At 35.9% G+C, this 57,690-nt stretch overlaps 2 protein-coding genes across 3 annotated transcripts; one reads left to right on the top strand and one right to left on the bottom strand.

The window, feature by feature from the left end:
• Nucleotides 1–3,138: 3,138 nt before the first annotated feature.
• LOC149770052 (nucleolar protein 9-like) lies at nucleotides 3,139–38,739 on the top strand. Of its 2 annotated transcripts, XM_089949479.1 has the most exons (11): nucleotides 3,139–3,323; nucleotides 9,249–9,752; nucleotides 14,001–14,105; nucleotides 17,882–18,044; nucleotides 23,232–23,421; nucleotides 26,438–26,566; nucleotides 29,607–29,744; nucleotides 31,626–31,862; nucleotides 33,403–33,667; nucleotides 35,260–35,333; nucleotides 36,751–38,739. In XM_089949479.1, exons 1-11 carry the CDS (start codon nucleotides 3,191–3,193, stop codon nucleotides 36,880–36,882), a joined length of 2,070 nt encoding a protein of 689 aa, XP_089805605.1. In that variant the 5' UTR covers nucleotides 3,139–3,190; the 3' UTR covers nucleotides 36,883–38,739. The 2 variants fall into 2 exon arrangements, with proteins under 2 accessions (XP_089805605.1, XP_089805606.1); XM_089949480.1 differs by lacking the exon at nucleotides 29,607–29,744.
• Nucleotides 38,740–46,443: 7,704 nt separating this feature from the next.
• On the bottom strand, nucleotides 46,444–57,684 carry LOC149770053 (UPF0489 protein C5orf22 homolog). The gene is made up of 4 exons (XM_089949470.1): nucleotides 57,622–57,684; nucleotides 54,831–54,934; nucleotides 51,757–51,966; nucleotides 46,444–46,766 (listed from the first exon to the last, which is right to left on the bottom strand). Exons 2-4 carry the CDS (start codon nucleotides 54,863–54,865, stop codon nucleotides 46,637–46,639), a joined length of 375 nt encoding a protein of 124 aa, XP_089805596.1. The 5' UTR covers nucleotides 54,866–54,934; nucleotides 57,622–57,684; the 3' UTR covers nucleotides 46,444–46,636.
• Between the last annotated feature and the right edge of the window lie 6 nt (nucleotides 57,685–57,690).

The following is a 57,690-nucleotide window of genomic DNA, read 5'->3' on the forward strand; positions in this document are numbered from 1 at the left end:
GTTTAGATTTGCCACTGGTGTACGATCATCTCTGTGCAGAAAGTACACGTATTACCTCCGACAAAAAGAGGTATAAAAACGGATTACCATGCCATGACCTTTATCAGTGGTGATACAACAGATCCCGTGGAAGGAAATCGATGAGAGTGTTCAAACGGTAGACGATTACCGATACATGTACTTAATACGAGAACTGTGTCCCGTGAATTTGAGTCGACATGTGGTGTGCGTCTTAGTGACTTGCTTTCTGGGATTTCGTTTACCAGTTGACTTCTTGTGGACTCTTTACGAACAAGTACTTACCACCTAATACAGCATGAAAGTGTTCCCTTTATATGTGCATGAGAAACTCATTTTGTTAAAAGTCTTGCGTTTTCATCTGGATACTTCTCAGCCTCTACGGGAAAGAAAAGATTCGTCAACTTTTGGTACTGAAGATGTGTATGACGATGTGTGTGTAGCTTGTGACTTACACCCGCACTGGACAGATATACATGACTGGAAAAGTTGGGGTTTCGAGGCTTGAACCAAAGAAGTGGCCATTTATTCCCAAGAACTGTGATCCTCAATTCAAACGTCCAGTGACAAAAGTAACTTTTAAACCTGTGTTAATGACAGTGCCAGAAGAAGAACCCGTCACCGAGGACAACCACTCCCTTCAAGACAGGACTGTCATTGACATTCCCAAAATACTATTCCAAGAGGACACCTGTGTGACTGTAGAGACTGTAAGAACAGTACACACTGTCCATAGGACACACTTTTACCAAAAACATGTTGTACAGAGACTTGTTTATTTTCCACTTTGATCGTTTTGATGTGTATTGTATCGTTGTACTTAACCATTTGGCTTTTATGTATTTTTGTCTTTCGTTTTGTTCCATTTTAACTTCCAATAAACGTGTCCTGGAAAAAGTATAAAAACTCTTGTCTGTCTTCATGTCAAAAGTGACATTCCCTGCACTATGGCTACATCTACTATCTCTGCACCCTCTTCCTCCACTTTTAAAGTCATCGACGAACACTTAGGTCGTGCCAGTTTGGAGGCCTTGTATCTTCGCCATCCCTTTAACATGTCAATTGCCGGACCTAGCGGTTCAGGCAAAACCAAATTTGTAAAATGTTTGATTTTACATAAATATCATTTGATCGATCGCCCACCTCAACGGATTGTGTGATGTTACAAAGAGTGGCAATCAGCGTACAGCCTCTTGCGAGAAAGTCAAGGTGATTCCGTAGTGTTTGTGTAAGGCATTCCTGGCGAAGACAACGAGATCGTGTCTGATCCCAGCCATAACCATTTGGTCATTTTCAACGTGTTAGAAGACAAAGAAGAAATAAAACCGTGGTTTACACACAAATGGCATCATCGTAATTCCAGTGTCATTACATCACTCAAAATTTGTTTCAACAATGTAAAGCCCATCGCACAATCAGTCTCAATGCTCATTACGTGGTCTTGTTTAAAAGCCCTAGAGATAAATCGCAAGTGCAAGTCTTAACCAAACAGTTAGGAACGCCTTGGCTGACTCATGCGAACGACGATGCCACTCAAACCCCACACGCCTATTTACTCTGGATTTAAACCCAACACCCCCGATTATTTATGGTTTCATAACCATCTGTTTCACCACTGGTGCAAAGACAGAGGACGGCCTGTCGTGTACACGTCCACTTCGTCGACTTAACAAAAAAATCTATAAAAACCTTGGTCACTTTGGGTCTGTCTCACACAGCGTCAACATGACGTATCTTCAGTCTCATCTTCCCGTCAAATTGATTCGTGCATTGTACGGCATCAGTTGCGAAAATGATCCACAAACACGTGCTCCTGTCTTAGAAGCCAGTCTCAATGAAGTCTTATGATGTTTTGCGGTCACAGCACGTCAATTACTGCAAGGCATCATTCACATTCCTCGTCAAAACAAACGCTTTTTTGATATAAACAAAGTAGCCTTGAAGCAATTGGCCGATCCACGCATCGACACTCAAACCAAAAAGCAAATCATTTTGAAACCAGGAGGTAGCGGTTCTCTATATTCTAATAATGTTGTGGACATCGTAATAGTTAAAATACGAAAAATGGTAATGTAAAAAGATTGTGTTATCTCTGTTGAAAGACGGAATATATTTACAAATCTTTCTTTGAAGTACAGTATGTATGTATGTATGTGTGTGTGTGTGTGTGTGTGTGTGTGTGTGTTAATGCTTTTGCTACATTCGTTTTTCTACACATATTGCTATGGGTATGTTAATGCCTTTATTGCATTTATGTATAATTTATCGTTATACCCTGTATTGTACTACATAACAATAGTAATAATAAAACTTGTATTTTAAAAGAAATGAAAACGGCATGTGGTCCTGTAAAATGTATGATTTTGTTCCATTCAATGTCATAAGTATATAAGTATATATTCTCTTAATTTTGTGCATCTCATAACATGAACTATATTTTGTCTTTGTTTGCAACACCGTATGTTAATTTTCGTTCTCAGAAAAGCATAATGTCTCATTTAATGTTCTGCAAATTATTAATACTAAAAAAATGCAGTTTGTCTTCATACATACGCACGCACGCACGCACACACACACACACACATACATACATACATACATACATACATACTATTTATTTAATCATCAATAGCTCTTTACACATAGATTTTGGGGCAAATATAATGCGAAGAAAGCACACTTTGCATGAGAAATTAATATATATTGGGCAATTTATATGCATTACCGTTTGAAAGAGTAGATACGTTCCTGATTTATAGAAAATCAATTTTATATTTTCTTTCTTTATTTTCTTTATTGAAACAAAGTTATTTTGGTTTTAAAAAGTAATAAATATGATATCCCGTACATATTTTGTTCTCATTTCAGCTAGAAATTTGCTAATAACCATCTGACGTAAATTTACAAGCTGAAAATCAACCTTTGACATCCACTAACTACGATTGCGAAAACTGTAATAACTGCTAAAATAAATCAGGTATATGTGTTCCATTATTTCTCTTTAAATAGTTTACGCGGTCCGAATCAGACTGGCATTTGGGCCGTATCAGCCTTAATTTGAGGCGAATCATGCACGGCCGAATCGGCCAAAGGGCCATGCTATAAACTTCCGGTTCTTGTTGGTGATGCACCCTTGCATACTGTTGTTGAAATCTTGGTGTTGTATGCGACAATGAGTAGAAAAAGAGGAACGTTTAAAGACCAGAATGGAGGAAAACAATCCAGAGTGGATGATCATACAATTAATTATTATAAAAGAGTGTCGGAAACATTGAAAGAAGGGTTTCCGTCGGACGAAGAGAAAGGTTGCCAAAACCATGTGGTGTTACATGGGGATTTAGCACATAATGAATCGGGTGGGGCGGGATGTCTCTGGGTGCAAGGGCCAGTTTCCTTATGTGATAATTTGAAAAGCATTGTGTATAAAGAATTATGTTGCAAAAAAGACTCAATCCAGGTAGTTTTCACTTCGTGTCTACTGCTATAGGTTGCTAGCTCTGCTTCATAGCCAACCATTGGTATTTCAGTGTAACTGTTATACGTCTACGTGTTTCACATCAGTTTCAAGAACAATACAGGCCTGATACACCTCATTTAATATCCATATCATTAATTATTAGACAAGAATAGCTTAAAAAGTTATATTATTTGTAAGTTAAGAAATTTGACAGGCCAATTTGCAAAAAAGATAAAAATACTCTTACCCATATGTTGTATGAATTGACAACTGAGGAAACTTGCCAAGACAGTGCCCTGGTGTCTTCAGGCCACTGATCCAAAAGTGTATAAATGTTGACAAGGCATGACTTACCATGATCAATACACATCTATTTATCCCACTCGCAGACATCAGAATCATGTTTACAAAGTTGCATTTTCATGGTGAATGGACTAGTCCTACAATGTAAGACATCAACACTGATAAAAATATATCAATATTAAAATCTTTAGGGACTGCTCTGGTGGCCTAGTGGTTAGAGCATCCGCATCAGATGCGGGAGGTTGTGGGTTCGATCTCCAGCCGAGTCATACCAAAGACTTACAAAAATGGTACTAACAGCTGCCTCGCTTGGCGCTGAGCATTAACAGGTTAGTGTTAGGACTGGTTGGCCTGGTGTCAGGATAATGTGACTGGGTGGAACATCATGCTACATGTTTGCGGCATGAAGCTCCAGTACTAGAAATCACTGTTAACTGTCACACTGCAGATATCATAGCGTTACGACTGAAAAATTGTTAAAGCTATGTTAAAAATCCAAATCACACACGTACACAAAGTGTTTAGATAGCTTTGTTTCATTCAGGATTCTCATCACCCTTTTAACAGATTTCTATATTCCCAGCTTCCATCGCATTCCAGCCTCCTGCAGTGTAGGCCAATTGAACTTCAAAACATGTCCATTTGCTTGTGTGAGAATTTTTATTTATTAGAGAAAAAGACATCGAAGTAAGTAAAGTCTGATTATAACATGACTTTAATTTGTAGAAAAACATTGCTATGGGCTGCAAAGTATGTGAAATATTCTTGAAAATTTTATTACAGTGTTAATTGACATTGGAAAATGCTACACAGCACCATTATTTGGGAAGTAAGACCTTGATCCCAAAAACATAAATATCATGGTCTATGTCTTACATTGTATAACTAGGTGAATGGACATGACATATGTCAGTTAAACAATAGCCCACACCTAAACTCAGCTCACAAGTATTAAGTGGATGGCTATAGGATAAAAATCATTTTGCCATCTTTTATAATAAAATTCTTTGAGGAATAGCTTTAAATTGTTCATCAGAATTGCCACCTTTCCTTAGCTATTGTTGTTTTAAAAGTAATTTGGCAAAATGCTTGTTTTAACCAATCAGATTGGCTGTGGGTGGAATTTACATTATGCAGTGTGTTAAGTCATTGCTTCCACCAGAATTGAAAAAGGGCATGGTAATTATTATAAAAAAAACTGAACTTTAGATACATAAAATGGCACTTTAAATACCAAAGGGCAGTTTATATACATATATGTATATCATTCACAAAAGAGCATTGTCCTTGTTCTAGTCATAAATAATAATATTGGGGTTCTCGAGGATGCTGAAGTGTGCAAGTATATGCATACTTTTCATTTTTGGACAAATGAAGATTCCAACAGCTGAGTTCTTGGTAAACAAGCATTTTTTTTGTCATCAGAATTCTTTTATATTTGATCTGTTTGTACAAAGCCAGTATGAATGTCAAAGTTCAGGTGATTTTACTGGGATTGGGTGAACTGCATAGGTAATGTTTTAGCAGACAAGGAGAGTAAGATGTGTTAATTGAATGCCAGTGCCGAATAATCATTTTTATCAAAAGATTAATTACACATGCATGTGTCCTTTGATACATCTCTTATAAACATTACACAGCACAGTTTTAATCCATCATATTAAAAATCCTGCACAATGTTTGGAATACTTTCATGTTATCATAGACTGTATTTGGATAAATAGTGTCAAGATTTTGGGATTTATTTTGTGTTAGAGGAAAACAAACTCTTGTGTCAAAGCAGCTGTTTTTGTTATCATGTATACCTTCATTTTCTTGTGATTATCATTGTACTAAGTATTCTGATAGTAACTTTTTTCTTTGTTGCCAAGTGTAAGATTTTAGATAAGCATGATTCATTTCAGTCTAGCTGACAGCAATTAGTAGATGGCTCTCCTAATGATAAAGTAAACAGAATGCTAAAGAGACTGAGAGATCTATGAAACATATCATGGATTTGGACATTCCCATAGGCTGAAAAATGAGAACTGTGGAGTGAATAATGTAATGGCATCCCATACAATTACTTTAGGGAAAAGGACTGGGGAACTACATATGTATAGGTTGTTTTCACAGACGTCATGATTGAGTATGCAAATGCCCATCTTGAGTCCCCAACAAACCTTTGTCAGCATTAGTCATCATGTATATTCAAAATAATCTGATTTAACTGTTGACAAGGACATTTACTTCATCAAAAGGATACATAGATTATACTTGAAGTTAAGTGCGCTATAGCATGAAAATAAAAATAAAGCTGGAAGTTCCCTTGCTTATATAGAATGACAGAATAGTGACATTGAACCGTAATCGTGCATATTACTATCAAACAGAAATGCAGGTTTTTTTTTTTTTTTAACAAACAGACAATATTTACATTTTTTAAGTGTTTCGTATCATATCCCTAAGCTTGTCATCTTGAATGATTATTTCTGGACAATGATTTTAGGGATACAATATCGGTTATGAATTAAAATTTCATAGCATGTGTTTTATGCCAGAACTTGTATGTTCAAATACTTTTCGCGTCAACAAGTGTTTGTGCCAAAGACAGTTGACAAACCAATTTAATTAGTATGGTCAGATATTGTATTTGTGGTGGAAATGATGGACATATGATGCTATTGAATCAAAGTGATAACCATTCAAAGAAGTTTCATCTTCAGTGTGTTCAAACGTGCCTAACGGAACATGACTTTGTGTCAAATGTCAAAACCAAGTATTCCTGAAATGCTTTTAGAAATATGAAATTATAGATTAACAATTAGCTTTTTAAGTTGAACGATAACCAAATTATTGATTTCAGCCCATGAAAATTGAAAATCATTACATTTTTTTACTTGTTTGTGTATCCATTTGTGTATGCATTAGTTTATTGATTGATCTAATTTGTTGAAGGAATGACAAAGATGGTTGAAATTTAAATGTTTTACTTGAAGAAAACAAATAGAAAGGTCACGCATTCGGTCTCCTGCGGTTGACAGGAACAATAGAATGTGATGTATTATTATATTCTTACGCACAAAATGAGACGTATCTTTGTAATTATGCAGGAAGAACAATGTTATTAGGTGCGGGGCTAGGGACTCAACATGGCGGATGTGTAAGTACACACGTTTTGTGACGCGATGTGAAAACAACGGGTACAGAGACAAAATGAAGAAAATCTCTCTCTTGCTCTCTCTCTCTATACATGTGTGTGTGTGTGTATGTGTGTGTATATATATATATATATATATATATATATATATATATATATATATACACACACACACACACATACAAACACCAGTCTTGTTACTGTTAGAAAATAATTACTTGACCAAAACCCAAGAACCATCGCAAAACATAATTTTATACACCTATTATAACTTACTCTTTTGTTTTCTTTTTTTTACACAAATAAACAAAGTAGATAAAAAATGAAATGCAAATTGAAATATATAAAGTAGTAATTGCTAACCCAAACATGATATTAGAAGTTGTCCATTTATTACGTACACATGGAGGGGGAGGAAGGTAACCCAAATGCATATGCTTGCATATGGGGGGGGGGGGCTACTAATAAATCCTTTATGGTTTCTGTGTAGATTAAATATAGGCCATTCAATAGAAACCAGTTGTAAGTCCTAGTAGTCTGAGGAAGGCAGTATATGTCATAAAAAAATATACTGGGAAGGAAAACGAAGGGACCAACTCCTAGGGCAATGTGAGTATGACACATTGCAAAATAATAAAATGCAGATAGCAATGAGCAACCCCTGAACAAGAATAAAAAATAGTTGTTTATTCAAAATTCTTTTGATTTGTTACAGAAAAACAAACACCCACACTATGTGGGGTACAGAAACGCATTAAAGCCTTTAAAGTGCCAAAAGAAAACAGTATACAGCTCATTGTTCATAAAATAACTCTGATGTGACTAACACACAATGAAAATAAAATAAGCAATGGAAATTATTTTGTTTTAAATTTTTTCATTGAAAAACTCCAAAGAAGTTTTTTAATCATGATATGCATACATATCTGTTTGCATTGCACAACAGAAAATAGAATTAATTTTCAAAACTGACGATAATAATTGTATGAAACTGTCACATTAAATAATGTTCATTGCCGTATTTTTGGACTGTATTGAGCTTTAACACAATGAAAATAAAGTATGCAGTGGAAATTATTTATTTTAGTTTTAAATGACTTGTTTGATTAAGGAAGGTTAACAGAAGGATTTCATCATCAGGTGCAAATTCTAAGTGTTTTGCATAATATAGAATATCATTATGAATGAAGGTTCATAATTGACTTAAATAAAATGCTACTTTCAACATTCAGTTTAACTGATTGTTTTGTTTTTTGTTTTTATATGTTTGTGTTGTCATTGTTGTTGATTTGTCAGGGAATTGTGTGTTTACTATTTTATTATTCCTAAATTATCATCTACATTATTTTAAAACTTTCAATTGCAAGTATCTGCACAGGTTATTCACATACCCACTGACATATGATTTTATCCATTGTGCCTAACAATTATTCGTTAATTACATTATTGCGCATTTATTTAGGGCATTTAATTAGAAAGTTTGTTCATGGCACAAAATATACTTTCTTTCACTTCACTCTGTTTTGCAACACAACCTCCATGCACTAAAGAGCTAAAAATGAAAGGGCAGTTAATGAGGTTACCAAATCACATAAATCTAACAAACATAACTAACTTCTGCAACAGGAAGAGCCTGTGATCCATACACTTGAGAAAAATATGTTTGAATTATTCAAGCAATTTCTGGACAGATTATCTTCAGATACCAAAGTATTTGGATAGCTTTCACATGGGGTAAGGAAGAAACATATTTATTTCTAAACAATAAGGTCAAAAGTCATGTTCACTGTAACAGAAAGATGAACAATAGTTTCCATGCAAAATCTGAGTTCTTCACACTGCACAGATACTAAACTTGGTGGATAGCTTGCACATGCAATAAGGAAGAAGCATTATTAATTATGGGGTCAAAGGTTAACTCTGCTGTGACTGAAAGGCACAGTATCAGTCATTCTGCATCACATACATGTGACTGAAGAATAAAATGATGCCTGCAAAGAACTTTCAAGTGTATACATAGAGCTCTATTCAAGTTTGGTGGGGAGGGGGAAGTGTTAGTATGACATTCAGGGTATGGATGTTAAACTCTTCAATTTTTAAGTTTTTGCTGTATATCACCACATTATTGGATATAAAATTTCAAACGCTGGGATGATTAATTTTGATACTTATACATGTAGTCATAGATGTATGTCAGAATTATCATGTGGTTCCCAGGCTTTTGTTTTAAAGGAATGGAGTGATCAAAGGAGATGGAGGATGAGGAACTGAAATTACTGTTCTCAATGACATGTTACTGACAATTACTACTTTTTTTTCTTTCTTTTTCAGACCTCTTTGTAAATAACGTGGTCTCCCAGTTAGCAGAGGAAGCCACTCATGTGTGCCATCACCCTGGGACCAGCATGATCATTGAGGAGCTTATACATATTTGTCGGCGCCATCATGTTCTTTCACTGTTCTCAGCACTTAAAACAGACTGGTATTCAGTTGGCTCAGATAGATTTGCAAGTCATGTTCTTCAGGCTCTCGTCTGCACAGTTCCTAAATTCATTTCTAAATTTGTCTTTCGTTTCAAAGTGAGTCATTCTGATGGCAATAATGAAGAGGATGTTGTAAATGAAACTAAGGGGGACATAACTCTATCAGATGAGGAGAACAATCTGATTTGTCACTTTCTTGATCTCTGTGGGTTTGTTAAAGATCAGTTATCAACATGTTTAGACCATGTGTATTTGTCACATATAATGAGAGCTGTCTTACAGGTGCTAGGAGGGACCTGTGTGAGTGAGAAAGTTATCAGGAGCCGATTGTCAAGAACAAGAAAGAAAGAAGGTAAACAATATGTAAGGGTCATCTTTGTTCCATCTTTTACTTGTCCTGCTGTGAAAAAAGTTGTTGAAGATAGAATGCAGCAACCATAATGACAGCCCAATTATATTTGTGGGCCTTTTCATAATGTTATTAAAACCTAGATCTCAGACATAACAGATCGGACGGATGCCAATATGAAATCATGTTATGTTGACCTTTTGGTTCACCTATCTTATTACAGCTTTCGCATTTACAAAAGGTGAAAATGTTTGCTCGGAACATATCATTTCTAAATGATAACTCTTCCATACATGAAAGGCATTGATTATTAAGGTGGGTCACAAACATACTGAGAATTCCAGAGGTCAGCAGAATGTGAATTAATGCTATTCAGATATACTTTATAGAAGTCGATTTCATTGTTAATCATATTGAACATCTTCAGAAACTTATTCAGATATGATCATGCTTTGACTTCCTGTCTCTTTTCCTTGACAATACTTCATAAAATAAACAATTACTTAAACAACAAAGCAGCATTCACTTCCTTTACATCTGCCATTTTGCTGTAGCATATTATACTCTGTTCTCTGCTGGTCCATTTACTTCCTGTTCCTCATAACAGAAAGGAGAAAAATAGTTTCTGAATTATAACTTGAGTTCTATACTATCTACAGTTACCAAACATTGTGTGTGGATTGTATTTGTGGTAAGGATGAACCCAATCAGTTTCAGAACTAAAGAGTGAACGTTCATTTGCCTTGTGCCTCAATAAAAAATGGGTTGTACACAATTTTCATTCTTGATTACATTCCTTGACAAAACTTTTTTGATGGCTTAGGGTAAAACTATAAACCAGTATATTCTGAGGTCAGAGGCATCATAAGCCTAATAAGAAAATAATGGTTTCTGCACAGGAACTTTATTTCAAGACTGCATAATACCTTTATCTAAGATCCAGGTCATTGAGACCCATTTATCAACAGTGTCCTGAGGCAGCCATACCTACTAGTTCCTGTGTAGAGCACTATTAAAAATAGTTTAATAGTATAATATATGTTTGCAGCATTCTTGTTTTCCTCCGTAAAGAAATGCACATTGTGGTTTATAATCTTGTGTACCCCAGGAAAAAGCCTTTGACATTTTTTAAAATAATAAACAAAATAAATGCATGCTGCCTCATTTGTTTAAAGCATGATGGATGGATGATATATATGGATCACTTTTATGATGGCAGTGTTGTTTTAGGTGCTGCATTTTTACAAATAGCTTGCTTTTCTGATGCCATTGTTCAGATATGTTTTTTCTCCATTTTAAAGCAGAATTCCAATTTTCTCCTGACTTGAATCCAATTTTTCTTGATATAGTCCGTTTCTTTTTTATCATTTCCAGTCAGGTTTTTTTTTAATGGCCTGTTCGGTCCCATTCTACAACAACCCTTGAAACGTATTTGTTCTGTCTATTAGCTAGCCCACGACTCTCGTAAAGAGTATTCTGATTGGTCAAAAGTTTAAATTCATCCAATGAATCTTTGTGTAATGGAAACTGATGGCAATGGAAAGAAGAAGCATGCTTGCAAAAAAAATGGCATCCCGAGTTGTTGAGACCATGACACAAAAAGTTTAGAGAAAGGTTTCAAAAAAATGTATGGAAATAGGAATGGCTGAAGCATAAAGTTGATGGAAATTTAGTTGGTCAGTTTATAAGAAAACTGAACAATAGAGGACTGGCATTTTGTGACCTCTGCTATATGGTAATCGTGTTTGGAAGCGTTTGGAACAGCACCTACAGAAGAAGCTGCATACCGAAATATTGAAGCTCAGAAGGCATCTGGAAAAAGTGCAGTTAATTACTATAAGTTGCATGAGAGAACAGATGTAGCTCTCTGTCAGAATATGTGCAATGCATGTTGCCAATACAAGCACCAGAAAGGAAAAAGGCTCTCATTGAGAAGGAAAAGAAATGATTGCACATTGAGTCAAACAAGAAGGCTAAAGAAATCTTTGTCAAAGCCGCAAAAAGAGCTTGACTGGCATATCAACAGGTTGTGTCCATTGGAGAAAAAGACAAGCTTTTTTATGGAATACCAAAATCATGTCAGATTGTTGCGATAGTCATTCTGGAGGGTAGTACTTGCTATATGCAGAAGTAGGGTTTTTAGGGTTTGTTTGGTGCCTTACAGCACACCAATACAAGTAGATTATTTAGTGCTGAGGCAATTGGAATAAGGTGCCTTGCCCAATGACATACCACGGCAAATGACCCAGGCTGGTTCAGTGGTATGATTTAAACCTGCACTCATTTGGTCACGAGTTCAGAACTCTAATAACTTATCTACTGCAAAAATTGGTCATCTTGTCTTATGTTTGTGCTCTAAAAGTTATGTTAAGGTTTCAGCTCACCATGCAGTGTTTTTGATTTTTTATCAAACGTAAAATGTATGTTTGTATCATCACTTTTTCAGATAATTTAATGATGAAATGTTTGGCTTTGGAAAAAATATAAAATTCTATTTTAATTTTTTTTAACATGATCATTTTTTAAAAAGATGTTTGGGATGTTGCCCAGCCAGGTATTCACATTGGGAAGATGGTTGCCTGCCATTAATATTTGGTTATTCTGGACTCCAGTGCAGTGGATTTTTCTACCCCTGATTAAAAAATAATTGCAAGTTATCTCTCTTTACATATGTATCTGCAATGCACATGACATCCCATTACATACATCCCATTGCATATGTAGGTATATACTGCAAACTTGATATTATCAAAACTGTACTGTATATTGTCAGAATTCTGGGTAAACTCTTATTTAAGATATCATCTATTTCTAAAAGAATAAGGAATAATTTCTGTCATTTCTTTTGAGACTGGATGTTAAATCATTTAGAAGGGTGAAGGTCACTGAATGACGAAATGTTGTGGGCTGCATTTATGGTACTTTTCTTTTTAGGTTCTAAATAAATTGATGCATTTGCATCCATTATTAAAAGAAACATTAAATGTCTTAAACAGAAATAGAAACACCACTTTAACTCGTGTCTTGATTATTTTCATTCCAGTCAAAATATTGGGTCACTTGTATTTTACATATACATGGTGAAGTAATGTATGCCTATGCTGACAAGGTACCTGATGCATTCATCACATCCAGCAGGGTAAATAGTAGCTGAGGAAGGTAAATTGTAATCTTGTAAATAACTACTGGGAACACTTTTAACCCTACGCATGAAGATTTTTAGAAAATTTAACAAGATTTTGATAAGTAGGATACTTGGCATCAATTATAAGATCACCTCCAAACATATTGGGTAGGTTGTCCTCCCCCTGATTTTATCTGTGAAGGGATACGAGTCGCCAATTGTATGCACATTTCCCTACTTACTTTGTGTTACTGATGTTGATACAGGTATAGATATTCACATAAATTAAAGATAAAATGCCTATTAATGAAGCTGTTAATTTGGACTACCTTCAATGAAAATCTTACAGCATAAATTTGGATTATGGAGATCTTTCAAAATTCTAACTGTATAGCTTTTTAAAACGCTGCTTCAAGGAAATGAAGTAGCTGTGGCATATACTGTAAATGCCCAATGATCACTTCAACTGATATTTGAAACCTGGCTGTTAAATGCCCAATGATCACTTCGACTGATGTTTGAAACCTGGCTGTTAAATGCCCAGTGATCACTTCAACTGATGTTTGAAACCTGGCAGTTAAATGCCCAGTGATCACTTCAACTGATATTTGAAACCTGGCTGTTAAATGCCCAATGATCACTTCAACTGATGTTTGAAACCTGGCTGTTAAATGCCCAATGATCACTTCAACTGATGTTTGAAACCTGGCTGTTAAATGCCAAAGGATCACTTCAACTGATGTTTGAAACCTGGCTGTTAAATGCCAAAGGATCACTTCAACTGATGTTTGAAACCTGGCTGTTAAATGCCAAAGGATCACTTCAACTGATGTTTGAAACCTGGCTGTTAAATGCCCAATGATCACTTCAGCTGATGTTTGAAACCTGGCTGTTAAATGCCCAATGATCACTTCAACTGATATTTAAAACCTGACAGCTGAATGCTCAAGGTTCACTTCAGCTGATGTTGGAAACCTGACAGAAAGATGATATCTGTATAAATACCTCACCAACTTGAATTGCCAATCTTTCGAAACTTATTCACTAGTTGCCTTGCAGGTTGGAGCCAAGTTCAAGTTCTGCTGTGAATTTGTATACATGTATCTGCCTAATCTATCTATCCACAGATAATGACAGTGAAGCAAGATTTGATGATTTTGAAGTACCCCCAGCTTTCAAGAAAATGTTCAGGAGGATTTCAAAGAATATTTTTCGCTTAGAAAATTTCAGTGGTATGTATATTCTGCTTCTTCATCTTGTAGACAGTAATAATGAAAATAAAGTTATAGGATCAAAATTTATACCTTATGGTCCAAGTATTTTCCACCCTAAAAAAAATCCAATAGATGCAGTCATGGTTATAGTATTGTAGCACATCGGTGTTTTACCATGGAGATGTTAGGTTTGGTTTTAAAGCATAGAAACATAAGTAGGTTATTTAATGTCAAGGTAATTGGTTTTGTGTGCTTGTTACTGTTTTTCAGCACTTGATGGTTTATACATGGCAGACAATCTATTTGGTGGAGGAAGAAGCTGGGAAGGACCACCAATGCATAAGAAGCTACTAGCAAACTTTCTTACATATCCATGTTGCCCAGGCCAAGACTTGTCCTCTGCAGATGGAAGTAGTCATCTGTAAAGGCGAGTGTCTTGGACTACTTGTCCACCCAAGGCCCTGCAAAGGCAATTATAGTGAAATGCCTTGCTAAAAGACCCCTTTCACAAATATTGTTATTGGTACTCTTCCAGAATGAAAAATCATATTGACATGAGGGCTTTCACTGCATCACTAAATGAAGATGGGTCCGATATGGCTACCACAGTGGCATCTTGAATTTTTTTTGTCACTACTCATCCTAAATGGAAAGTCACATCAACATTGGGTTTTCACTAGAAGACTTCTTTTGAGGTCTGGTTGGTCCTAAATGAAGATAATGCCTCTCAGACATTCGGTGTGGCTTCCACTGCACCCATCTTGAAAATCTTGTCATTACTTCTCCAGTAAGGGAAGGAATAGTCTTGGATTCCAGGAAATTCTTTTTGGATAGTATAGCATCAGTCCTTTTGAGTGACTCTTGTTTGTGAATTATTATTATTATGCCCACGGAATATATTTGCACATGGTTTCCAGTCTGTTCAACTCACTCACATTATCTTCTATGTCATAGTTTCAACTGCATTGTCTGTTGTTTGCTTTAACATAGTAACAATAGTGTTGCATTTTTCTGCAATTTCAGCTTTTGAGGCATGTATATGTTCATTACGTCCCGTCTGATTTACAATGACTTTATAAAATTTAAAACATCTAGAATAACATAATTGTTCTTTTGTGCGCTTTTGACATAAGGCTTTGTGTTCAGTGCTTCGCCATATCCCAGCCAAGAGAAATGGTTTGATGATTTACTGTTACAACTTCTCAGCTCTATTGGATTAAATTTTCATCAGAATCAGTTGTCTTTTATTGCTACACTTATGTAATTTGAAGGAATCTTCTTCAACTGATGCTGAATTTTTAAGGAAGTTCATGTTCACCATCTGATTACATGAGAGTGAAATTTGCTCATGTCAGCATGAAATTTGCTCACTTAAATTTGTTGGGGATTTTCTGTTATTATTTGCTAAAGAGTTAACTCTTTGTGAAAAAGAATTTGCATGCAGATGATATTTGGTCAGTGGTCTGTTGGCAGGATCATTGTACAGAGGGTATGGTTTATGCATTAAGACTGTTTGCTTTCATAATATCAGTGCTTAATGGCAGAGTTTGAAATGACAGAATCATTTTATATAACATCATTTGTATGATGTCACTTGTTTCCCATGCATATCCTTACACTCTGAACTGTTGGAGAGATTAAATGTGAAATTATGTGAGTTTTAACTTTTGTCTTCTAAGAAGTAATGAAAAACAAAACTAATATGTTTATAAAAAAATTTTACCCTGAGAAATCATTAGCGATATACAATCAGCTATAAAACAAGTAAGCAAGCAAAAGATAGATGTATTATTAATACATAGAGACTGAATTTCACATTTTTTATTTAACAAAGTACTTAAAACTGTTAGTGCACGTTTATGCAAATTAACTTTCTTATTGTTCATATAGCTGACAAATATTGCGGAGCATCTCAGGTTATCCTGCTTAAAGCAGAATTATTATAGAAATGCTTCAGTGTATGCATTTGTGGTAACAAATTTAGTATGGCAATGCCCTGATACCAGCTATCAATGCTACCCTTAAAATTATTTCATTCATGGTGTCGTTAAATAAAAATAAACGGCTCTCTTTTGATACTGATGTAATTATTATTAGCTCAGCTGGTCATGGATCAACAGAATGTGTGACAGACTTTGTCCATCTGTTTTCCATTGTCTGTCTGTTAGCATGATTCTGTTATCGCTCTGTCTGTCAGCATGATTCTGTTATCACTACTCATTTTTAACCTCTGGGGGATTTCCATGAAACTTTACATACATTCATCCCAGGATATAGTTGTTCTAAGATGAAAATTGTGCCCTTTGTGACATCCAATATGGCTGACAATGGGGTCATATTGAAAATCCTTTTTATTGTTACCCCACCCCCAACAGATGGACATATCAGTATGGGGTATTCACTAAAGGACATTTCTGCATGTCTTAATGGTCCTCAAAAGCAAATGATAGTGATTTGATATGCAATATGGTCATATTGACACAGAGTTTCACTTAAAGGTTGCATCAGATGTCTAGATGGTCTCATTTGAAAAGGGTGCTGATCTAACATCCTATATGTCGGGCTGCATCTGATGTCTAGATGGTCTCGTTTGATAAGGGTGCTGATCTAACATCCTATATTTCAGGTTGCATCTGATGTCTAGATGGTCTCATTTGAAAAGGGTGCTGATCTAACATTCTATATGTCAGGCTGCATCTGATGTCTAGATGGTCTCATTTGAAAAGGGTGCTGATCTAACATCCTATATGTCAGGCTGCATCTGATGTCTAGATGGTCTCATTTGATAAGGGTGCTGATCTAACATCCTATATTTCAGGTTGCATCTGATGTCTAGATGGTCTCATTTGAAAAGGGTGCTGATCTAACATCTTATATGTCAGGTTGCATCTGATGTCTAGATGGTCTCATTTGAAAAGGGTGCTGATCTAACATCCTATATGTCAGGCTGCATCTGATCTCTAGACGGTCTCATTTGAAAAGGGTGCTGATCTAACATCCTGTATGTCAGGCAATCTGGAAACTCTTGCTACTTCTCATGAATGGATGAGCACATCAGAATTGGTTTTGAAGTAAAGGCTTCTTATGATGCCTAGTTCATAATAAATGAAGATGGTTCTGATCTGACATTCAGTATGACCACCATAAAAGCCCTCATGAAAAATTCTTTTATTGCTGAACAGAAAGTCATGTAAGAACTGGGTTTAGCCAGAGAACTTCTCATGGTGTCTAGTTGGCCTTAAACAAAGATTGTGCCAATCTGATATCCATTATGGCCAGAATAGGGCCATCTTGAAAATGTTAGTACATGAAAAGTCATATCAGCATTGGTTATTATTACTCATTCTAAGTGGAAAGTCATATTGACATAAGGTTTTCACTAAAAGACTAAATATGCTATTTAGTTGGTCCTGAATGAAAATAGTGCTGATCTGACCTCAATATGGTTGCCACTATGAACGTATTGAAATCTGTCTCTAATTCTCCAGAATGGATGGGTTTATTAAAATGTGGTTTTCACCAGAAGTATTGGAGTGATGTCAAGTTTGGTGAACTATTGAAATATTATTGTTGAAAAATATCAGAGATGGTTTCAATGCTTAGCAGTTAAAAGGAAAAAAATTGTTTTTTCTTGAATTCATGTAAATTCTTTCGGACAGGAGAGCATTATTCCCATGTAGGGACTCTTGTTTAGTCTATCTCTGTATGCTAAATAGATAGCCATGCTTTTGTCACAAGAATAGGATTTGCCATCACCTTTTAATTACCATATCACTTTTGTTGTCAACTTTCAGTGCATCTCTCAAATCCCAGCTCCAGCCCAGTGATCCAGACAGTTCTTCTTGTCTCCAACAAAATGGACAAGGATCTGTGTGAAAGATACCTGAGAAAAACCATCAAGAAGTCAGGACTTCTCACTCTACAGATAGACCCCATAGCTGCTACTGATTCACAAAAGTATGTCTCCTCTTGCCTTTTCTTTTTACCTGTAGTGCCTGTTCAGATCGGATGATCTGTCCAACTTCACCAATTTCTTGTCCACTGCGCAGAGTTATCTTAGATTTCATCTAGGGCTAAGTAATTCCCAGTCTAGGATTAAATGGAATTACCTGCATATCATATTTACCTTGTGTTGCTGATTGACAAATACATGTATCATAATGAACACTGTACATAGGATGTCCCATCTTCACAAAGCCCATGTTAGTTATTGATGCATACATGGCAGTCACTTTTCCAGTGGTGTTATTGTCAGCAGTTGAAGTTTTTCAGTTTCTTGTGTTTAATTAACTTTTTAATGGGTTTTGTTCATACATGTATTTCCTTAACTTCCAGGCAGTTTCTGTTCATGCATGGAAGTCTCAGTATAATGCAAATACTAATAATCCTTATACATCATGGGTCAGGTCACTCTTTTTGGTGTGGACTTTAAGGATTTAAGTTTATGTATTGGTTAAAGTTTTTATCACCTCCAAGCAAACAAAGTTTGGAGTTGGCTCATCAAGCCATTGTCTGCTTAACATATCCTGAACCCTTGAAGATGTCTTCAATAAACTTGTTATGCATTTGCATCATGATTAAACATTGTGTCCTGTAAAATGTCTATCTGATCAGCAATTTAAAGAGTTATCCCCATTTATTTACAAATTTTGTCCATCCATCACACTTATCTCCAGTTAATATTTCCTGAACCATTTGAAATATCTTCATCAAACTTTGTGTGCATTTTTATTGTGTCAGTCACTTGTATTCCACATAGGACTTGGTTTTGTTAAGTTAGTACTTTTATAGTTATCTCCCCCATTTGAAAATTGTCTTTGCACTTCAAGTCTGCTTTACAAATTGGTATTACCATGTATCATGGCTAGATTATGTGTCTTGTAAAAGAATGGATACTGATCAGTATTTTGAGAGTTACTAAATAGTTTTTTAGTTATTGGTTTCTGTCCATCTCCCCATCAGACTCTTGACAGTTAATATCCAGTGTATCTCCTAGGGGTGCAAGACTGAGAGTCAAAAATCTCCTTGGTGTCAAAACTGGGAGTCAGACTGAGTAAAAAAACAAACTTTGGCATCAAAACTGGGTTCCAGATTAAAAAATTTGGGGTCTCTGAAGCGCAGATGAGGGTAAAGGGAAACACTGATATCTTTAGATATCTTCATGTAAGCTTGTTATGCATTTGTATCATGGAAAGAATTGATGTGTCCTATAATAACGGCCTTTTTCATATTATTACATTTAGAGCAGGGGCACTTGCTTACTGATAGGTTAGTTTTATTTCCCATACTCAGGGTTTTCAATAGATTGCAAAACCGAAGAGTCATTTGACCCTTGACTCCAAAATCTCGAAAGTCAATTCATTTGAACAGTCATGAGCCCATGGCTGTGATTCCAAGTTATTTTTGGAAACAAATGATTATTTCAGATTTCTTGTCTTGTGCAGAATAATGAGAAATACTTGTATTTTGTAAGAAACATACAGTCTGATTTTTGTGAAAGTGTTTCTCTTTCTAACTATGTGTTACTGTGTGTGAATTTTGTATTTGAAACAGGATTATTTTATACTTTATTATATTTTCAACTTCTCAGCAAATTCTGTTATGATCGGCTCAAATCGTTTTATATGCAAACATATACCCATACAACTATGAAGGTTATATGTTATTCAGATATCAAGGATTTACATCACAGAATTGCCAGTTTCTACTCATTCTTAAATTTTCTAAAAAATTTTGGAGATTGACCCTTCTTCTCCGACCTGACACTATCTTTCTGTTTCCTTGGAGTCTGAGGGTTAGAAAATTAATCACCGACAGGTTGTTTCTGAGACTGAGACAAAAAAGAAAATATACTTTGTGCCATTGTGATTTTAAAGTTCAGATGTATGCACTAAGCGTTATGTCCATTAAATTTTTTCTGAATGATCCATTACTTAAAACACTCAAGGTTTTAAACAGTTTGCCAGTTGAAGCAAATAAAATACAATCCCATGCTGAAAACTGGCTTTGCTAAAGGCTGAATATTTCCATTTTGTCTTACTGATTATAATTTAAAGAGTAATTAAAAAAATGCAGATATTTTATCAGAAATGAATCAGTGAAGTCATAAATGATTCCGAAGTTTTAAACAGTTGTCAAGTGAAGCAAATTAATTGCCAATAAATTTATTCAAATTGGTCCACGCCTTGACAACTGGTCTTCATGAGCTGTCTATGCTCCAGTTCTGACCAGTTAATTATAATTTAATGTCCAAATATACCAATTCTGATATTTGATCAAACGCCAGTCCATTCATGTCATAATTGTTTCCTTTTCCTCTATCATATATGTCAAACGTGATCTCAAAACAATTCAACTGAATTCAGTTGCACCTGAGCGTTAGCTCCACAGTTCATATATATCTTCCATTGGTGCGATATTATTGGCCATCAAAGTATAAACTGTATTCAAGCAGATGTCAGTCAGTGCTTCCTACAGTAAATTTGTTATGGATAGTGCACTCTTAGTAAGAAACTAAGCCGGAGGCAAATCAAGGGAAATTAAGACTGATGCTCAAGTCCAAATCTATGTGCATCTAAAAGACACAAGTCAGAATTTCCGTGTGCCAAAAATGTGTCATGTTTAAATTCCATTTGTCAAAACCCGAATATACGCACCTATTGAAAATCCTGATACTTTGGAATTCTTGTTACAGAGCAAAAGAACAGTTTGTCCAGCGACAAGACAGTTCATCCAACGACACAGTTTGTCAGTTTTATGACCTTGGTGTTATTGTTTTTATTTTGTAACCCCTTTGATGGATTCTGTTCATACATGGTTTATTTCATAATTAGCCCTGACAATATAAATTCTGCAAGACTTTCTTTCACTCTTGAGATCTTGGGGTCATAGTCACATGACATTTTCAGCAGTGCTTGATTAGTGTAATTTGGTTTTGGTTTCGGTGTTTTATGGTGCAGTAGCATAAAAGGATTACTTAGTGTTGAGGCAATTGGTAATAATAATAATAATGATGACCTTGTTTAAAGAGGGTAACACAATTAGCTAAATACTAATCTACCTTGAGGCCCTCATACAAAGGAATTTATTTATTTTAGCTGCATCTCTGAAGCCACTGGATATATTGGGTTTGGAAGAAGGAAATAGGGCGGGTATTTCTAATCTCAATTGGAATACTATTCCAGAGCAGAGTTCCAGAGTATTGGAAACTTTTTTTTGAAATAACTCTTTATTTGGTTTGGGAATTTTATACTGTTTGGTAGACTAAGACATGGATTGGAGGTGGGGAGTATTACCAGGTAGCCTATACGGGAATAGTGATTGTAAATATTCAGGAGCCCTATTATGAGATATCCTGTACATTAATTTGGCTTTTCTCTAACAGATTCGGTCTTTAATAGGTAATATTTTTAACCTACCAGCTAAATCTTCCTTGCTTTCTTTTTGGATTGATATTAGCCCAAATGCTCTTTTTTGAAGATGTGCCACTCTTGCTATGTTTTTATCATTTGAATTACCCCATACTGTACTACAGTAGTCAAAATAGGGTTGTATGTAACTGTTATAAAATAGTTTTCTGTGCCTTTCAGGGAGAAAATGTCTTAACCTACTGAGAAGCCATAAATTTGAATTGACTTTTTTACTGATATTTCACAGCACTTTAGTAAATCTGGCATAATAGTCAGTAGGATGCCTATACAGCACTTTAGTAAATCTGGCATGATAGTCAGTAGGATGCCTATACAGCATTTTAGTAAATCTGGCATAATAGTCAGTAGGATGCTAATACAACATTGTAGTAAATCTGGCATAATAGTCAATAGGATGCTAATACAACATTGTAGTAAATCTGGCATAATAGTCAGTAGGATGCTAATACAGCACTTTAGTAAATCTGGCATAATAGTCAGTAGGATGCCTATACAGCATTTTAGTAAATCTGGCATAATAGTCAGTAGGATGCTAATACAGCATTTTAGTAAATCTGGCATAATAGTTAGTAGGATGCTAATTGAAGAAACTTCAACTTTGGCAGAGCTTATTTTAGTGAAAAATGTTTTGGAACAGAATTATCCAAAATACTATACCAGTGGGTTGTGATAGGGGTTTACAGTAGAAAACAATATTCATAAACAGGTACGAAACAGATTAAGCTCAGAAACAATGAACAGATTAATGCTTATGTCTCTAGAGACAACATCTTTTAAAGATTTTAGGGGAAACGCAGAGTGGATCAGGAAGAAAGAAAGATGAATATTGAAGTATTACATAAATATTGAACTGTGCCGATTCCTCCTCTCCTCATTTTGTTCTACTTCCCCCCTTATTTTTTTACAAGAGGGTGAAATCCACACACCCCCATATTAAAACCATGTGTGCATGCTGGGTCAGGTGCAAAACAGTTGTTCATGAAGTGAGTGAAAAGAATAGTCTTCCACTTATATGGAGACAAATTAGGGTAGTCAGTCAGAAGTTTTAGATCATGAACTGAAAATAATGTTACAAATGTCATCAATTAAATTTTCAGTTTCCTTAGAAACTTTGGGTTACAGTATTTTGATCACAGTATTATAATAAATTACATTACATTGTATAATGCAATTCTTTTATAATTACATTTGTGCATATTTTTGTATCAAATCACAAATATATTTTATATAACACTATTAGATTTGAAAACTGATAATTACACTTCAATAATAACATTTTGGAACAGAAATTAGAGAACAATTCAGATGTATCCAGACGTTTGTGTATCATTGAGTACTGAAATTTCAAAACCTGTTATTTTGTAATCAGCAAGTTATTCCATTTTTTAAAACAATAATTGGTTAATTCACAATTACATTTATTCCAGAGTAACTGATAATTAATTACTTGTGATTACTTGCAAATCAGTAATCAGTTACAGATCAGTACACTTACAACAGGCCTAATTGTAAATAGTGACAGTCATGAGTCAGTGGCTGTTAAATAAACAATGGTGGCAGACAAAACACTACATTCTTCAAAATTCTAATGACAGATTGTGACTATTGACATTCCCTTTGAATTAGTTAATTGCTTTTCCAAAATGATTAAATGCTGAATAGTTACTTCTAGTTAAGCTCCATAGATGCAAACAATTTGCTTTATTATTTGCAGACTTCCACCAATAGTGAAAGACAGTGTTGGATCATTCCTTGTAGAGCAGATTATCTCCCTTGCAAATGGCAACCTCTTTGGGGAAATATACAAAGAAATATTCAAGGGGAGACTAATCCACTTTGCCAGCCACCCATCTGCTAACTATGTGCTGCAGAGGTTATTAACCAGCTGTTCAGACAAACAGTGGGTAAGTAAGTACAAGGTTTGAAATTGTCAATGAATTTAAGTTTTAAATGCAGTGCAATTTATCGAGGTAAAAAGAATCAAAAGATTTTAGTCTCATTGTCAGAGCACTGTTGTTAAATGTGAACTTAGGAAACTCAGTTCAGTTACAATCTGCAACAGATAAAATTTAAAGCTGCATCAGTCTCCTTTGGACAATATATTCATGCTTGAAATCATTTTCTGGAAATTCAGAGGAACAATTGATAGCAGATGATTCATTTTTTTCATTGACACAGTATGACGATGACATAATGAGGTAATAACATTGTGTGTACATGTGTATATAAACATGCACATTAAATCAACCTGGGGCCCCGAGTGGTCTAAAGCACTCACTGTTATGGCTCACTGCCATATCAACTCTGTCTACATGGGTTCGAGCCTCGGGCTTGGCTAATGTGGGTATGTGACAAAGCTTGCCAGTAGCTTCTTGTGAGTCGTTTGTTCTTTCCCGGTTTTTCCGGGGTTCTTCCTCCACCATTAATACTGGCTGCCATATATAGCCTATCTTGTGCTGAAAAATGGCACTATACTCCATTACAACAACAACAATTAAATCAGCCATCCTGTAATAACTTATAATTACACATTTTTTACCAAGTTTTCTGACATGCAGTTAGATCAGTTAAAATTGCAAACATGATGCATGAAATAAAGTTATTTGTAAACTAGGCATAAATTAGAGTTCTGTTATTTCTTTCTTGAGATTCATTATTTTTTTAAGTATTTGTAATTATATTTATTGAACTTCGTTTTTCAAGTACTGATGAAGTCTAGAAGTTGCATGAACACTTTTGTGCAATCATTTTTAAAGCTTTATGGCTTTGTGAATTCTGTCGCATTCTTCAGTAATAGGTTTTTTATTAGCTCTGTTAGTCTTAGACCATAATTGCTTGTGGGACAGCCTGTTTTTCGTTGTCCATCATCTGATGTCTGTATTTTGGCATACATTTGTTATTGAGTTTACACCAGAAGACTTTTTATGAAGTCTAGTTGATCCTAAATGAAAATTGTGCTAATCTGTCAGCCAATATCATCATCACAGCAGCTATTGCTTCTTCTCCTGAATGGAAAGTCATATCGACATGGTGTTTTCACCAGAAGACTTTTTCTTATGATGTTTAATATGGTCACACAAGTCCCCACCCCAACACCATAAATCAAATATCCGACAGCATATTTGATCTTTTGCAGACCTCTGGTATACATATGAGACATACTTTTGATTTGCTTATTATTTTGACCAGTCTATATTATTTGGGGAAAATATTGTTTTGATTTGAGAGAGCAGGAGTGTAGCTGGCATAACCCAGTTATTGAGTGTCATACAACTTGATTGCTTGACAGGAACTTGTGCTGTGCAAGCTGTATCATTATACAGTCTTTTTGCTACTCCATTAATCTATGGTTCTGTATTCTTAGTGATGGCAGTTCTTCCATTTGATTATTAATTTGTTGTAATTTGTAATCTGCTTTCTAATTTACTTGTACAAGAGGTTTGTCATATATACTGCTCTGGTCAAGTATAAAATCAGAATTCAGTTTGATCAGTTTTCTCAAGGCTACCCTGTCTGCCAGAGCAGTTATATATCAAGGGTATAGGATATATTTCCGTCTTGCCCTAGTTTCAGGCCTTGACACAAATTGGAGAGTGGCTTTGATCTTCTTAGGATTCTAGTTGGGGAACAGCTTTATTTATTTATTTGGTTGGGTGGTTTTTAACCCTTTTTCCCCTTGTCTCATGTATGTGTCCACTTCAAGTTTGAAATAGTTTAAAGGATACGGTTTGCAATAGTTTTTATAATGGGGCATCACATAAGACATCTTATTTTCTTGAAGACAGCAAGGTTAAAAGACTAGGCTGTCTGTTGTACATCAGTACACATATATATAAAATGACACATGTTTCAGAATAAGTACAAATTATGATTTACTTTCCTGTTACATTTTTTTACAATTTGTTGTAGAGACATTTTGCTGTAATAGCTTTTTCTCATCTTGAAACAGTGGGTCCACCAAGGCTAAAGGAAAGCATATGCATACCTGTGCAATGTGAAATAAATGACCATCAAGGCTAAAGGGACATGTGTGCATACTTATACAGTGACCCAGTGGTTAAAGCATCCGCCATGGATGTGGGAGGTTGTGGGTTCAATCCCTGATTGAGTCATACCAAAGACTTTTAAAAATGTTACTTACAGCTGCCTCGCTTGGCGCTCAGCATTAAGAGGTTAGTGTTAGGTCTGGTCAGTCTGTTGTCAGGATAATGTGACTGGGTGGGACATCATGCTACATGTCTGCGGCATGATGCCCCAGTGCTAGACATCACTATAAACTGCCACACTGCAGACATTGTAGCCCACCTTAGTGACCAAATCAAGACAAATCAAGTATTCTTGTTAAGTGATACTGTATATATTTGTTCCTGTCCAAGAACCTTTAGTGAAATTTTTTAGTCACCTAGATCATATGTTCTAAGACATAGGAAGCAATAAATTGTGTGCAGTTTGCACACACACACACACTACATGCTTCAGTAAAATAGAAAAATAAAATGCTTATTTGATATTAAAATGAATGAAACTAACCTTGTACTGTTATCATTTATGAGCAATTTATTAAAGGTAAAAGTAGATCCACGAATATAGCTTATGCATCCATGGTGTTTATTGCTTTTGTCAGATAACATTGATGTGAGTATAGAGAAACAAATCCTGTTTGGTTGTCCTCAAAGGTTTGAATGTTATCAAATTGAAAACTGGATCCAGCAAAATTACAAAAGAGAGAGAGAGAGATACAAGAGCAATGTATTTTCAAATGTGTTTCATACGCATTTTGGGGGTACTGTTGCTGAGTACCACACAAGATTTTTAGATGTTCTGCCAGCTAAAAAAAGGAAAAAAAATTAACTTGTAGTTGCTTTTCCTTTCAAATAGAGTTGACTTGTTTCTCACTCAACAAAACTTTTTTTTTTTCAGTTTGAAGAGATATTTGAAGAAATAAGTTTATACATGGAGGACATTTTAGCAGTGAATCATTTTGGAGTGATTCTTGTTTTGGCCGAGGCCTGTCTTAGACTGGGATGCAAGCAAGAGAAGTTCAGAAATGTAAGTGAATTTAGCATGTGAACTTGACTATGCCCATGTGAATTTAGCAAGTGACCTTGACTATACCCATGTGAATTTAGAAAGTGACCTTGACTATGCCCATGTGAATTTAGCAAGTGACCTTGACTATGCCCACATGAATTTAGCAAGTGACCTTGACTATGCCCATGCGAATTTAGCAAGTGAACTTGACTATGCCCATATGAATTTAGCAAGTGAACTTGACTATGCCCATATGAATTTAGCAAGTGACCTTGACTATGCCCACATGAATTTAGCAAGTGAACTTGACTATGCCCAGGTGAATTTAGCAAGTGACCTTGACTATGCCCACATGAATTTAGCAAGTGACCTTGACTATGCCCAGGTGAATTTAGCAAGTGAACTTGACTATGCTCATGCAAATTTAGCAAGTGAACTTGACTATGCCCAGGTGAATTTACCAAGTGACCTTGACTATGCCCATGTAAATTTAGCAAGTGAACTTGTCTATGACCATGTGAATTTAGCAAGTGAACTTGACTGTGCCCATATGAATTTAGCAAGTGACCTTGACTATGCCCACATGAATTTAGCAAGTGAACTTGACTATGCCCAGGTGAATTTAGCAAGTGAACTTGACTATGCCCATGTGAATTTAGCAAGTGACCTTGACTATGTCCATGTGAATGTTGCAAGTGACCTTGACTATGCCCATGTGAATTTAGCAAGTGACCTTGACTATGCCCACTCGAATTTAGCAGGTGAACTTGACTATGCCCAGGTGAATTTAGCAGGTGAACTTGACTATGCCCATGTGAATTTAGCAAGTGAACTTGACTATGCCCAGGTGAATTTAGCAAGTGAACTTGACTATGCCCATGTGAATGTAGCAAGTGACCTTGACTATGTCCATGTGAATGTAGCAAGTGACCTTGACTATGCCCATACCTTGACTATGCCCAGGTGGATTTAGCAAGTGACCTTGACTTTGCCCAGGTGAATTTAGCAAGTGAACTTGACTATGCCCACATGAATTTAGCAAGTGAACTTGACTATGCCCACATGAATTTAGCAAGTGAACTTGACTATGCCCAGGTGAATTTAGCAAGTGAACTTGACTATGCCCACATGAATTTAACAAGTGAACTTGACTATGCCCAGGTGAATTTAGCAAGTGAACTTGACTATGCCCACATGAATTTAGCAAGCGAACTTGACTATGCCCAGGTGAATTTAGCAAGTGACCTTGACTATGCCCATATGAATTTAAAAAGTAGCCTTGACTAAGCTCATTTGAATTTACCACCAACTTACATAAACTATTGAATTTGCTAATATGCATTCATTATTTACAGTTTATGAAACTTGATTGTGGGATGCTGCCTGGTTCATAAGATAAATTGATCACTTAAATGTGGGTCATTGATACCTACATGACAGTTCTTTTGACTGTAGCCTGAGGTGATGTTTTTCCACAAACTTATGTACATGAACTTGTGGAAGAACACACTGATAAGTGTAAACAAAGCAACCATCATGCACAAGAAAAGAATTTAGCATAACTAGCAATGTGCTCACTTACCAGAGAAGTTTTCTTTAATTTAAAAGCTTAAAAGAAAAATACAACATCAACAACCATTATCTTGCCTTCCAAGTGTCACTTGGACTATAAGATTATTATGTAGAAAATCAAAACCTAAAACTGAATAGTCATGAATGCCAGACCTCCCATCCCTTACCAACTGAGAATTATTCTTCACAGTGATAAATGCTGTAAAGATTTTTACAAATTACTTTTGAAGTCAAATGTTTCACCCACTTGTGAAGAATGATGGCTACAGAACTTTGCCTGTGATTTTTGGCCAAATATGTACTCCAAAGTATTCAGAGTAACAAAAATTCAAACTTAGAATGGTTTCAATATTGTGTTATACATAGAATTCTACCAATGAATACTAATTTGTATAAAATACATGCTAATGATACTGATAAATGTACATTTTGCAATGGTGCATTTGTTTTGGAAATGTAGTGTCAGTTGATTATGGAGTGATATTTTTCAGTAGATTTGAGATGTACTAAGGGCTGTTCCATTTAAACATACATGGTACCCAGGGAAGGCAGTTTTCTAAAAAATATATGCCATGGTACTTTGATTCACAGAGCTCATGCTAAAATGGTAAGAAAATTCTAAATTGCATCTATGGGTGAGTATCCCACTTTAAAAGTGCCTTCCCTGGGTCCCATGTATGTTTTAATGGAACAGCCTTTAAAATACTACTTACTCCAAATGTCAGAATGGTTTTATTCTGAGCAATAGGTGTAGAGCTTTTAAATTAAAAATCTTTACATTTTTTTCTTCTACTTATCAAGTACTACAGGTACGCATACAGGATGAAAGAGACATACCTACATTAATAGTATTTTAAGTTTCTTTTATGAATATTATATATTGAAAAAATACATTGCAGTCAAAACAGACAGAAAAAGAGTTTCATGAAAATTTGGGAACAGTGGGAACCAGTACTTCTTTATACTGTGTTGTGATGTTTGGTATGGTATTGTACTGTGTTGTAAACTACTCTATTTGCATTGTATTACGTATTGTACTGTAAAAAAATTACCAATACTTCTAGAGCAGAGAATAAAATTAAGTTATTGTATGGGACCCTTTTACAAATAAAAAGAGAAGTGCTGCATTCGACTGGTGTAATAGTGATTATGTTTTCTGTGTTTTACAAACGTGATCACTAGAAACATGACATTCTGTTTTTGCAATCATTTAGACAAGTGAATCGTCAATTATTCAAACAGTATTTCCTTTGACCAGATGTAAATGATTTAGTACTATTGTATATAGTATTGCTTATACCTTGCATTCAGATCCATTTGACATGTGTTAGCTCCCATTGCTTTTTACATGTATGCATCCTGACTACTCTACAGTAGTACTACTGTCACAGTATTGTCAGTGTCATGGCAGGCTTCAGAGAGTCACACAGTAATGTCATTGTCATGGCAGGCTTCAAAGAGTCACACAGTCCTTATTTTGTTGCAGTTGTTGATGCAGGCCTTCCATTGCTATGAACCAGAAGAGAGGCAATCCAAGATAGTTCCTCTCTTGGCTTCTTGCAGCACATATGAGGTTTTCTATCATACTGAGGACCAGGAATCACAAGAAGCAAAGGAAGAAAAGGTATGCCAGTCATGTTGCACTCCAAAAACATGTTAAAGAGAACAACAGCACACACATGTTTCCTTTCACATGGCTATACATCCTACATGGGCATTATTACTCCATGAAAACATGATGTGTGCGTGTGTTTGTGACATAACTTTCCATTAGTGCACAACATTAAACATGTATGGAATCCTTGTATCTGAAAAGTATACCATCGAATAAAATGTCACATGTTCATGGCAATTAATTAGCAGCTTCCATGGCACTGATACACCAGCATTGTTCCAGAGAGACTGAAATTCCCCCAGCCCTTAATGCTATTCTCTGTCCTCTGTGATCAGCCCTCAACCTTTTTTGTGCCCTTCACTATGCATTTCACCAGGTCTTTAAAATGCCTCCACTAAATGGCTGATTTTGAGTAAATTCCATATATATTTAGTTTGTTTTATGTCAGTTTGAATATACCTCTGTTTTTTGCTTCTGAATAAAATGACAGTCTAACATTCACAAATGACATTAAGGCCTTTGGGTGCAAATAAGCACTCTCCTCCAGGGATCCTGTATGGCCAAATGGTCTGAAGCACTCACCTTTACCAATCACTGCCATCTCAATTCTGGCCATGTGGGTTCAAGTCTCAGGCTTGAGCTATGTATGTGAGAAAGCTTGCCAGTGGTGTCTCATGTGTCAGTGGTTCTTCCTGTGGCTTTCCCATGTTCTTCCTCCACTATTTATAGCCTATCATGTAGGGAAAGATGGTGTCAAACCCACAACAACAACAACACTCTCTTCCGAAAGTGCCCCATTGAAAAAGTGCCTAAAGTTTACAACTTGCCGCTGTTGCTTACTCCTTTTTTTAAAAAATATTCTTTGCTGGAGTACTGTCCATTCTTCAGTGAAACCTGACTTTTGTGATAAACAGTTCTAATTGCAAGTGCTCTTAAATATGAGATCTGTAGGGTCTGTACCACCATAACACCAGAAAAAGATACTGCAGTATAATGTTAATACAGTACACCACTAGTATTGAGAATGTTTTTGGAAGGAAAATGTAACGAAATATTTTATTTATTTAAAAGTTAAGAATTTTATGATGTTGATTCAAATTTCCAGGTACTTACCACTGTTTTTGGTGACAAAGCAAGCAATATATCTGTGTTTTGACTAGTAATTTTTTTTAGCAGTTTCTTCATATTTAACAAATAGGTGCTAATTTTAGGGGCATTTTCTAGTTTTAAAAATGTTACCCATGCTTGACCCAGTGTTATAAGTGGGTTATTTTGGTGCAAGTTATCAAGGAAGTGGTGTAGTGAGATTGCACAGGGTTTAGGTGCTGATAAAACTATAGAATACAATTCAAAACAGTAGGGGTTAAGTGTGTGGTCTTTTTTGTAGACTTGATAGATCATCTTATTTGCACAAGAATAATGGTTCCTTGTTGACATTCAAATATGTGCCATGAAAACTTAAAGAATGTTAGATTACATGGTCGGTTGCTATAACATAAACCAGGCAAGTGATATCAAGCTCACTTGGTTTTCTTCTTTAGATTGCTTAACCTAGATCAGGGGTCGGCAACCTTTTTTACATAGCATGCCACTTTTTTTCTGGATTAATTACAAAATGAACTAGCGCGTGCCACCAGTAAAAGAGTAACACTGTTAAAATTGAGATTTTTGGCTGCCCTTTGCCACAAAAATACCTCTTGACGTGCCACCTGTGGCACGTGTGCCTTAGGTTGCCGACCCCTGACCTAGATGGAAATTAAATGTAGTAAACATGTTTATATGCATATGTAGATGGCCTGTAAGAATGTTTGTCATTTGAATGAATTTCTTGTGATTAGTTATAGATGTATTCACTATATCTTTATTTTTTGATCAATGTTTGCTTTTTAGGCAAAAGAAAATTTTATTCCCATGCTGACAGAGATAAACTACCATGGATCTCTTGTACTCCAGCATCTTCTGAGGTTTGGAAATCCAAAACTTGTGACTGCCAGTCTTTTAGATCTAAAACCTGTGGAGCTTCAAACACTGGCATGTGACCCTTGTGGAAGTCATGTGATTGATACCTATTTTCAAAGTCCCACCATAGGGGAGAAAGGAAGAGAAGCTTTAATAAACAAAATGAAGGTTAGAATAATATCAGACTCAAGGGTTGCAAAATGGGAGCACATACTGTATTTATTCGCGTACAAATCAAGTCCAACTGCAAACTGCACAGATCCAGATGTAAGGTTACATAATGTGCCTGCAGATTTCAGTCTGTTCAGTTAAAAGCAATCAGTAGAACAAAAAAGACCATGATCTGCTGGTGCACTGGCAGATCAGGGTCTGTGTTTTTGTATCTGGACTTGTAATCTATAGAATACTTATTCTGATGAACACCTTGTCTTTTGCCTCTTTACTGTACAACCACACCTTTCCATGCCTGCCCCGTCACTCTTCACTATGCATTTCACAACAACCTGAATTATTGCCTGCCACTACAAAACAAAAACCTTTACAGCCATAAGTATCACTTGTACAGCGGATAGGATCAGATTGGAAAATTAAATAATGCATGAACTATATATTTAGATTTATTTCACCATTGGACCAAATGAATTCATGTTTAGCTCATGTGGCGGTAAGGTCAAGTAGTATAACCACCTTTCGTCAGACATTCATCATATGACATGCATCCATCCATCAGCAGTTAAAAGTAAGGTAAATAAGGACAATATTAAAGATGAGAATGAAATAAATGCCAATGCTGCCTCAGTCAACAAAAAAATTCTTATGACAGATTTATAAGGTAGCATGTAGCATTGATGTCCCACCCAGTCACATTATCCTGACACCAGGCCAACCAGTCCTAACACTAACCTCTTAATGCTGAATGCCAAGGAAGGCAGTTGTTAGTACCATTTTTGTAAGTTTTTGGTATGACTCGGCCAGGGATTAAACCCACAACTTCCTGCATCCAAGGCAGACACTCTAACCACTAGGCCACCGGAGCGGTTTATTGATAGTGAAAAAGGGAGACTATATAGTTTTTATTCTGACAACAGTCATGGTACTACATATGATGATACAAATAAAACAGTACTGCATATAAATTTCACATTGTTTTATAGTCAGCTTTCATTACAGTGCAGATGTTTGTGCAAGAGTCAAATGGTTTAGGAGGAAACAGGCTTGGTTTGGATTGGTTTTGTGGGGTTTAACATCATTTTTTTGCACATGATATGTTTGGTTATGCATGGCAGCCAATATATTTTGGTGGAAGAAGAACCCCGAGAAGAACCACCAACTCACAACAAGCTAATGGCAAACTTTCTTACATACTCATGTTTGACAAGCAGGGACTCTAACTATGCAAACTGGGGTGAGATGTGAGTGATCTGTAAAGGCATGTGCATTAGAGCACTTTAATGCCTGGGTCCCCATAGGTGGAAACAAGAAATAGGTGACTTGTATACATCTATGATGCCTAATAGTGACTTGTATGCATGTATGATGCCTAATGGTGACTTTTATACGTGTATGATGCCTAATGGTGACTTGTATACATGTATGATGCTTAATGGATTAATCTGATCTTAAGTATTTTTAATCCTTTTGCATTTATTTTGAAAGATGGAATCTACCTTGATAAACCATATAATTCAAGTCCACTTAACTAATTCAGGGACTCTTTGTGCACCTGGCCTGCAGCAAAAATGGGAGCAGGACTTTGGAAAATATTTGGAAAGCTGCCAGTATTCAACAAAAGAGCATTATTTCTGAAGATTTGGCTCGACAAGAAGTCAAGCTTCGTAGTGACAAGTTGGGACATTTTATATATCGTAACTTTGCCCTAAATCATTACATACATCGACGAAATGATTGGTTAAAGATTCAAGGAACAGATGCGAAGAAGAGAAAACTGTTTCAAGATATTCTTGATCCTTCAGGTAATTCTAAGTTTCATTCTTTATTCATGTGCATCACTGCATAAAATACCATATATACTCACTTCAAGTCAGATCACACTGCAGACTGCATAGTCCCAGATCTGCCATCACATAATATGCCAGCAGATCTAGGTCTATGCAGTTTGTTAGGAGTAATTAGTAGAACAAACAACATTGACCCTGATCTACCATTTCATTATGCCATGGCAGATCAGTCTGTGGTGTTTGCAGTTTGACCCAACTTATAAACAAATTGTCCTAACAAATGTTATGTCAGCACATGGCCACAAACTGCTGTTATGAAAGGGTGTAGAAATCCATTGTTCATATTGTCCAAGTCAGAAATGTGTTTATGGACAAGCAACTTTTGCAAGGTAAATTGTGGCCTGTATTATGAAAGGGCAGTAGGTCCCCTTTTGTCTGAGCAATTTTTACACAAGCACTGATCATACTTACCATAACGTGCCATACTGGTACCTTGTATACATCATATGCTGAAATTTATTATTTAGTGCTGTTTTAGGTGATATCTTTTTATGGTTACATCAGGACAGATTTCATTATCTGGCTGATGGTGTTCCACGAGGAATTGGTTGTTTTAAACCAGTTGCTGGACTCCTTGAAACCATTATGAGCAACTTTGATGAATTTTTTTTTGTGTCACTGTTATCCTTATAAAATTACTGGTTTTCTTTCATTATAGATTATTTACAAAATTCATTATTCTTTCAGAAACCTATATATCGTTTTTTAAAAATTAATAACTGATTACAAGATGATTCAGTACCTTGAAAATAAATGACTACTAATTAACAGATACTTTGGGTAAAGTCTAACAGTGTAGTTTTGTTTGATCAGGTCACCAGATAAGTCTTGGAGATGATAATAAAAGTTTGTTGATATTGATTCCAAAGTGGCTGATCTAATGTCTTCTTGTACAGACCCTGGGGCAATTGGGAGATAACCTTTACACCTTTTGCCTTGTGTTACCTTTCATACCTTGTGCCATGTGTTTTGTGGCTATAGTGTGATCGAACAAGTGAGAAAACATAATGACCAAACAAAGTGACACCTGTATATGGCTGTCAAATACAGGAATTGTAGTCTCTTTCCTCTCTATCTCTCTCTCTCACTCTCTCTCTCTCTCTCTCTCTCTCTCTCTCTCTCTATATATATATATAGGCACATGGAGATAATAAACTTTCCCATCATTTCAACTGTAAGCAAGGTCTTCCTCAAGGGACAATTACATACAGACAAACACAGAAAAAGTGACACATGTAAACTTGTGAAAGATAATAAAAAAGGTCTAAGCTTAAGTAAATGAAAAAACAATAACTACATGTCTGGGAAGGGATCTGTCTTTGAAAAAGGGAAACAGTTTGCTGCCAGCTACTAGCTGTTACCTCAAAGGTGCTATGGTGGTTGGAGTGACCTTGATATATGTGCCATTGTAAGGATATTGTGTTTCATATGGTGCCATCTGCAGTCAGTAGCAGTGCATTATTCACTTCTAGCTTTACATCCTGGCTAATTGCCACTGCAAGGAACTAAGATACAGTATCAGATGTATAAATATACCTTCTTTTCAGATAAACTATCAAAGAAGCAAAGGAAAGAGAAGAAATTTGAGAATAAAGGAAACGAAGAGAGTCTTCTTTTGAAGGTTGGTTACATGCAAAGTCTGTCTGAGCCTAGTCATGGCACCAAGGGCCTGAGTTTATATAGTTTATTTCATGACTTCCCACAGGATAGATAGTTCTGTCCAACCACCTCATAAATGTGATGCCTGTTTGATAGCAGAATGAATAGATTAATTTAGGTTAGATATCATGCCAGAAAATGGTGTAGAAAACAAGGCTGTATGCCTTGTCTTGTAATACCGTGTCAGCGGATTATCAAAAAGGACATTTTGTATTTGGTGAATCTCTTCTGTAGATGTCCTTTTTAAAATGTCAGTTTATATTTTGATCAAGTTATGGACCATTTTAAACTTTGAACTTTTGCATAATGGTCTTAAAAGTACCATTTTTTTCTCAATCAGTAATTTTGCAAATGTTTGGGATGATAATCTGTTGTGATGATGTATTATTCTTGTCAGATTTTATTATTCTGACTGTACTGTTGACCAACTAAGGTCTAACCCATTTAAATTAATCAAAAGGGAAACACACCTTTTTATATATGGGATGAGGCCTGAACTTGTTTTCTCTCGTTTTTTCTGCATAATTTTTTTTTCTTCTTCTGTTGGTGTTTCCAGTTTTAAAAAAAGGTCTGTGTTTGTACGACCCCTTGCTCCCAAATAGATTTAAATAGGGTAATTATGTCCCTTTTCATGGCTCTCAATTTTGCCTTCAGATTAGTTTTCTTGTTTGATTCATGCTACAGTATACTAACAATACATAAACTAGATCTAGTTGTAAGTATGAGCGGCAGTAAGTATAGATAGTGGCTTACTAGATGTATTTAATGGTGAATCAGAGAAATCATATTGCTGGATGCTTTTTATGTTGCAATTCAGTTTTACCAGTCTTATGAAAAAGTGCTTCTGCATTTTATCCCACTTCCTTCCCTAACCCCCAAACCCCATTACTTTTTTCACATTTGAATTGAAGAGGACATGTCATCAGATTAATAAGATTAAAATTGGACTTTTTAAATTAAAAAAACATATCATTTGACTTCTTTCATTGATATTTTTATTCTTACAAAGTTGCCACCAGTGGGCATTTCCCAACATTTTTTATTGACCAGTATTTAATCTTGTATTGCATTATTTATTAAGAAAATATGTGTTTAAGATATATATTTCTTGCTAAAAATTTTGATATCATATCATTTTAAAATTATTGCACACTAAATGTCATTTTCAACAATATGAAAAGTGATATATCAAACATGTATTTACCAATTTAAATTGTGATTTATCAGTGTTAAGCAAATATAGCTTAATTTTGGTCTTATCTATAAGAACAGAAAAGGATCCACACCTTCAGTGTTGTAAGTGAGTAATCAGTATGTGCTAAAACAAGGGAACTTAGTACATGTAATTTATTATGTGAATTTATTGCTTTGATTTCCAGGATGACCTGACTACTGCAATACAATTACCTGGGATTAAATCTAAAGCAGACGTGAAGACCAGCGAGAACTCAGATAGGAATTTTAAGCCTTCAAAAAGTGGTGGAAAATTCAGAAAAAAAGACAAGAAATGAAAGCATTCAACATACAGACTATAGGATAAAGTTCATAAGTGATTGCTGGATGATATGAAACCAAAACAAGTGAAGAAATTAACAAGAGAAGATACCCATAGAAGATGGACAATATAGGATCTTAGGGATTTTCCTTACTGTTAGTCTCAGATCATTGTCTAAATCGTATTAGATTTGTAAAGGCAGTGGACAGAAAACTAGTTTTGGAAAAACTTAAACAATAGAAGATTAATTATATGCTTTATTACATACCAATTTAATCATCCATGCTTAATCTGGTGTTCAGTACAGCCGTTCAGTCCATTTTTCCACATCACATACCCAAATTCCAACTGCTTAGGTACCATCTTTGACACCCACACGTAGATACTTTAGACACAGTGAATCAAACTTTTATAAATCCCAGTTTGTTTTGAATTTCATTGATATATAAAGCTAATAATATTTGGGTGTGAAAAAAGGGGTATGTAATGAATACAAAATCGCATTCTAATTTTGCATTGAGTTGAGAAATAACTCATTTGATAAGCCTTATGAATAAGTCTCAGCCTGACAGCCTCAACGTATCTCTATGCCATGTCAGACTTGTTCTTTCTGTGGACTCTGCACAAAACATGTATGCAGTTTTATGTATTTATCTTTAACCTTATTATGAAGTAATTTGTCTTTTTAGCTCGCTACTACAAAGTAGAAGAAAACAATTATAATATGTGTTGCATTCCAACCATACTTTTCTCCTAGGTCCTAGGCAAGAGTTTGGGTATTGTTGCACCTAACCACTGGGGAGGGGGCTAAGGGTACTAACATTTTTGATAAAGGAACAGCAAATGTATATTATATACATACCCAGAGTCATGAAAAAGTAGATATTGTGACTTAATTCATACTTTACTAACTTCAGTTGAATATTGTGTTTGAAGTTTATTTCTAAGGCTCTTTTATTGCTAGAATCATCAGACTTGATTATTGTATGTATGTCTGTTGTACCTCACACTTACAGCAAAAGGTCACTGTGACCTACATCATCACAATTTACTAGATTAGGTTAAGTGGTGGCGTCTGACTCATGACCAAACAGTTTCTTTTTAATCCTATATACATACTGTTATACCTAGAATCACAAAACTTGGTGAGAGTTCATCTTGTTGATTACTACACTGTCATCACAAAAGTAGATCACTGTGACTTGTAATTTACATTTTCCTGACTTGGATTAAATAGTGTTTTAAAATTGCTTCTCAAGCTCTGTTCATGCTAGAATTATTAGAATAATGACTGTCTGCATCTCTGTTAGTACTATAGCCATGCAACAAAAAAGGTCATTATGACCTACATTTTACTTATACTAAATATTTGTGTTTAGTTTATGACCACATAGATTCTTCCATGCTAAACAAAAAACCTTTTCTGACCAGTGCAGTTGTAAGGAGGAATAATCCTGTTTATTCATTGGCGAACTTACCATGTTATTGATAATACATTTTATATTTTAATAGGTCACCATCAACAGGTAAACTATGTATTGTACATGTATAGGAATTAGATAAGTGAATCACATGCTTTTCATCATTTTTATCAAATTATTGTATCACTTCTAATTTAATATCATAGAAAAGAATGTTCTTTTTTTATTATTTTGATATGTTTTGACATATTACCTGTGTGTGCATGTATGTATAGTGAAACCCAGATATAACACAATGGCTGGGATCCACATGGTGCTATCATGGTACATACCATATCATGCAATATCCAACCAAACAGGATAGAAAGGGACATGTGCAAAACTAGAGACTTAAGTGTTTTTACTAACTTGATGGATAATAAATGAGAAGTTAATAAAACACTTATTACAGATTATTTTAAATAGTTATTTGTCACAGGGTTTCCGTATGAAGATTCAGACGAGTCTTGAGACCAAGAAATTAAACAGAGGTGATGATATGAATATAATATATATCATGTTCACAACCCTGTATGAAAACAGACAATGTTGATATTTCATATCTTCATTACAAAATAGGCCTGGAGGATGTGGACAGTATGTTCATAATGCATCCCAGACACAATAAAATTTAAAATGATGCATTAAAACCCCCATCCTAAGAGTCTTCTTGGACACATTAAAAATTGCTGGCCTATGTCAATTTCCAGCTTATGGAAAGGTCAAGGTTTCTTGAACAAGCAGTACCTCATGTCTTCGAAATGTAGTATGTTTCTCTACTTAATATTCTTTCTGCTTTGCAACCCAGCATAATTATGCAGAGATCTCTGAAATGCTTAATCACGTATATGTGGATGCAGATTATTTTAACTGGGACACAGAAAATAACTTAATAGGAGTCCTACATACATGCTTTTATTTTAAACACTACATCAACATTTAGATTTCAATACATGTATTATGCACATGGCTTTCTGACTGTGCTAAAACCACACTGTTATTCAGATCTGAGAATCAGTGCTTGGAATTGAGGTTATGCTTATTAATTATGCATTGTGTTCCTTTCTGAGTTTAGCTGAATAAGCGGTGCAGGTGACCTTGAAAATCAATGATTCAAATTGGACTGGAAAATAAACCCTACGAAAAAAAATATTAGTACCATTTGTAGTTCCATCCCACAAGAATACACAAATAACACATGAAAAAATAGTATTCCTCGTTTGATCTATATGCCACTGTCAACAAACAAGTGTCACTAAATAATTCACTATGTTATGCATTGTTGCCAGCAGCACATAGATCTGTAATTATCATTTATCCCACATGTACATGTACTTAAATTGGCCATGGGTCATGGGTTTCAGCAATTTCTAGTTGAACTGCTACAGTGCTGGATGGTGTCTTGCAGCAAATGCAGCTTCAAGTTTACATCCTCAGCACATAAAGGAATCCAAGTTGAGGATTCTCTCTCTTCCTTGATGTCCAAAGTCATCATGGAGAGCCAGTAAGACAGTTGCTCTAAAATAGACTGGTAGTACCAACTTAAATGCCTTTTTTTCTTGCTGACATTGCTTTCTTTACTAAACTCCATTCCGTGCAAAAAAGCCAAGCCCACTAGCTAAAAAGACGCTGAATCTCATACAGGACACTATCTCTTGCATATGAAATTGTGATTTCTAAATGTCATCATGACCCTCTTGATATTATATACAAATAAATACATTATTTAAAAGATGGAAATGTTTACCTTAGAACAATACTGCATTTCAATCCAAGTTTCAAATTTTGCAAGAAGTTGTCCCACACCTACGTAATCATCTGCTATCCATCTTGTCAACTTGCTGCTCGAATGTATGCTATTCCCCAGCATATAGTCTTAAATTTACTTAAAAGAGACGTTTGTAAACACATTGCGTCCTATTTATTGTTGTTTCTCAGCAAGATATTAGCTTACTTTTCTAAAATGTACTCATTCTTTTACAAGATTGGTTTAGTTTGCTTAATATCTCTTGCCATTTATTGGCATTGTTACATTGAATTTTGTAGAACCAGATATAAACATGAGGTAATTACTCAACTGAAATGCTGATAGAAAGAGTCCAAAATAATGTATTTCATTTCCATAGCCTGATGCATAAAGATTACATCTTTTCAAAGCTATGCGCAGAATAGGCCAACACATTGCGATTCATGAGAACACAGGAGTGGTAACCCATGTGTCCAAAATTAATATTATTTTGAACGGAATATTCTAGTGACTATTGCATCTTTTCAGATGCTACGCATTGCAGTTTTTTATTTTCATCAATCAGTCAAATTCAATGTGTTTTTTGGGTCAGTATTCATGACAGAAACCATACATGCTCAGAAAAGCCAGACAGCAGTGTATATATTTATAAAATGTATGCATGCATACATACATACATACATACATACATACATACAATTAGTCAAAATAGTTGAGTTTTAAGAGCACTCTGGAATGAGGACACAGTGTCCTTGTCTCTAAGATCTATGGGCAATTCATTCCATGTAGCTAGGCCTTGGTAAGCAAAAGAATGTTGTTCATATGACTTCATTTTAACAGTGGGAACAATGAGAATGCGGAGGCCCCAAGTGGCTGAGTGGTCTAAAGCGCCCTCCATTATGGATCACTGCCATCTCACCTCTGTGTGGGTTCGAGTCTCGGATTCGGCTAATGTGGGTATGTGAGAAAGCTTGCCAGTAGCTTCTCGTGGGTCGGTGGTTCTTTCCGGAGTTTTCCCGGGTTCTTCCTCAACCATTAATACTGGCCGCCATGTATAGCCTATCGTGTGCTGAAAAAATGGCGTTAAACCCTATAACAACAATGAGAATGCGAATGTTGAAAGAGGAGCAGAAGTTTCCTGATGGAGTGTAAAAATCGATGAGGTTAGATAGGTATATTGGACTGGAGCCAATCAGCAAAATGTAGCATAGTGTTTGCGTTTGATGCAGGGCTGGAGGTGTGCAAAGATCTTCATACTCTAAGGATGATCCTAGCAGCTGTATTTTTGTAAAAAAAATTGAAGTTTCTGTACTAGATACCGAGACCAACCAGATAGAAGTGAATGACAATACTCCAGTTTTGAAAGTGCCAAGGAACACAAAAGTGTTTTAGTGGCATATCAAAAGAAAATTGTGAATGGAGCTGATGAGTCTCAGCTCCAGATATGCAGCCTTGCATATGTTCATTACATGTTGGTGTAATGAGAGCGTACTTTTCAGAGAGATGCCTAGGTTTCATACTGCCAGTGTAATTCTAATTTTGGCATTGCTGATACATATTGCTTGAGGTAAAGGATGTGAATGATTGTCTTTGTATGTTGATCAAGATGAAATGTTGTATCTCAGTATGAGGGAATGATATAAAGTCTCTAGTACAGATGCTGGAAAGTTGTCAATTATTGGGTTTAGATAGATCCAGAGATCAGCTTTCACGCCTCTTTTTTTCTTCTTTTTTTTTCTTGAGGCTGTCGAGTGTTTAAACAATCAAGAAAAAAAGATTTGCAAACAAGCTTAGTCAGTGACACCTATTGATTGTCCAACAAAGAATGTAACTGCCTTTGACTTAGCATAGTTGACAATATTTTTATCGTTTGACAAAAGAACAATCTGTAAATACAGACCTAGTGGCCACTGCATTTTACTTGGTTAAGATGTTTACTGCCAGTATAATGGATAAGGAAATCAAAGACATGTTGATATAACAATATCTGAGAACTCCCATGACTGATGTCCAGTTCCCAGGATTATGTGCTAATCACAACCTTTGACCTACTGGACATATCCGACAAATACTGGCATATACCAGACATATGCGGCAAATACAGGCATATACCAGACGTATCTGGCAAATACTGGCATATACCAGACATATCCTTCAAATACAGGCATATACCAGACATATCCGACAAATACTGGCATATACCAGACATATCCAACAAATACTGGCATATATCAGACATCCGACAAATACTGGCATATACCAGACATATCTGGCAAATACAGGCATATACCAGACATATCCGACAAATACTGGCATATACCACACATCTGGCAAATACAGGCATTTACCAGACATATCTGACAATACTGGGATATATATATTCTGATTGGAAGATAGAAAACCTGTCCTGGATGAACTGTATCACATGCATGCTAATTGGTGCAACCTCTATATCAGTTTGAATCAGCCTGCATATACATATATTTAGAAGTGCAGTTCCTGCTTCTTACTTATTCACAAGACAAGATGAGGAGCACTGTGGAATCATCACTCATCATTTCAAGAATGCTGTTTAATCCTAACTACCTTCTGTATGTGAAGTCATCTTGGACCATCACTAAGACGACAGACGTGGCTAACAGGGAAGTGGTGCCACCAGTTTTAACAATCTTTGGTTAACAACCCCAAATGACCCTCTCAGGGCCACCCATTTCTCTCAGAAACAAAATTAATAATCAGTCATTTGTTTTTTGTTTTGTATGTGTTTCTAACTAACACTTAATCTCTAGCCAGGGCCCCGAGTGGTCTAAAGTGCTCTCCGTTACGGATCACTGCCATCTCACCTCTGTCTGCGCTGGTTCGAGTCTCAGATTCAGTCAATATGGGTATGTGAGAAAGCTTGCCAGTAGCTTCTCATGGGTCGGTGGTTCTTTCCTGTGTTTTCCCAGGTTCTTTCTCCACCATTAATACTGGCCGCCATGTATAGCCTATTGTGTGCTGAAAAATGGCGTTAAACCCCACAATAACAACAATAATCCCTAGCCTTGTGTGTGATAGTATACAAGCATGTTTGGGTGGATAGTATGTGCACTCCTACCTGTGGATGTTTGTGTATATGTGTCAGCACTCCTACCCTTTTCAGGGGTGGAGGTACATTTGTACAGTGTTGGTACTTCTACCATTTACAGAGATGGGTATGTTTAAGCATTCCAACCCTTTTTTGTGAGAGTATATTAGTGCTTGTGGTTATAGTGTGTGTATTTGTGTATATTTGTACTCTTTCGTCTCCGTACACTTTCTACCCTTATGTGTGACAGTGTGTGTTTGTGCATAAATGTGACAGAATTTTGAAATAGACTTGGGAGTTTTGATTTGAAAAAGGGGGGATTTTCAATGAGAATGGTGAATTTTTCATTGTTGCACATGTCAGGCTTTCAGATCCAAATGAGGACCCCATACTTGGGACACAATGTGAGTATTTGACCAGTTGGTATGAGAACTTCTACATTGAATCCCAGTCAGGGAACATTATTTTGACTAGATCTGAAAAATTATGGTACTGTGAGATTATGTTCAGCTATAAACCTGGCAAACAGGTTCTCAAGGCATGTGTGTTTTTATCCACAATTTATGCAGATTCCTTGAACATGAATATCAGTGAAGGCATATTTGTTGTTGCATTTAATATGATCCGTAATGGCTTTCTTGCCACCATAGCAGATTTAAAAAAAAAAGCTTTAGAGGAATGGAATAATGCACATACATGTCTTTTGAATTACATTCCATTTAATGAAATTCCCATTTCCATACATCACGGAATTTCGTGTGATATTTTGGTTGCTTAGATTTTGGCACTTTTGCATTGGGAGATAATGCACACTTAGACATCTTGACAAACTTTAAAAACCAATGTAACTGACTATATTTTTTACTGTTTGAGCTATTTAGTAATCCAACAGTAATCAATTAATCTCTATAATCCCTTCAGAATTACTTCTGATCGCACAAAGTATGATTCATGTTCACAAATATGAATGCTGAAGATGAGAAACCCTGCCAGCATAATCACTGGATGTTAGTTGTCTTGTGCAGCTTGAAATTGGCAACCAAATCATCTTGCCCTGCTTAGGCCAGCTCACACAGTCACATGATCACAGACAGTTTTACCAAAAATATACACACTTGAAAAAAGTGTTCGAAAAAAAATGGGAAAAAATTGAATTTTCACTAATAAAGTATTAAGTCCACTAGAAGCACACCTCTTCTCAGGAGGAAAAACCCTCCTGTCCAGGAGTTTCACATGTATGATTGTGGCTATGTTGTGTGTACTCCTGCCTTTGTGGTGTGTCAGCAGATGACCTGGTGTTGGTCATTCGAACAGGGTGTTCATTAGTGTCTATATTGGTCAGTAAATGACTGGGTGTTGGCGAGTCCAAATGTTGGTTAGTAAGTGTAGTTTTAGCATGTTTTTCTTTGTCAATGTAGTACAATACTAAAGTTTAAGCCTATGAACATTCCCCATATCCCACTGGTGATATTTTGAAACTATTACCACTACCCTATTTTTAATGTTAAATTCCCCTTTCCTGTAAACCCATTTAAAGTATAATTCCCCATGTCTGTATAGGGTCATTTTACCTGTATAGAGCCGTCTTTCAAAGATGACAGCTGTAATGTTACTTTCCACTATGTGTAGGGTAATTTTTGTCCATATGTTGTAACTCTATACTGCTGGTACAAGATTTTTGAAATGTTGGGAGGTCACATTGACATCATTGTCATTTAGGACTGAATAGTGAGAAGTGTTACATTGATAACCTGTCTTGACACAACCATCAATTTGAGAGGAATAATGAGAAGATTTTCAAATTGTCCACTATTATTATTTAGGACAGGTTAGATACAAGTTTCTCAGTAAAAACCCAATGTCTATAGAACCATCTGTTCTGATTTAGCTTGTCATAACGACAAGACTTTAAATATCACTACTCCCAAAAGGATCCTGATCAGCACCATTTTCATTTAAAATTAACTACATGTAAAAAGAAATGTAGTAAAAAACCCAAGGAGAATGTAGCAATAACAAGACTTTCAAGATGGCCACTTTGTTAATGAAATTGGAGCTCTGATCCAAACCATTTTGATTTAATACCAACATGACATTACTGGATTACCATGGGGAAACATTTCTCATTTTGGACCAACTGGATATTATAGGAAGTCATTTCTTGATGATCTCATGCCAATATCAATATCCTTCAAAGAGCAGCATTAACTAGATTTTCAAGATGGTTGCATTGGTGACTATATTGGATGACTACAAGGCACGATTTTTATTAGAGACAACTCGATATCATAACATGTCTTCTAAGTGAAAATCCCATGTTGATAATACCATCCATAAAGTAGAGTTAACACAGTTTTCAAGATAGCCACCATGGAATCCATACTCGAAATCAGAATGGCACCATTATCATTTAGGACCAATGAAACATAAGTCTTAGTGACAACCCCATGTCAATATGACTATCCATTAAGGAGTAACAATAACATGATTTTCAAAATGGTCACCATGGCTGACATATACGTCAGATAGCACCATTTACACTTACAACCAACAAGACATAGGTCTTTTAGTGAAAATCCTGTGCTGATCTGTTCATAAGTAGCCATAGCAAGATTTTCAAGATGTCAGATAGACACCATTTGCATTTATGACCAACCAGATATCAAAAGAGGTCTTTAAGTCCGATCCCATCGCAATATGACTGCATATTAAGGAGCAATGACAAAATTTTAAAGTTGGCCACCATGGCAGCTATACTGCATGTGAGATCAAAACACCTTTCATTTAGGTCCAACTGAATACCATATTTTTGGGTGAAAAACCTATGTTGACATGACCATCCATTCTCGAAGGGTAGCAGTAACAGGATTTTCAACAATGGTGAGTATATTGGATGTCCAAGAATCACTATTTTCATATAGGACCAACTAGACCTATCGATAAATGTGTTTTCAATGTTTAATGGCAATCCTACAAGTAGCTTAGAAGGAGTAGCAGTAGCAAACTTGTGCAAACCGATGGATGATGGACAACAGTATGTAGCATATGAGCTTCTTGTCTATGGCCAGAAGAACTGATGAAAGAACCACCTGTGAAATAAATAGGACTGACTTCCTTTCCCATCATAGGGATATTCTGGAACTGAAAAAATATTAAATAACACTTTGGGCTTAATAATAACAATAGATGAGCACAACAAAAACATCAAATCAAAGCACTGGGATTGAGGACTTAACAGAAGTTTGGATATATGGGTCGTGTGGGATGATTAAAATTGGATAATTACAACAATGAACATCAAAATATCATCTACAATTTAATGCATACCAAAATTGCAATATATATGTTGGTACATTCCAACCGACAAGGGCAATGTGCCTCATTTTGAAAACAAGTTCACAAAAAAGATTAGATGGGCTGACCTACAGTAGGTGCTGATTATAAATATACTGCTTTCACATCAAATTTGGAAATTTATCTAGAATGCTAATGCTTATTATTGTACACTGGGTTCATCATAATCCATGGTGACTGAGATTTCCAGGTAGAGATCCTGTAGTGTCTCCAACACCTTGTTTTGAATAAAGTCCACCTGGTCCTTTGGGCAGTAGTCATCATTACTGGACCTGAAAATAAATGGAGAACTCAGAATCTGTACTTAAGCAACATAATCCACCACTTTTCCCTCTCATATTACCCAATCACATTAATGTTAGGAATTAACTTCCACTACTCCTGAATCTAGCCCTCCTGGGAAGATGAATTCGCAGAAGGAGAAGATCCTTCAACAAAAATATGGAAATGAAAGCAACAAACAATCCCTTTAATTCCTGGCAGAACCTCATAGATGGAGATGTTGCCATGATCAATTTCAACAATCCTTGGTGGGGCCCCGCCTGTTCTAATGTGCTTACCATTACAGTTCACTGCCATCTCACCTCGACTCTTGGGCTCGGCCAATGTGGGTATGTGAGAAAGCTTGCCGGTAGCTTCTCATGGGTCAGTGGTTCTTTCTGTGATTTTCCCAGGTTCTTCCTCCAGCATTTATACTGGCCGCCATGTATAGCCTATTTTGAGCTGAAAAATAATGCTAAACCCGTTGACAACAACAACAATTCTTGGTCAATTACCTCCCAAAACAAGGAAGCTGGGGGCCAAATCACCAGATCTGTATCTTGGTTTGGGAATTTCTTTGATGATCCTTCCAGCATTTAATTACCATGCAGATATGACAAAAACTGAGCAAACTCCATGTCTTAGCTTGTTAAATTTCAAGATGTCAGATTCTTTACCTCAAACTGTCTTGGCACCAGTCAATCGTCCACAGGATTTGCACTGTTCTGGATAGTTCAATAATAAATCTTTTCAAATGGTGCAATCTTTATATCACTGGCCCTGGACTCAAATGTATGAGAAGAGGACATTCAGCTGTTCATTAGGGGTGAGATCTGGATGTGCTTTTACTCTTACTGTTCTTATTCTGAGAGTGATTAAGAAAATAAGGGATCAGACCTCCAAGGTGATTTTGATTGCCCCTGTCACATAGGACAGGACAGGATCAGGGTCAGTGATATACTCAATCTAGCAACAAACATTCCCAGGAAGACTCAGCTCTCAAAAGTCAGCATTGCTGCCAACCTTCCAGGCTCACAATTGGTGAAAATAGGGATAAAAAGTAGTGAATTTGGACATGAATTAGTAAAAAATACCATGACAATAACTCCATCCACTCGGACCGTCAATACTACACTATATCAAGATCGCAATATAAAACTAAAACACTACATATATGCAGAAATATATCTGCATTTCTATTTATTATGGTATTCATAAACTTCACTTGTTCTTGTGGTTATTTATCAAGATATGATACTGTGGCAGACTTGAACTTTCTCAACTGCTTGTTCGTAAATTTGTTTTCTAAACAGTTCAGACTTCTTGCCTGCTGGTTGATATTGGTGACTAAAACTGACAAATTTTCTGTCAGTGATATACAGGGGCCCTAAAGTCTGTCTTATTTTTCCTCACTAGAGAAAATACTCTTTCACTGTCACTGTTGCTGGAGCTGCAGCACTTCTGGTTATTCCACAGGAAAATTTGGAAGCAATTTTCAAGTCCAGGAACATTTGTCGGAACAAATGCTTAGCATGGTCTCCAGCTGATAAAGGTAGATTGTGTTCAACTAGAAAACTCACAAATAATGCTTCAGCATTGGTAGCTTGCAGGTCTTCCACTGATGGCTTAAAATATTCCAGAACTGAAATCTGCGAATTCTTAATTTTTCCAACTTATAGGTGTTTTTTGCAATTGATGTGCTTCCTCACATCGTCTCTGCCACCATGCCTAATACTTCAATTTGTGGCACACTGTGTACAAAAAGCATGATGTATATCAGTGTTTAATGGCAGAATGCACTGCCAATTTTTGATATATTCCAAATTAAACTTCACTTTTTGAGCAATACATTTCATTTTTATTTGGTGGTGAAGACATTTTCAAGATATTACACGTGATGCTGAACGGTAACTCAAATCAGTGTTAGAAAGCTCTCAACTTTGACAGCATATGAAGGAATATAGTGTTTTTACAGTTATGCATGTGGCCAGTTCCTTTCTCTGGCTCTTTGAGAAAATAAAAATGGCACCAATCTGAGGATGTTGCTCCTAGATTTCTGATGCCTTCAGCTATGCAATAGGATAATACTAGAGCCATGCAATAGGATAATACTAGAGCCATGCAATATCATAATACTAGAGCCATGCAGTAGGATAATACTAGAGCCATGCAATAGGATAATACTAGAGCCATGCAATATCATAATACTAGAGCCATGCAATAGGATAATACTAGAGCCATGCAATAGGATAATACTAGAGCCATGCAATATCATAATACTAGAGCCATGCAGTAGGATAATACTAGAGCCATGCAATAGGATAATACTAGAGCCATGCAGTAGGATAATACTAGAGCCATGCAATAGGATAATACTAGAGCCATGCAATATCATAATACTAGAGCCATGCAATAGGATAATACTAGAGCTATGCAATAGGATAATACTAGAGCCATGCAATATCATAATACTAGAGCCATGCAATATCATAATACTAGAGCTATGCAATAGGATAATACTAGAGCCATGCAATATCATAATACTAGAGCCATGCAATATCATAATACTAGAGCCATGCTATAGCATAATTCTAGAGCCATGCAATAGGATAATACTAGAGCCATGCAATATCATAATACTAGAGCCATGCAATAGCATAATAACAGAGCCATGCAATAGCATAATACTAGAGCCATGCAATAGGATAATACTAGAGCCATGCAATATCATAATACTAGAGCCATGCAATAGCATAATACTAGAGCCATGCAATAGGATAATACTAGAGCCATGCAATAGCATAATACTAGAGCCATGCAATAGGATAATACTAGAGCCATGCAATATCATAATACTAGAGCCATGCAATAGCATAATAACAGAGCCATGCAATAGCATAATACTAGAGCCATGCAATAGGATAATACTAGAGCCATGCAATATCATAATACTAAAGCCATGCAATAGCATAATACTAGAGCCATGCAGTAGGATAATACTAGAGCCATGCAATAGGATAATACTAGAGCCATGCAATATCATAATACTAGAGCCATGCAATAGGATAATACTAGAGCTATGCAATAGGATAATACTAGAGCCATGCAATATCATAATACTAGAGCCATGCAATATCATAATACTAGAGCTATGCAATAGGATAATACTAGAGCCATGCAATATCATAATACTAGAGCCATGCAATATCATAATACTAGAGCCATGCAATAGCATAATTCTAGAGCCATGCAATAGGATAATACTAGAGCCATGCAATATCATAATACTAGAGCCATGCAATAGCATAATAACAGAGCCATGCAATAGCATAATACTAGAGCCATGCAATAGGATAATACTAGAGCCATGCAATATCATAATACTAGAGCCATGCAATAGCATAATACTAGAGCCATGCAATAGGATAATACTAGAGCCATGCAATAGCATAATACTAGAGCCATGCAATAGGATAATACTAGAGCCATGCAATAGGATAATACTAGAGCCATGCAATAGGATAATACTAGAGCCATGCAATATCATAATACTAGAGCTATGCAATAGGATAATACTAGAGCCATGCAATATCATAATACTAGAGCCATGCAATAGCATAATACTAGAACTATGCAATAGGATAATACTAGAGCCATGCAATAGCATAGTAACAGAGCCATGCAATAGGATAATACTAGAGCCATGCAATAGCATAATACTAGAGCCATGCAATAGGATAATACTAGAGCCATGCAATATCATAATACTAGAGCCATGCAGTAGGATAATACTAGAGCCATGCAATAGGATAATACTAGAGCCATGCAATATCATAATACTAGAGCCATGCAATAGCATAATACTAGAGCCATGCAATAGGATAATACTAGAGCCATGCAATATCATAATACTAGAGCCATGCAATAGCATAATAACAGAGCCATGCAATAGCATAATACTAGAGCCATGCAATAGGATAATACTAGAGCCATGCAGTAGCATAATACTAGAGCCATGCAATAGCATAATACTAGAGCCATGCAATAGGATAATACTAGAGCCATGCAATAGCATAATACTAGAGCCATGCAATTGGATAATACTAGAGCCATGCAATATCATAATACTAGAGCCATTCAATAGCATAATACTAGAGCCATGCAATAGCATAATACTAAAGCCATGCAATATCATAATACTAGAGCCATTCAATAGCATAATACTAGAGCCATGCAATAGGATAATACTAGAGCCATGCAACCGCATAATACTAGAGCCATGCAATATCATAATACTAGAGCCATGCAATAGCATAATACTAAAGCCATGCAATAGCATAATACTAGAGCCATGCAACAGGATAATACTAGAGCCATGCAATAGGATAATACTAGAGCCATGCAATAGGATAATACTAGCCAATGAGATTAGAGCCTTACATCGGAATGCAACTATTCAGTCTGAGATATTATTGAGGATGTTGGCTGGTATGCATAGATGACTTTTTCATAAGCCTTAGCTTTGTGATGTAACCTCACTGGAAGAAAAATAAATGAATCCAGTGTCCTAATGACACCTTGATTAGGCCAGCACAACTTCCTTGTAGCAATGGCTTTGAATCTTTTACTGCATTTACCCAGAAACAAAATCTCATTAAGAAAATGCCATATGTTATTCCATACTCAGTAGTCGTGTGTGACTAGCTACTTCCATTCAGCTGCTTTCATTAGCTTTATTACCTTTTGCAGGAGGATCCAGGCCATAACATCCTCTGATGGGTGACCAAGGTAGAGGTTAGATGCACATGTATTTCCTCATCTTCTAAACTTTTCCTTAACAATAATACTGTAAATAATGCATTACTTTATTCACTGTAGAAAGGACATTTATGTAATAAATTCTTCCTTCATAATAAACTAAATCACTTAACAATCAAGATTCCCTTCCCCCCGATTCCCGATTGTCCATGAAATTTTCTAACCTGACCCAATGTTTCTTACCTTGCTATAGTTACAATGGTTGGCTTTGGAAGGTGAGACAACAGTTCCTGTGTAGCATCAACTAGTTTTAAGATCTCGCTTTCAGTGCTGACATTGTGTGGAAGTTCTGTATCGTCACATGTACAACCTGCCTCATGCAAAAGGTCAAGGTCAGCAGTCTTCATCCCTTCACAGGTCAGATCTTTTACAAGGGCCAAAATGTCATCCTTTCTGAAAAGCAAAATGCCTCTTTAAGCTTTCTGTCCTCTCAGAGCTCTATTAATTATGGATGTAACTTGTTAAAACTGAATCCTAATGTTAACCACAAAAAAAAGTGTCCTATCTGAGTAACAAATCCAGCTGTTAAAGCTGTCAAATTAAGATTTACTATAGAGTCCAGGTTTGCTAGAGCAAAACAAAAATGGACATGAGTGGCCAATGATGTATTGAACAGAGTTTCCACACACAATAGAGCCTCTGAATATGTTAGATGGCTTCTAAGCTATGTTGTTTATATGCTATTGCAGAGAGGGGCACACAGGTGGGAAACAGAACGGTAAACTACAAAGTTCCTAGATCTCCATGCTGGGACTTTTAATGAGTTGATACATGGGAATGTGCAGTAAACTCTGCCAAATGAACAGTACAAGATGCACAACTAAAACTGTATTCAAAGCCAATGGATTCCCTGTAATTTGCTATTTTGGACATGAACTGGGAACTCCTCCCAATGTAAATTATATCTATGTTGATGAACACCTTTATTTAGTTTTTTTATATTCAGTACTTGTAATTCTGTAACTGCTTCCCTAGTTTACTTTACATAACATACTTCTCCTTTTTGTGGTATCACTCTTGACCCTGTATGATGTTCATGGGTGGTGATGGGGAGGGATCTGAACAATGGAGTCAAGGAGTATATCACTATTTGTTAAAGTGGGTTTTTTTTTTCCTCTTAGCAATTATATTAAAATAATAATTACCATTATATTCTGACAATAATATCTTCACATACTTTTGTTTATCAATGTGCGACTCGTCCTCTTTGCTCATGTCCTTGGGTGGGCACAAGGGATGTGGCCCTCTGTAACATGTCAACAGCTCTTCAGAGGTCAATATATCATATATTTCTTTTTTTTTCAAAGAACGGGTAATTTTGTTGTTTTGTTTTCTTCTAAATAACTGCTCTGTGTCTAATGTTCCATACTAGTTTCATATAGAAAAATACGTAAATACTACACAATACATTTTAATAATTGGGAACCAATTTTTTTAGAATTTGTGGTGGCTACCAAGCACAAGTTTAAAGATGCATGCAACAAACAATTATTTTGGGAGAGAATAAGATCTTCTCAAAAGCACAAATGAAAATACCAACCAAATGTCACTATTTTGCCAACTATGAACATTTCTATCCATGAAAATAAATGAATTCACAGTGTCTATGACTGCTCTCACTCCATTTTGATAAATTTTATATGCCCCCTCATAACATACCAGAAATCAAAATAGTATTTTAATCAACACCTCATATGATATAAGGTCACCACATTTCTGGGATGATCTTAAATGAGTGTTCACTTCATGTCATGTTTAGGAAACGTGCATATCTTTGATATCCCAGTGTGAGGAATAACCACACGATCTTTGAACATCTCAATCTTGCTCCCTGAACTCTGATTTTCACAGAATAATACCTTTCCTTTTGTAACACTTATTCCTAATAATATTCTTTGCTGTAAGAACATATCATAGGTCTTTCCATAGTATGCTGTATGTCTGAGTATACCTGTACACAGTATGCTGTATGTCTGAGTATAGCTGTACATAGTATGCTGTATGTCTGAGTATACCTGTACATAGTATGCTGTATGTCTGAGTATACCTGTACATAGTATGCTGTATGTCTGAGTATATCTGTACACAGTATGCTGTATGTCTGAGTATATCTGTACATAGTATGCTGTATGTCTGAGTATACCTGTACATAGTATGCTGTATGTCTGAGTATATATGTACATAGTATGCTGTATGTCTGAGTATATCTGTACATAGTATGCTGTATGTCTGAGTATATCTGTACATAGTATGCTGTATGTATGAGTATACCTGTACATAGCATGCTGTATGTCTGAGTATACCTGTACATAGTATGCTGTATGTCTGAGTATACCTGTACACAGTATGCTGTATGTCTGAGTATATCTGTACATAGTATGCTGTATGTCTGAGTATACCTGTACATAGTATGCTGTATGTCTGAGTATACCTGTACATAGTATGCTGTATGTCTGAGTATATCTGTACATAGTATGCTGTATGTCTGAGTATACCTGTACATAGTATGCTGTATGTCTGAGTATATCTGTACATAGTATGCTGTATGTCTGAGTATACCTGTACATAGTATGCTGTATGTCTGAGTATATATGTACATAGTATGCTGTATGTCTGAGTATACCTGTACATAGTATGCTGTATGTCTGAGTATATCTGTACATAGTATGTTGTATGTCTGAGTATACCTGTACATAGTATGCTGTATGTCTGAGTATACCTGTACATAGTATGCTGTATGTCTGAGTATACCTGTACATGGAATCAATTCAGCATATTCTACACAATATACAACTTTTAAAAATGTTAAAATCAACCCAATGGATGAACTCAAAGAAAAATCATCTCATAGAATTTCCTGAAATCTCACTGAATATTTCATAAATTCTCAATGTCTGGTAAACTGATTGTGTTAGAAGCATGAACAGGCTGAGTAATTTTGGTTGTTGTTGTTGTTGTGGGGTTTAACGCCATTTTTCAGCACAATAGGCTATACATGGCGGCCAGTATTAATGGTGGAGGAAGAACCCGGAAAACCCCGGAAAGAACCACCGACCCACGAGAAGCTACTGGCAAGCTTTCTCACATGCCCACATTGGCTGAATCTTAGACTCGAACCACCGCAGACAGAGGTGAGATGGCAGTGATCCGTAACAAAGAGCGCTTTAGACCACTTGGCCACTCAGGGCCCCAAGTAATTTTGGATTTGGTGCTGTCATTATGAATGACTCTACATGGACCATGACAATTGTTCTCACCTTGGATGGTCAATAATGGCATCTTTGTCCTTCATCAAAGAATTGAAAACTTCCTTCAGGGAGAACAACTGCCTGTGCCTCTTCTGTACACAAAGTTCTACATCCTGATAGAAGAAAAACAAAAACTATTTAAACTGCAACAGTCACATAATCTACAAACCAAAATAAAACAATTAATTTTCATTAAATTTCTCTGAAAAAGCAGCATGTGTCACAGTTTGATGTAAATAATTTACTACACAGCATTTTACTTGATTAAGGACTATTCCAGTAAAATATACTTCTGACCCATGCAAGGCACATTTGTTGTGTAGAATTTTGTATCATTTTCATGCAAACTCTTTGGGCAATCAGAATATAATTTAATTTTTTAAATTTTTTTTAAAAATGCCTTCACTGGAACAGTTCAAAGGATCACCGTTATTCATCAGGTTTGATGTTACCTGTGTTATGTGTATTGAATCTGTGTTGTTAGATTTTTTTCTCCATGATTAATTGCTAGGTATAATTGTTCACTGTGTATCTGACCAGTAACATCTATTTTGTAAACAAATAATACACAGTTAACTCCTCTCAATAAGCATGGGTTAAAAATGGAAGTTTATCTGGTTCTGGGTCTAGGATACTGGAATCCCTCCGTGCAGAACCTGTTGAACCTGATGCTTCCCATGTTATTTATTATAATTTTAGAAACAGATCTTAAAAAACTTAGAATTTTCTAGAAATGAACTTTGAACCTACACACTGGCTCTACTTTTGTGAGTTTTTGTTAATATATTATCTTGTTTACTTGAGAAATTACTCATTCGTGCAATAACATCAGAAGCAGAATCCTTTGTATTGTTGTGTTGTTTTTGATTTGGTTGGAATCATTTGTTCTGATTATTATTCTCTGGAAAGTACTCAATAATATCCTTTGACAGAAACATTAGTTTGGATTAATGGTGAATTTAAACAAGGACATCTTGGATTAAATTATTGTGATTCATCAAAATACTGTCGGCATGTATCCACATCACAGGCCATTAAAGGCACATCAACACATTCAGTACTGGATCTTATTTGGAATATCACTGGAGTTTACTTTTAATTAGGACTGGTGTTAGAACATTTTGGACTATTTTGGACACTTGATTCACAATAATGTAAGTTCTTTTTAAATTTTCACTTTGTATTCTAAGGAAATAAATTAATTGTTGAATTTTACAAACCTTGTTGGTTTTTGCTCTTTTCTATTAGTTTAAGACAAAGAGTCATAATACTTGCATAAGAGTCCTGTATCCATTTCAATTTTCTACTGAAACAACATATTTGACAAGTTTGAAAAGAAAATGAATCATGGATAGATAATACTAATATTAAAGCAGTAGCAAATCCAGAACCCTAAATGACATTTTTCAGTACATTAAATAATTACATATATCAACATTTTCTTTTTCCTCAAAATGTGATTTAGCTTGAATTAATATTTTATGTTAAATTTGACATTATATGGACTCCACATTCATTTTCAGCAAAAAAAACTGGCACAAGCCATTAGAATATCAGGACCCCTTACAAACAGCTGCCAGACTTTAGGCACTGAGGCCCCAGATCTGCTGCCTTTAGGCACTGAATAACAGACATACTAAGTTCCTTTAGGCACTGAGGATCAGACCTACTGCCTCTAGGCACAGGGGACCATACCAGCTGCCTTTAGGCAGAGGACCAGACATGCTACCTTTAAACACTGAAGATCAGACCTACTGCCTCCAGGTATAGGGGACCAGACCTGTTGTCTTTAGGCACTGAGGACCATACATGCTGCCTTTAGGCACTGAGGACCAGATGAGCTAATGATGACCAGACCTGCTGCCTTTAGGCACTGCAGACCAGATGAGCTAAAGATGACCAGACCTGCTGCCTTTAGGCACTGAGGACCAGATGAGCTAAAGATGACCAGACCTGCTGTTTTTAGGCACTGAGGACCAGACCAGCTGCTTAAGTCACTGAGGGCCAGACCAATATATTGGGAGAAAGAAAATATATATATGAAAAACTCTGACCCTCCATGCATGTTTTGAGCAGTGCCTCGGACCTAATCACAATCATCTGACTTAGACCATTCCCATTCAATCACCTTACTGTAGATTTAATTGAAAGTGACCTCCATCAATTCCACTCATTTAGTAATTTCGACACATAAATTGGTCCAACTTTCTTGATGATTAAAAAAATTTCATTGGGTTTTGAAATTCATGGTTACAGCAGCGTCAAAGCCACATGAATTAGTATCCCATCACGATAAGTGAACTGACAGTACACATTACATAGGCCTACGTCATGGAAATCTTAAAGCTTTAGTTTTATCATTGATACTTCTCCAAACAGATGACCCCTTATGACCTTTGCCTCTGCCTCTTTCAGCCATAGACAAATATGTGGACTGATTACAATTCACTAAAGCAAACAGGAGATAAAGCTATACATGTTGATACCTAGTGAATAAAGTTCTGAGAGACTTGTGACCAATAAGTCCCACTTTCATTATACTCTATATACTCACTTATAAAACAAGTCCAACTACAAACTGCATGGATCCAGATCTGCCTTCACATAATGCACCAGCAGATCTGGGTCTGTGCAGTTTGTTAGGAGTAATCAGTATAACAAACAGCATAGACCCTGATCCTCAGGCACATTATGACACAACATATAGGATCTAGGTTGTTTGCAGTTGGACTTACTAAATAAATGAGTATAAACTGCATTTTGTTACAGGTGAGACAAATACTGAGATTAAATGACAAACCTCATCTGTATCTCCATCTGGTTTGTTAAAATGGTAGAGATCTTTTAGTGTCAGATACTGTTGTGGACT

This window comes from Sinohyriopsis cumingii, unplaced genomic scaffold, assembly GCF_028554795.1.
Source record: "Sinohyriopsis cumingii isolate HCF-2022 unplaced genomic scaffold, ASM2855479v2 utg002809l, whole genome shotgun sequence".
NCBI classification, from domain to species: domain Eukaryota; kingdom Metazoa; phylum Mollusca; class Bivalvia; order Unionida; family Unionidae; genus Sinohyriopsis; species Sinohyriopsis cumingii.

What these genes read in the sequence shown, in the direction of transcription:
- LOC149770053 (XM_089949470.1), bottom strand. Translation starts at nt 54,865, where the DNA reads ATGAAGGACAAAGATGCCATTATTGACCATCCAAG. An exon ending in GCCATTATTGACCATCCAAG is followed by an intron (nt 51,967 to 54,830) that starts GTGAGAACAATT and finishes TTTGCTTTTCAG; the next exon opens with AAAGGATGACATTTTGGCCC. An exon ending in ACCATTGTAACTATAGCAAG is followed by an intron (nt 46,767 to 51,756) that starts GTAAGAAACATT and finishes ATTTATTTTCAG; the next exon opens with GTCCAGTAATGATGACTACT.
- LOC149770052 (XM_089949479.1), top strand. Translation starts at nt 3,191, where the DNA reads ATGAGTAGAAAAAGAGGAACGTTTAAAGACCAGAATGGAGGAAAACAA. An exon ending in TCCGTCGGACGAAGAGAAAG is followed by an intron (nt 3,324 to 9,248) that starts GTTGCCAAAACC and finishes TTTCTTTTTCAG; the next exon opens with ACCTCTTTGTAAATAACGTG. An exon ending in GCTGCTACTGATTCACAAAA is followed by an intron (nt 18,045 to 23,231) that starts GTATGTCTCCTC and finishes TATTATTTGCAG; the next exon opens with ACTTCCACCAATAGTGAAAG.